Source organism: Euprymna scolopes, chromosome 33, assembly GCF_053919585.1.
Source record: "Euprymna scolopes isolate OS-2025 chromosome 33, ASM5391958v1, whole genome shotgun sequence".
NCBI lineage: Eukaryota > Metazoa > Mollusca > Cephalopoda > Sepiida > Sepiolidae > Euprymna > Euprymna scolopes.
The window spans coordinates 91,197,063-91,269,151 of record NC_136514.1 but is presented as its reverse complement, the minus strand read 5'-3'; the positions used below and the strand labels follow the sequence as shown (position 1 = coordinate 91,269,151).

At 37.0% G+C, this 72,089-nt stretch overlaps 1 protein-coding gene and 1 long non-coding RNA gene across 3 annotated transcripts; one reads left to right on the top strand and one right to left on the bottom strand.

The window, feature by feature from the left end:
- The first annotated feature begins 29,540 nt into the window (after positions 1 to 29,540).
- LOC145258359 (uncharacterized) lies at positions 29,541 to 45,451 on the top strand. Its single transcript, XR_013864097.1, has 2 exons — positions 29,541 to 29,817; positions 39,609 to 45,451. It is a non-coding gene; the product is annotated as an uncharacterized LOC145258359 (long non-coding RNA).
- Positions 45,452 to 46,075: 624 nt separating this feature from the next.
- Positions 46,076 to 69,552, bottom strand: LOC145258358 (uncharacterized). Of its 2 annotated transcripts, XM_080116595.1 has the most exons (3): positions 69,241 to 69,552; positions 53,596 to 53,704; positions 46,076 to 51,806 (listed from the first exon to the last, which is right to left on the bottom strand). In XM_080116595.1, the coding sequence occupies exon 3, from the start codon at positions 48,834 to 48,836 to the stop codon at positions 48,087 to 48,089; it is 750 nt and encodes a 249-aa protein (XP_079972721.1). In that variant the 5' UTR covers positions 48,837 to 51,806; positions 53,596 to 53,704; positions 69,241 to 69,552; the 3' UTR covers positions 46,076 to 48,086. The 2 variants fall into 2 exon arrangements, with proteins under 2 accessions (XP_079972721.1, XP_079972720.1); XM_080116594.1 differs by lacking the exon at positions 53,596 to 53,704.
- Between the last annotated feature and the right edge of the window lie 2,537 nt (positions 69,553 to 72,089).

Here is a 72,089-nt window from a genome sequence, read left to right as displayed (position 1 = left end):
AATGATGTATATGATGCAGTTGTTTCAGATATTCTTCTTTACAGAATACCAAAACCGCACCTTTCTTTTCCTGTAACCAGGCCTGCTTAACTCTGGTTGGTCTGTCCATTTTATTTTTCTGTGATGAAACGAACTGGGCTGTTAATGAAGATGTAGAATGCAAATGAACCAGTTCATAACTCCATCTTTGTCACAGAGTATTTGACCAAGATGGGAATCAAGAAAGTTTCTCACATTTCCTATTGTCCCGATCTTGCTCTCTGTGATTTTTGGTTATAGCCCAAATTCAAGAAAACCTGAGAGATTGTCATTATGAGACAATAGAGGAGATGAAAGAGACGATAACAAGGGTCATTGACATGCTCACATAAGAGAATATCCATGTAGCTTTCCAGAATTTGTTAGAATGATACAAGTGCATTACAGGCAGTGGAGATTATTTGAAGGAGGCTAGAGGTTCGTGTGTGCACTATCAATAAAAGTGCTCATATGAGAAAGTCTGGAAACTTATTGAAGGCATCTCGTACATCAAGTAGATACAATTTATATGAAATCATCAGAGAACATTAAAATACTTCAAAAATAGGAATAGTAATGCAGCATTGTGGTGTTGCTGCAGTGGTTGGACCTTTGAGGTTAGTGCGGGATTTAGTAGATTTAAGAGTTTTTTTAAACCCTTTATAAGACAAAAGTAGTTGTGGTAGCTACACCAGCCCAAATGTCCGCATGTGCTAATGTGTGCTTTGTAGAGGTATGGACTATGTAGAGGTATAGGCTATGCTTATGTCAAAGTAATTTTCTTCTTTGAAGCAGTCTTTATAATGTCCTCAAAGTATTAGTGAATTTAATAATTTGAAAATTAAATCATTAGATATTTAAAGGTAAAATATTTACTTGCTAGTAAGTTAAACGCATGTAGTTTCAAATAATTTGGAAGTACAGATGAATTAAGGCAAACGGAGATTTCTATTCTAACAAAACTTAGATTGGTATAAAAGGATTGACAAATGGAAAATATATAAGATGAAAAACAAAAAATAATAACTGATAAAAATATGAAATAAATAGACTTTTATGGGAGCTTTTTCAACTGTATCAGTGAACTTTTGGGAAATAAATAAGCCGGGAAAATTTTGTCGATGTTTTTGATAATTTTGCAAAGTCACATATAAATATATATATATATATATATATATATATATATATATATATATATATATATATATATATATATATGCTTTATTAAAGCAGAAACAATTGTATGCAATAAAACTCTTTTGAACCTTATTAAACAAACAGAATGCTCGTATATGAATGACCATATTAAAAATATTGATTTTCATTTATTTACAGATGTTCCTGCTTAAACCATTTTGTTTTAGATCATTATTCTTTAAACATGATGCTATGGACAATTCTTGTGTTGTATGGAAGTCAACGGCAACATTATTTTGACACTTTATTTCAACATCTGTAGAAAGATTAATTTTCCAGAATAATTTGACATATACTGATTAAAACGTCACACATGCCGAAGAAAATCTATTTTAAAATATGTGTTTAGTGTTCCTAATAATCATACGATAATAAGAGACTGAATTACAAATTGCAGAAAAGTATGTTGCTTTGGGGAAGTCAATATTTTTTCACAGTATGGAAAACTTTTGCACATATATTTAAGTTTCTCTTAGCATAAAAAGAAATAAGTTTCACAATCTGTCAGTAAAGACTAAGAAAGAAAAATGCCATATTATTAATAAATGCGTTTATAATATTGTTTCAGGAACAATTTTAGTGAAGCATGCAGGTACATGGTGAAGAAAAGTCATATTCTTGTGAAATCTGTGGATATTCTTGCTCTAGAAAATCAACGTTAGTGAGACATATGAAGACTCATACTGGAGAAAAGCCACATTCTTGTGAAGTGTGTGGATATTCTGGGTCTGACAAATCTTCGTTAGTAAGACATATGAGAACTCACACTGGAGAAAGACCACATTCTTGTGAAATATGTGAATATTCTTCTTCTGATAAATCAACATTATCAAGACATATGAGAATTCACACTGGGCATAAGCCACATTCTTGTGAAGTGTGTGGATATTCCTGTTCTCAAAAATCAACACTGGTGACTCATATGAGAATTCACACTGGTGAAAAGCCACATTCTTGTGAAGTGTGTGGATATTCATGTTCTAATAAATCAAGGTTAGTGACACATATGAGAATACACACTGGTGTAAAGCCACATTTTTGTGAAGTTTGTGAATATTCCTGTTTTGTTAAATCAAAGTTAATGAGGCATATGAGAACTCACACTGGAGAAAAGCCATATTCTTGTAAAGTCTGTGAATATTCCTGTTCTGATAAATCAAGTTTAGTGAGACATATTAGAATGCATACTGGAGAAAAGCCACATTCTTGTGAAGTCTGTGGATATTCTTTTATTCAAAAATCACACTTACTGACACATATGAGAACTCACACTGAGGAAAACGAGAGAACTTGAATGCCTACTAGACGCTACCCATGAGTGTCTAGGATCTCTCTGTACAGGGGTTTGTCAGAACATCCTGGCATGAGGATACTTTTCCTTTTAAGTAAACCCTGACTAAATATTCAAAATCAAATAGGATTCGCAGCCCAAATAAGATCTCCTTTCTACAGCTAACCCACATTATCTTTTACAAGCAATAGTCCACCTTCAAGTAATGTTGCCTCAAGTAATAGCACGAGGCTGGATACTCCATCAGACTAAATAAATTCTTATCCTGGAATCCAGTAAGACCAAGAAACTAAAACAAAATATATACTACAACATATAAAAATGGTTCATTGGGGAGAGGAAATTTATTTTCTCAATTTCTTTACGAACTCAGTGTTTGCAAGATAAAGATAATGGAACATTCGAATATCTATGTATCTCATATAGAGTAGTGTTAATCCCAGGCTGTGGGCCCCTAGATATCTGAGAACTTCGACTGAAGTAAAAAAGAAAAAAAAAAAAGAAGGGAAACAAGAGGAGAGATCTTGTATGCCTACTGAAATAAACATGAACGCCTAATGGAGGGTACTATTCAAAATAATATATTTGCAGCTCAAATAAGATCTTGGTATGGCTAACCTTTCTCTAACAGATGCTACCTGAAGTAGCAACATGAAGCTGGATACTCCTTCAGACTAGATGACATCTTATCCTGGAATCCAGAGACCAAAAAAAATTACATACTACGAGGGGCTTACAATAAGTAATGCCCCTGGCCCACTTCCAGTTGTCTGATCTAGCTGAAATTTTGCATGTGCAATGAGTTATATCTCTACGGTTTATGTGGCAAATTACAGCTCTGAATTAATTATGGTTTCTGTTTTACAGGTGTTTGAACTGAGTCAGGTGTGAAATGGAGCCTGTTGAATGTCAAGCGGTGATCCGTTTTTGTGTTTGAAAAGATGAAGCCCACAGGAGACTTTTGATGAAATGAAAGAAACTCATGGTGATAATGCCCCATCATATGACCTTGTAAAACGCTGGCATCATGAATTCAAACATGGCCGGAAGTCTGTGGAAACAGCTCCCAGACCTGGTTGCCCCCCCCCTTCTGCCATTGATGAGGGCATCTGTCCATCAAGTTGAGGCTGCATTACTATTCGTCAAATAGCCCAAAATGTCAATATTAGTACAGGGTCTGTGGAAACTATCATTCATGACCATTTGCATATGCATAAGGTGTCTGCCAGATGGATTTCCAGGTTGCTCACACCATTCCAGAAGGGAGAACGCGTCAAGTGCTCGAGGATGAATTTGGAGATATGCCAAGAAGATGAGTCAAAGTTTTTCAAAAGACTGATTACACAGGATGAAACCTGGCCTCATCACTATGATCCAGAGACTAAAGCCCAGTCAATGCAGTGGAAGAACTTAGACTCACCACCTCCAAAGAAGGCAAGGGTGCAGCCCTCCGCTGGCAAGGTCATGCTCACAGTCTTCTGGATTGGACGTAAACCCTAATTCATTTAATGCCGAGCGAGAGTTTAAGCACTGGCTTGCTGCATTCAAATATTTTTTAGCAGACCCCAGGAAAATCTCAACAGGTTGTCAGTCCTGATAAATTTTATTTCACCGGATATTTTCAAATATATCAGCGATTGCAGAAATTATGAAGAAGCCTGTTTCAAACTGGAGGAACTCTATCAAACCAAAAAAAACAAAAAAAAATGAGATATACGCATGGCATCTACTCGCCACGAGGCGTCAGCAACCGGGAGAAAGTCCGGACGAGTATCTTCGGGCATTACGAGTCCTTAGACTGCAATTTTAGGGACGTCAGTGTGGCGATATACGCTAATGAATCGATTCGGGATGCCTTTATTGCCGGAATTCAGTCCCATACCATTTGCCAGCGTTTGTTGGAAAATAAAACGCCCGACCTGGACACTATGTTTGACCAGGCCCGAGCGCTGGACAATGCAACGAGGAATACGGAATCGTATTCACCAGCACAATACCGGGAACCAACCGCTGCAGCCCTCGAGAAGGAAGAGACATCGGACTTGGATTTTATTCAAATAAACCTAAATGCTGCTAAATCAGAAATTAAATATTGGAAGTGTGGAAATTATAAACACCCAAAATCACGATGTCCAGCGAAATCGAGTGTTTGTCATCAATGTAAACGAATCGGTGTAAACGAAAAGGCATCAGGGCACAATCCAGTTTTTAAATCATTTACTTTTTTACCCTTTTGTGCTAATAAAATTGTTGTCAGTAAAACAAATACTGTATACCCTTTAAATAAGGGTTTTATTAGTACAAAGGAACGATACGTCGGTTCCGACGTCAACACTATAAAATAACATGGTGCACACTACTGAAGTAGTATACAGAGCTAGCGTTTCGTCAGGGAGAGTGCTATTGGGAAGTTTCGTATCCATACGAAACACAATACAACAATCTCCCCTTGCTGTGTACTTTCTAGTATTTTCTATTATTATTCATCAAAACCTTTATTCTAGGTGAACGTGTCTTTTGTTCTCACTTTACAACATTTTGTTTAAAAAAGTTGCCTATCAAACTCCTCTATCAGTTTTGGTCTACAGACATGAAAATTCTTTTTTTAGTTGTTATCTATAAGAAGGAAAGCGTATTTTAAGATCGATTTTTTTCGATTTTTGATACTTATCGAATGGATTTTTGTACAAAACATATCTAAGAATACTGCAGACAGACAAATTACATTTGTGTGAAATTTGCAAAAGATACGCTAAGCCATTGCGGAAACTATAAGGAAGGAACTCACACCCTCCCACACACACACTTTTACATAATAATAGAGATAGTGTTAGAATTAGAGATATTCCATCATTTGACTGGAATCTGGTAGAAGCATTTCATTCATTTTAATAAATATTAGAATTTTATTTTATGATTAAGAAAATTAAAAAAGAATGACAAGCAAATTATATTTTATTACAAGTCGGTTAGGAAGGACTAAAAATTTCAACACGCAGTCGCTATCTGCGGAAGAAAAATATTCTTTTCAAATGATTTTTATTACGTTTATAGAACATCCAAAACCTACAACGAATTTTAGAGTAAATCGTCTAAAATTAATTAATGTCGCATTAATAGAAATCTAACGAGTCATTAGACGACTTTGTCCACAGATGTAGGCAGCTTAATCCCGAAAAAACCTTTACCATTTATAAAATTTATGAAACGTCTCACACTAACTTAGACCAACTTGGGATTATTCTGAACGATACTGAGGGTCGAAATGCCAATATACAAGCAATAAAAACACTAACACGATCTAAAAAATCAAGCAATCACCTCAATTGGGGTAAACGCTATGCTTTCCTCCATGAAACTTGTCCAGCATTTATATCAAAATATGACATGTGGAAAGGTGAGCAACTGGGTGTCGTGATAATACATACTTTGGAAGCATTGATAAACAGACTCGAAGGTGGTGTAAAATGCGTTCTTTATTGTCTAGTAGTAAACGTTGCACTGAGAAACAATGGCGGACGAGATTCATACGTCACGGGCCAAGGGGCATTACTCTAGGCGACTAATAGTCTATTAGCCTATATTATGACATCCCTTCCCTTCCATATATATGTATATAGTCCCAGGGCGATATTTAGCCTTTATCTGATTAAGGGATAACATAGTCTCTAATATATTATTTAGCTTGTCTCCATTGTTCTAGGGTAATGGTATTGTCTCTTTTTTTAGGATAGTGTAACCTATAAGTTCAGTTTCTGAGGAGCATTCACTCGTCTCTGAGATTTTCTTAATTCGGGGGTGAGTTTCTCAGTTCGGGTGTGAGGCGTGCCGCTGGAGTGTTGTTCGGTGGTCGGCTGTTTGATTTGTTTAGGGGGGGGGACCTTCCTTCTGGGTGGGATCCGGTGGAGAGTCGCTGGGGCGAGGTTGGTCGGATCTATTTGCGGTTGTTGATCTCCTCCCAGCTGGTCTGAGGAACTGCCTGTTCCTTCTATAGGTGTTACCGTTCTCAGATTCAACTATGTAGGATCTGGGTGTCACGCTGGAGCGCTGAATTTTTCCAGGCTCCCATATCTTTGCTTTTTCCTGCTGGACATAGACATTCTGTCCTGCATGTAGGTGGGAGTGGTGTCTGTTATGTTTCCTGTCATAGCAGACCTTAGAATGATCTTTCTGTTTCTGTATGGCTGTCCTAGTCTGCTCATCGCCAAGTTGTTGCTTGGATACTAGGGGTGTCCGTATTTTTCGTCCGTTGAGTAACTCTGCCGGAGACTTAATGTCTGATGACAGTGGCGTGGCTCTGTAAGCCATCATTGCTAGGTAGCTGTCTTGACCAGTTTCCCCTGCCTTCGTCAAAATTTTCTTGCATGTTCCCACCATTCTTTCGGCGAATCCGTTAGACTTGGGGTAATGTGGGGACGATGTCCTGTGTTGGAAGCTGTACGTCCTGGCGAAATCCTTGAAATCTTTACTTGTAAATTGTGGACCATTGTCCGAGTACAAGATTTCCGGCACTCCTTGTTCCTCAAATATCGTCTTAATACTTCTAATAACGGATATTGATGAGGCGGACGGAAGGCGTCGTACGAAGGGGTTTCGGCTGTACTGATCTGCCACAAGCAGATATTCTTTCCCTGCCAATGTGAACAAGTCTGTGCTGACGTACTGCCAGGGGTACGTAGGGGTTTCGTGCTGGAGTATTGATTCGGGCGGGATACTGGCTTGGTATTTCTGGCATGTGTGGCACTCTCGGACTATATCTTCTATGTCCTTATTTAACCCTATCCAGTACACCGCTGAACGCGCTCGTAACCTCGTTCTCTCTACTCCTTGGTGTGAAGCATGCAGCTCTTCCAGTATGCCTCTTTGCAACGAGGCTGGGATAATGATTCTCTGGCTCTTGAGTAGAATTCCATCCTGGACCCCAATCTCATCTCTGAAATTCCAGAATGGCAGGAGAATTCCTGGGCAGTCAGCCCGGTTGGAAGGCCAGCCGGTCAATACCATGCTTACAAGTTGCTTTAGGAGTGGATCCTGGGATGTTTCCACTCTTATATCTTCAACTCTCGTCGGCGCAAAGTTGAGGTATGAGATCATGCTATGGACGTTGAGATCGATCCCTTCAATGTGCCCACTGGGTCTGGGTGCTACTCGTGACAAGCAGTCTGCAATTGGAACTGTTTTTCCTGGGGTATATTTTACAGTAAAATCATATCCCTCGACCTTCAATAACATTCTAGCCAGTCTTGGGGGTGCTTGTGCTAGATTTTTCAATGCTATCGACTCCAATGGCTTGTGATCCGTATGAATTGTCGTTTTGTGGCCCCAAACGTAACTGTGAAATTTCTCCAGGCCAAAGACGATAGCCAACATCTCCCTCTCTATGTTTGAGTAGCGTGTTTCTGGTCCGGAAAGTGCCTTGCTCGCGAATGCTACTGGTCTGTCGTTTTGTAACAGAGCCGCGCCTATACCCATTGAAGACGCATCTACCTGTAGCACTATTGGTTCTTTAGGGTCGAAGTATCGGAGTGTCGTATGATTTCCGATCTCTTTTTTGATTTCTTCGAATGCCTGTTGCTCCTGTGAAGACCATGTGAAGTCATTCTTCTTCGATGTTAACTCACGTAGGGGTTTTGTCAGTGTCGCGAGTCGTGGAGAGAATTTGTTCAAGTAGTTCACCAGGCCTAGGAAGCTGGTGAGCTGCTTTGCATCCTCGGGGGGTTGCATCTGTGTGATCGCCTCTATTTTCCGGGGATCTGGCTTGACACCGTCTCTTGAGATTATGTGGCCGTAGAAAGGGATTTCGGAGGTTTTCACCACAAATTTCTCTGAATTAAACCTGCAGTTTCTTTCCCTTGCTCTAAACATTAGCTGCCTCAGTGCCTTGTCATGGTCACTGCTGTCTTCCTCGAATCCGTACACTACTATGTCGTCGCATATGGATAGGACATTTTCGAGGTCTCCGAAGTTTTCCTGCATGGCTCTTTGGAACTCATCTTGGGCAGATTTGACTCCCATGGGGTACCTGTTGTACATGTATCTGCCATGTGGGGTAATGAATGTTGTGAGACGTCTCGACTTTTCGTCCAGTTTCAAATGCCAGTAGCCGGACTTGATATCGACTTTTGTGAACCATCTAGCGTTGTCTAGTTCCGCAGTGATGTCTTCGAATGTCGGAGTCGCATAGTGTGGTCTGTGCACTGCTTTATTTAAGTCTCGGGGGTCGAGGCATAGCCTGACCGATCCGTTCCTTTTAGTGGTACAGACGAATGAGTTTACCCAGGGCGTTGGGTCCTTTACAGGGGAAATTATTCCCTGGGCCTCTAAGGAGTCCAACTCCAATTTCAACTTTCCTTTTAGGGATATTGGGACTCGACGTGGTGAGTGGACAACTGGTGGTACTTCGGGGTTTAAATGGATGGTGTGTTCACCTGGCAGACAACCAATGGAGTCGAATACGTCTGGAAATTCCTCAATGATTTTCCTCCTTTCTCCAAGGTTTCCCATCGTACATGGTTCCTGCACGGGGACCGGTTTCATGTCGTGCGGGGGAGTAGGCCGGGATGCTTTGTCCGTCACATGAGTTGTGTCCGTTTTTATAGCCAAGTTAAGGGTGACTAGCCCTAATTCTCTTGATGTTTGGAGTCCTATTAGTATAGGGTCTCTTGATTTCACCACGTGAAAGGTCGCTTTAACGAACTTGTCGCGGGATCTGACCCCTAAACGACAGGTCCCTTCTTGGTCTATCGTTGAGCCTCCAAACGCAATTAGCCTTATAGCTGATTTTTCCAGTGGTACTCCTTTCAGTTCCTTGAATACCTGTTTAGGTAACAGGTTGCTCATTGCACCTGTGTCGATTTTCGCGTCAACCTCTATTTGGGCTTTGCTGTTGCCTATCTTCAGTTTTGTGAAAGCTTCTGTGGTCGCTAACGGTAATTCCTTTACTGTGTGAAAGTACAGCTCCTCTGTGGAACTGTCGTCGTTGCTACCCATATGTGCTGCTGCCATGTGGATTTTATTCTTATTATATTTCCTCTGTGGCTGGAATGACTGTCTGCGTGTGTGCCCCTCGTCTCCCATTTTAGAGTGGCAAACTTTAGCAAAGTGTCCCTTTTTATTGCATTTTAGGCAGTATTTGCCTTTAGCTGGGCATTTATATTGATGGTGTTTTGTGCCACAATTACCACATGTGGTAGGTCCACTGGGCTGTCTGGCTCTAACTGCGAGTGTAGAGCTGTCTTCTACTGCTGTTGTACGTAATGCTTCCATTTGTTTACACGTGGCTTCTTCTGTCTCGACGATTCCGAGTGCTTTCTCGATCGTGAGATCGCTTCCTTCTCTTATTAGGGACTTTTGTGCAGACTGTAAATAAATACCGAATATGAACAGGTCCAACACAATGGTCTCTTCCACCGTCCGACCGTATTCACACTGTTTGGCTGTCTGACGCAGCCGACTTAGAAATGCGTGTGCCGATTCATCCGCGTTTTGTTTACATTTTAGTAGGTTGTGTCTAGCTACACGAAAGTTCGATCGCGGATTCGCATATTCCTTAAAAAATTGGATATATTTATCCAATGTCCTTTCTTCTCCCTGTCGAAAGGGAAAAGTGTCACTTATTTCCTGGCCCTCGATACCAGACCATATTAGCAAGTAATTTAACTTTGTGTCTGAATCTACGTCTTTCATTGGGCCGTCGAAATATAAATGAACTTGCCTGATAAATCGGTCCATTGATTTGGCCAGATTTGAAGTGTTCCAATCGATTGTTGGAGGTGGTAGTTGCGAATATGTATTCATCGTCGATTGCGAGAAAAATACCGACACCACGTGCGTTTTTGTATTAATTTTTTTTTAGATCCCGAAAATGTTCGTTGTTTTTTTTTTTTTTTTTTTTTTTTTTTTAGAGTAATATTGTTACTATTCCTTTGATTCTTTAGAGGATCCCACTTCAGACACCATGTCGTGATAATACATACTTTGGAAGCATTGATAAACAGACTCGAAGGTGGTGTAAAATGCGTTCTTTATTGTCTAGTAGTAAACGTTGCACTGAGAAACAATGGCGGACGAGATTCATACGTCACGGGCCAAGGGGCATAACTCTAGGCGACTAATAGTCTATTAGCCTATATTATGACACTGGGCAACAATTCGTTTATCAAACAACAAATCAAAATAATTGTCTAGGTCATGAAGCAGAAAGACCAAAAGCCTATGTTACAACATCAACCATAATACAGGAAAAACAAACATAAGAAAAGGCAACCCATCTGAACTGACAAAGTATTTAATATTCGAGGATCAAGTCGAAAGTGGAGTTCGTATGCTGAAAGTAAAAATTGATACATGAGCTCTAGAAACACACTGTCAATCTCTACATTTCGTATAGTATTCCCACTAAAATTACACACTGACTGTTTTCGAAACCTTAAAAACAAACAAGTAGTAACAATCTGGTAGCATATAACGACACACCAAATAAATGTCATGGTAGCATCAAAATGCCATCACTTTATTTTTTGGAATGCTTCCTGTTATATATGTATATATACAAAAGACATTTACTGCGGGTTGACAGTTGAGGACACTTCCGGTAGCTGGGGCTTTCAGTAAGATGACTGTGATAATCCTTATGGTAAGTAACCGATACTTGCTAGATATCGGTTATTACCATAGTGAGGTTGTAGGATGGACGGAGATTGACGAGAGAGAGAAAACGAACGAGGAATATCGTGCTCGGTGGATATCAGACTGACTACTACCCCGGATGTCGCCAGGGGCCGTAACTCCTGTGACACCTGCGGTGGTCTCCCTTTATTTGGTAAAGACATTACAATGCTCTCTTTTTTTTTTTTTTTTTTTTTAAAGTTTATGTTATTATTATTATTTTTTTTATATTCATCAAGGAGTTTGTTCATGCGTGGTGTGACTGGAGTGTTTGCGTTGCTGGGTTGGAGGGAAGCATCTGTCAACCTAAGGGAAAGAAAATGATAATTATGCATTATTATGTACAGGGGTATTTGTAGCATTTAGCAATCAAATCTTTTGGGTGACCGTCTTGTGCGGCCTGAGCGTCTGAGGTTTGAAGAGTGTTGTCCCTAGTTTTCTTTAGATTTTGGTGATGCTGTCACATGCATGTGTCCCTCATCTTCAGATGAAGAGTATTCAGGTGGGTCATGTGTGAGGTTTCTTAGTGGCTTAGGGATTTTTTTGAAGAAGCTGGCATTTCTTGTAATTTGGTTGTCCTTGTGTGTGGCAGTCATCATGGATCCCTTTTTTTTTGTTATGGTTAATGGGTTAGGTTGATAGGGGGTGTGTGCCTTTGAAGTGTGGTCGCTTTTTACAACGACGGTGTCACCCACACTCAAATTATTGGGCTTTACGTATACTTTTCTGTCAGCATATTTCTTTATTGTTTTCTTGGCTTGAGTGTCACGTACCCTAATGCTATGGTCTCCAGCTATAGGTGCAACTAGGTGTGGCAGGCGGTTTTTTATGGTCCGGCCAAATAGAATTGAGGCTGGGGAAACACCGGTGGTGCAGTGCGGTGTCGTTCGGTAATCTAACAGGAATTTGAATAGCTCCTGCTTCCAGCTTTGGCCTTTGATTAAGGCGGCTTTGATGGATATTTTTACAGTGCGCATGAAGCGTTCTATTTCAGCATTGGCCTGGGGCCATAGAGGTGTTATCTTCCTGTGTCTGAAACCGGTGACGGAGGCGTAGGTTTTAAAATCATGGCTGTTGAATGGTGGGCCATTGTCTGTTTTGAGGGATACTGGTACCCCGAATTCGGCAAATATCTTGTCTAAACGGGGTATGACCGAGTTTGTTGAGATAGAGTCCAGGATATCGACAACAACGTAGCGTGAGTACTCGTCTGTGACAACAAGATATTTCCCATTCTGGAGATGTCCAAAGTCAGCACTAACCTCTGTCCATGGGGCTGCTGGTAGTGGGGACATTTTCTGCGGCTCCCTTGCCATTTTGTGAGTGCTGATCTGACAGGTGTGACAGTTCCTGATGTTTTCTTCTACTAAAGGCTGCATGTTTTTAAACCAGACTTTTTCCCGGAGGAGAGCCGTGGATTTCACGACGCCTTGATGGCCGGCATGGGCTATTTTGGCAGCTCTGTTTTGTAGAGTCGCACTATCTGGCGCCCTTTCAGAATGATACTGTCCTCATGTGCTAGTGATAGTTCATCACGGTTGGCATGTAGGGTGAGAAACGTGGCTTTGTTTATGCCATCATTGGCACCTTGCCATTTGTTGGTGAGGATGGCTTGAATGACTGCAGTGAGCGTCTTGTCTTTCGCAGTTTCCATTGCAACTTCATCAATTGTCATTGCTTTGGGGGTCGACGTTGAGAGAATATAGTTTATATACTCCTCCGCTATTTTCTGCTCCCTGTTGCTTGGTGGTAGATGTATTGGATGGCGGCTGAGATAGTCGGCTGGGTTGTCATGACCTGGTCGGTATGTGACAGTCATATTGTATGGCTGTGTTCTCAAAACCCAACGTTCAATGCGCGCAGATAGTTGGGAGCGGGTGTTATTAAAGATCGATGTTAAGGGCTTATGATCTGTGTGAACCGTGAATGGGGCCCCAAAGATATATATGTGAAAGTGTTCACATGCCCACATGATGGCGAGGGCCTCCCGCTCTGTTTGAGAGTATCTTTGTTCAACTGTGGATAGTGCTCGGCTTGCAAATTGTACTACCCGCCCGTCTTGTGATAGTACAGCAGATATACCTACAACACTGGCATCGGTATATATCTCAGTATGTTTGTTAGGGTCGAAGTAGGCAAGTGAGCATGCTTTACTCAAAGCCTCCTTGAGGTTTTTTAAAAATTCAGTGTGGTGCTCAGTCCAGGACCACTGAGTGTTTTTTTTTGTTAGCTGACGCAGTTCATGAGTCAGGGTTGCGTAGTCTGGAATGAATTGTGCACCGCAAAAGTTGGTCATCCCCAACAAACTTCTGACTTCTGATGCGTTTTGGGGGTCTGGTAATTCGAGGATTGTTTTTATTTTACGGTTACTTGGGCTGATGCCTTCATTACCGAATGTGTGTCCGAGGAATTCCAATGACCTCTTGTTGTATTCACATTTGCTGCTATTCAATGTTAGGCCTTTTTCGCGTAGTCGTTGAAATACTTTCTGGAGATTTCCGTCGTGGTCTTGCTGGTCCAATCCAAAGCAAAGAATGTCATCACTGATGTTGATGGCTCTCTCAATCCCTGCGAGTGCCTGGCTAATCTCTTCCTGAAATATTTCGCTGGCGGAGTTGACACCGAAAAATAGTCTTTTGTATCTATATAGGCCCAGGTGTGTTGCGAACGTGGTAATGTATCGGGATTCTTCAGCTAGTTCCAACTGGTTGTAGCCCTGATTGAGGTCTAACTTGTTAAAGACACTGGCTCCCGATAGAATGGCCTTCAGCTCATCAAGTGTGGGGGTAGGGTGACGTTCCCTTTTGATAGCTTTGTTTGCCGCTCTCATATCAATGCAAACTCTGATTTTACTTTGGTCTTTCTTAGGTACCACCACAATAGGGGATACCCACGGGGTTGGTCCTTCCGCTTTTTCAATCACCCCCAGTTTCTCGTCTTTCTGTATTAGCTCTTCTATGTCCTTCCTTACATGAAAGGGGACTCTGCGGTATCTCTGAGCGATGGGTGGTATATTTTCATCGATGTGCAGATGGACTTTTTTCTCTTTAAGTTTACCTAAGCCATTGAATAGGTCTGCATAGTCCTCCAAAAGCTTAAGAGTTGTCTGCGGGATTTGTGTGTCAGAGTTGCTGATGTGGTTAACTGGGAGCTTTTTTACTGATAAAAGTTTAAGCTTTTCACATGTTTCCCAGCCAATGATAGGTTTTTCTGGGCTTTTTATTACATGTATGTTAGCTTGGCAGGAGATGCCCCCAAACTCTAGGAGGGTCCTAAATTGGTCTAGAACTGGAGTAGTTTGCTTGACCCCAAATCCAGATATCACAGTTTTTGTCGGTCGGAGACATGGTGTCGGTTTTAAACACTTGAAATCTGCTTCAGACAAAATGTGGATAGTGGCTCCTGAGTCGGCTAACACATTGAACGTTTGGTGGCTATTGCCAAAAGATATATCAAAACAGGGAAGGTTTTTCATCTTACCTGTATGAAACACATATTCTGTGTCACTGCCGCTGATTGAGTCCTGCTGGTTGTCCTCGATGCAGTTCACCGGTCGGCGGCTGGTTTGGACTTGTGGACGTGGAGGACGATTTGTTCTACGTTGTCTGTCCTCGTCGTTCATTTTTCTAAAACAGACAGAGGCGAAGTGTCCCCATCTCCGGCAATAAGTGCATTGGCTCTGGAATGCTGGGCAAGACGTTGGTCCTCGTTCATGTGGATATTTTCCGTTGCAATTCCTGCACTGAATTTGCCGGGGACAGTCACGTGTCTGTCGCTGTCCGTACGTGACTTTGTTTACTACTGCAGTAGTAGTTTGTATTGTCGTGTCCTCTAAGCGCATTTGTTGTAGATGCGCTGTTATTGTTTCCGTCATCCTGGCATAATTTATCAAGTCGTGTAGTGACATGTTAGAATTTATTAAACCCTTTTGCCGGACTTTTTCTGATGAACAGCCTGTTATCAGTTGAGACTTTATCTCAGCGTTTGCGTCTGCAAAGTGACATGTAGCTGCTGCTTCTTTCAATTTCCGGTAGAAGTCCTCTACATTCGGCGTGGTTTGTTTGATGTTACGGAATACAAATCGGTTGTATTCCGTGTTATTTTGGGGGTTGAAATGAGCCTGTACAGCCGAGACGAGTTTGTCGAAGTGGGTTTCGTTTTCTCCTGGTGTGGTCTGTTCGGCTGATAATTCGTCAATGAGGTCGTTCATCGCCTCACCAACAAACGTTAGCAAAATTGCTTTTTGTCTTTTATCGCTCTCTATGTCGTGGGCGATAAAATAGTTCCTCAATCTGCTAATGTATTTCGTCCATCTTGCTGCTTTGGCTTCTGACTCGCAGTCGAATTCTGGGTAGTGAGGTAGGGCAGCCATGTTTGCTTTGCAACACGTGTGACTGTTTGTTGTTGTTTTTTTTTTTTCGTGTTTTCTTATGTCTATTTTTGTAAATTACTCTATCCTCGTCGCCAATGTGATAATCCTTATGGTAAGTAACCGATACTTGCTAGATATCGGTTATTACCATAGTGAGGTTGTAGGATGGACGGAGATTGACGAGAGAGAGAAAACGAACGAGGAATATCGTGCTCGGTGGATATCAGACTGACTACTACCCCGGATGTCGCCAGGGGCCGTAACTCCTGTGACACCTGCGGTGGTCTCCCTTTAATTGGTTAAGACATTACAATGACGTTCTGGAAATGAAAGGTGTTTTGAACTACTCGGAGTCAATCTCTTTCTTCAGGCTGCAGGGGAAAGATTACCTCATGGTAGTGGATTACCACTCAAAATTTTTTGTATTCAGCCATCTCACTGATACAACTGCATCAACAGTAATAACCTGTACAAAACATATCTTCTCGAGCCATGGTATACACAAACAGGTAATATCCAATAATGGCCCCGAATTTAAGTCTCAACAATACAAGGAATTTGCTACAAAATGGGATTTTTTCCATGTAATTATCAGTCCAGAATAGCCACAATCTAATGGTCTAGTCGAGAGAACAATCCAAACAATGAAAAAAACACTGCACAAATGTTTCCAGACTGGAGACGATCCATATTTTGCTCTACTAATCTTACGTACAACACCTGGCAAAAATAACTCTCCTTCACCAGCAGCTAAACTGATGAACCGGCAACTGAGAACACTTCTTCCAAGCATAAGAAATAATGGTTATGCTCTTAGCAGATCATCCCCAACTAACATGCAGAAGGTAAAACAGCATATCAGCAATAAGCATGTGCTGCCTTCACTAAAGATAGGGATCACATCAGAGTACGTGATGGAAAAACTTGGTCCAGGATAGGCAAAGTGATTGAACATTGCTCTCAACCAAGATCATACTTGGTACTGATGGATAATGGCAGAACTATACGTCGAAACCACCGAGATCTACTGCTAGTACTTCATTCAAAGGTATCAACAGCACAACCTTAATCTGACACAATATTTGGTTTACCCAAGCAAGTTCATCAACAAAGATCAGGAGCACCAAACCCAGCAACTACAGAGTTAGGAGTTCGATCAAGGTCCGGACTACCAATACATCAACCCAGATTGATGCAAGACTATATATGTTAAGTGAACTTGCATTTCAATAGCAAAGGACCTTGGGGTGGGGATGTTATATATGCATATATATATATACATATATATACGAAAGACATTTACTGCGGGTCAACAGCTGAGGACACTTCCGGTAGCTTGGGCTTCGGTAAGATGGCGTTCTGGAAATAAAAGGTGTTTTAAACTACTCGGAGTCAATCTCCTTCCTCATATCTCTTCCACAGGACATCCTGATCTCTACTCACTCAAAATTATATTAAATAAGTATCTGCACGGTAAGACAAACTTATTTTATTGTCACACTCACAAATAGATAAACGTTGCTTATATAAATCACATACATAATGATGTATGTATACAATACTTCCTCGCATTCCTTTGTCTAGTGCCATTTTTTATTCTTCTTAAATAATTCATTCAACGGCACTCTTAATTCATACATATTTGGGATATAAGAATTATAGTAGTTCTCTAGACACAAGAATGATCCTCGTAGCTATGAGATCGTGTTTCCCATAAGACCGATTTACCGTAATGGCAGTGTTTCTTACTTCGGATTAATTACTGGCCTGCATGCCAGACACAAACGAACACTCTTATGTCGAAAGCTAAGGGTAGTCTCACTTTTATTTCCACAGTATATATCATCTATAATATAAATCTCACCTGTTTGTTTAAATGTATGTATGTATGTATGCATGCCTAAAACTTTCAACCGAGGTGACGGATTTTCACGAGATTGGTATCATTTTGAAGCTTGAGCGTTCCAACGACAAATATCGAAAATTTGGCTAAGAACATTAAGTCCTTCACCCTCAACTGGGCATTTTTCTACAGCAAGGGGTCACTTTTTTCGCCCATATTTTCAAAAATCATCCCCTCTTTTCAATTGACTAGACTAAATTTAAACATTCGTCACTTCCGGTTTTGCAACGGGTGCAACAGCAAAGGCATCATTTTTTTACGTTCTTTTTTTCCTTTATGGTACGGGTTCGAGCCTGCCTACCTACTACCACTTTTTTTTTCTTGCTCACCATACACCTCCAAACACCCGGGCAACGCCGAGTACCAAGGCTAGTCTATTATATAATTAGTAAATTGGGCGCAAGCGTTTGTGCATGTCCATGAAAGGTTTTTAAGTGGTGGTTCTCATGTTGGTTAAATTCTGGGAGAAGTTTTTACATACTTCCAAGATCATAATAACTCAGATTTGCAAATGGATATCGTTTCTGTCTTTTTTTTCTTTTTTTTTTTTTTGATCGAGTTAAACAAAATTCACACCGTGGCGTCTTCTCCAGTGTTTGTATGGATTTTTTGTACAAAGTGAAACTATTCGAATGCAAATGCCAACGCCTGACCTTCGCCCAGGTAGTATCTGTTCTGTAATTATTCTTTGATCAATGTACAGGAACCCTTTATACTGAGACAATTGTTATTTATTTGGATACTGCCAGATTATCTTTCCTTGTTGGTTATAATTCTTGCTGTAGGAATTACGTCCCTTATGAAAATAAAAATGTCTTCCTTGAGCTAACACCTCACGTTTCATCTTCTTAATATTCGTACTAATAATATTACAAAAAGGAGACGAAGGGTAGAGGCGTCCACAAATGTCTCATATCCACAGAGAGTTGAGTTGTGCTGTAGGACTACGGGTGTCGATGTTTAGTCTCGCAAATTCAAAATAATAAAATAAAATTAATAATATGGATAAAATTGGGAGTTGAACAATCAAGCAAAGATGACTGAGGCGGCAGAATAAATTTAATACAAAATTTATTTTCTCAGAATAGATATTAAGTGAAAAGAAAAGACAAGAAAGTTTGTTTTTAATTTAGAGTCTCTTCCTGCAACTGAGGTAATTAAATGAAATGAAGTAGAAAAATGAAAGTTTTTGGTAAGAAATAACCAGTTCTTTTAAGGAAGAATTAAACAATATAAAAGTCTGTCGCTTACTTTAGCAAAGAGACAGAAAGGTAAAAAGTCCATCTGGGTAAAAAGTCCATTTCTTCATGGAGAATTAATTATCGAGTGCGTGCGTTTAACGTCCCATAGACAGAGTTGATGATGATGTTTACAGCATGCTGGTTGGGGGTGTACTGATTCATTTGAGCGCAAAATGCCCTTTTTATACATTTTAACCGGCTCCACAGAGACCGTCAGAAAAAAAAAAACAACATATTTTAAATTTGTTTTCTTCGTAATCCTATAGGATGAAAAAAAAAAACATCTTCATGGCGTAAGGCACTTTCACAGACGTCCGTGTGAAAAGACAGAGTTTAGTTTATAAGTCCACATAATCTGTGTGGGCGTTGAAAGACGATGTGCACGCAGATGAAGTAATCTTTATACAGTCGCGTGCGCACGCAACTAGGTTTTACAGTTGGGAATGCGCTAGGTGTATCAGAATTTTTGTAGGAATTTTTGACACCCCTAACACGAAACTGCAAATAAAATATAAAAAAACTCGTAATTTCTCTTTTAAAAGTGGGTTGTTTATTTTCTTTATGGATTATACTGTTTCGTGTGTGAAGATGCCGACGGATAAAATATAACATAAAACCAGGCTGTCAAGCTGTCTCGTTTGACACACTTTTTGAGGTTTTTGGCCAATTCTGGTCTGAGTAACTTCTCTCTAGTTGGGAGAAGCGTTTTTGTTCTCCTTGACATCAGCTTCTTAGCTGGGGATAAGGGACCCTTAAACGGTGTATTTCTATGATCCAACATTGCTAGGTATGGATCAGCCTTATCCTCCATCGCTTTACGGAAAAGGTTCTTTGCCATTTTTACTTCAGATTCCACTTTCCCATTCGCCTTGCTATTGTATGGACTGACAGGTGTATGTATAAAACACCACTTTTTAGCAAAGGTGGAAAATTCCTAGCTGCTAAACTGAGGCCCATTATCAGTTACCACCTGATCTGGTATTCCATGTCGTGCAAAATGATGTTTCAGTTTGGTTACTACTGTCTTAGCTTTTGTATTTTGAAGATGATCAATTTCCCAGAAGTTGCTCATGTAATCCACAGTACAAAGATAGTCTCTATCTGTAAACTTAAACAGGTCCACTCCCACTTTCGCCCAGGGTCTGTCAGAAACTTCATGAGCCATTAATGGTTCGGCTTGATTGGCTACTTCGTATTTTCTGCATGTGGGGCATTTTGAAACATCTTGTACAGTCATTTCATTTCGTATACCAAAAAACGATCTCACCTCTGGGTCAAGATGTATTTTTCGTCTGGCCATCCCTCCACAATTACTTGCTGCAACTGCTGCATGCTTCGGTCTTCTTTTGTGGCTGAGCGCAGTTCAAGCAGCCTCCTCTCTGTTACAGGAATGTATTCAGCTTCTTTTACACCCTCTTCATTGTCCATATCTTCGCTGTTCACTCCGTGGATATATGCTCTTGATAGCGTGTCTGCAAGGAACATCTTCCTACCTGGATGGTACAGAATGGTAGCATCATAAGCCTGTAATAGCATCAGCATGTTTTGCAGTCGTTTGGGGCATTTTCCCAACTGCAATGTGCTGCAGCTACATTTGGTGTTACTGTAACGTGCATCCAGGAGATAAGCGCCCGCGTGTTTGCGTGTTGTGTGGGTATGTGGGAGAGACGGATGAGGGGAAAAAGACTTACCTCGAGACCAGCTCAGCGTTACCGACCAAAAATAGAAAAGAAGGACCAAGATGGCGACCGCCGTCTTTTGTAAAGTATGATGTCTCGCAAAGTCACACGAATTCTCGGAATATGCAAATTTAGCCGGCCTAGAACGACGATAAAAGCGGGTGAGGGGAAAGACGTGGGGAGTGACGATTGAGTTGGCTGGGGAATCGTGTGGCTGTTGCTTCTTGTGCCGTGTTGAGGATATCTTACCGTGTTAAAGAGAGAGTCGGGCGCCATCTTGAATTTTTCCTTACATTTTTTTTACTTACAAGCTATTCCGGCCATTTGGCCTCTAGGACTATGACCGAGTCGAAATTTGACTTAAAGCTCATACCCGAGTTTGACGGGTCCACGTCCATCGTCAACTGGGTTGAAAGGGTCGAGCTGACGTGCGACCTTTGTGAGGTGAAAAGGGTACACACTGTAATTCCCCTGAGATTGGCTGGGGGTGCCTTGAGTGTATATCAGCAACTCAGTGCTGCCGAAAAGGGAGATGTCACCGCAATTAAAGCTGCGCTGTACAAGGCATTTGCCATGGATCCTTGTACGGCCTATGAAAAATTTGCTTCCCGAAAACTTCTACCGGAGGAAAGCGTGGACGTTTTCTTTGCTGAGTTAAAGAAACTCGCAGTTCTGTTCGGTGGAGGGGTGTCGGAGCGGACGCTCGCGTACGCGTTTGTGGCGGGCCTTCCCACTCGGGTGAAGCAGCTACTGAGAGCCTCAACCAGCGTTTCAACAACGACCATGGACACTTGATGGAACGTGCTCGAGCCATCATCAAAGATGAGGAGGACCTGGGGGAACCAGTTGTGATGGCGACACAGACAGGCCAGATTGGCACTCGGGAGATTCCGAATCAGAACCCTGCAAGCAATGGGAAATGTTTTCGCTGCGGCCGACGCGGACATTTTGCAAGGAATTGCACCAACAGGGGGCGTGTGCGCTGTTTTAAGTGTGGCGGTTTGGGGCATCTAGCCCAAAACTGTGCGGGAAACGTATCAGGGGAGAGGACGTCAGCGCCGCCCTGCTCCCCGAGCAAAATTTGAACAAGGCGCAACCAGTAATAACCGTCTACGTAAACAGGATACCCTGCTCAGCACTTCTCGACTAAGGCTGTTCGCATACTATAGTGAGCACCAGGCTGTGTCCAAGTTGGACTAAGAGGAAGATCAAAGTCACCACGATAGGAGACGAGACCCAGACATGCTGTGGAGCTGGAACTGTCAAGATCTACACGGACACCGGTGCAGCCACTAAGATTAATGTGCTCGTGACCCAAGGAAATCTCCTGAGGTTTGACCTGTTGCTCGGATACGATGCCATCAAGGCGCTGGGGGAAGTCGCAATTCATCGGGATGGAAAGGTGCGATTCTTAGAGGCCCCAGTGTGTGCAGCGCTCCATATCGATCGGCCGGATTTTACAGTGAACTACGACTCGCGCAAGAGGGCCTGGATTGCATCTTGGAAGTGGACCGAGGGAATGGCACCAACTAAACTCAAGAATGGGGTTGCAGAGTACCCTATACCCAGTGAGGCCCGAGCAGAATACGAAAGGGAACTAAAGGCGTGGATCCAAGATGGCTGGTTAATCCCCTACCCTGAGGACAAGCTTGGGCCTCCGAAGGGTCTAATACCCTTGATGGCAGTAGTCCAGCATAACAAGTCGAAAGTACGGCCCGTGCTGGACTATAGGGAGCTTAACAAGCATATTGAAGCCTACACTGCTGATGCTGACGTATGCGCCAGTAAGTTGAGGGAATGGCGTCAGAAAGGCACTAATGTCTCAATATTGGATTTACGAAAAGCCTATTTACAGGTGCGAGTTGATGAGACGTTGTGGCCGTTCCAGACAGTTTGGTTCCAGGGGCAGAGGTACTGCCTTACACGCCTTGGCTTCGGCCTAAATGTGGCACCACAGATCATGAAGACTATTGTCAACACAGTATTGTCCCAAGAAAAGCCCATGAGGGACTCAACGTCAGCTTACATTGATGACGTATACGTCAATGAAGATGTACAGTCTGCGTCGTGTCAAAGAAAAGTTGGCTCAGTTTGGTCTGGAATGCAAGAATCCCGAACGTTTAAGGGAAGGAGCACGTGTATTGGGATTGGATGTTTATGAAGAGGATGGCACCCTACAATGGAGGCGTGGCAGTGAAATTCCAAGCATCCCCAACCTCGTTACAAGGCAGACCGTTTTTTCTTGGTGTGGAAAACTTGTTGGTCACTTACCGGTCTGTGGCTGGCTCCACGCAGCTGTTGGTGTGATTAAACGCAGAGCAAATTTAACAACCACGGGTTGGGATGACATATCCGATGATGTCCTACTAACTCTGATGATTAAAGAGATACTGGAGAGAGTGAACAAGAAGGACCCTGCCTGTGGGCGGTGGTGTGTTAACGGAGACAACGTAGGTGTGTGGGTTGATGCCAGTTCTTTGGCGTTGGGAGTATCGTTGGAGCAAGGAGGAAACGTGTTCGAGGATGCGTGTTGGCTGCGGCCCGTAACAGATTCTCAGCATATCAACCTGGCAGAGCTGGACGCTGTTGTAAAGGGGGTAAATCTGGCCCTGCAGTGGCAGTCTAAGAAGTTGACCTTGTACACAGATTCTCTCTGTGTCTACCACTGGGTGTCTGACACACTTTCAGGACGGACACGAATCCGTACCAAGGCAGCAAGCGAAATGTTAATACGGAGAAGGCTAGACACGCTAAAAAACCTGGTATCTGAGTATGGGCTATCACTGAGCGTCACTCTGGTGCCATCACATTGTAATCGTGCTGACCAACTGACCCGTGTACCTCACAAATGGTATGAAGCTGCGAAGATGGGAATGGAGATTACTGCTCGATCTTGTGCAGTTGCAATCGATCCATGTCAAATACAAAAAATTCATGCACAGAGCGGACATCCGGATATCAAGAGGACCCTTTATTTTGTGAGGCATGCATACCCAGCAGTGACCAAGATGGATGTCAGACAGATCGTCAGAAATTGTGAGGCTTGCCAGTCTATTGATCCTGCACCAGAGCGATGGCAGAAGGGTCGCTTGGAAGTTGAGAGTGTGTGGCAGCGGCTGGCCATGGATATTACCCATTACAGTGGCAAGCCCTTTCTAACTCTCATTGATTGCAGGCCTACGAGATTTGCGGTGTGGCGGCAGATGACCAGACAGGATTCAGCAAATGTTGTTCGCCACCTATCATCCATTTTTTTTGAGCGAGGTGCGCCGGAAGAGCTCCTGACTGACAATGATGCAGCGTTTTGTAGCCAGCAAGTCCGGCAGTTGTTAGATGAGTGGGGCGTCCGTCTACGGTTGCGATGTGCGCATGTGCCATCAGGAAATGGCATTGCTGAAAGAAGCCATCGCAGCATCAAGAGAATTGCTGCCAGGAAGCGATGTACTATTGCGGAAGCAACATATTGGTACAACATTACGCCAAAGGACGGGACGTCCCCTTCAACCGCACCTGCGAATGCTATTTACACGTACCGAGTCGGAGTGAAGGGAATCAACACTACGCAGCCAACCGACAAGGGAACATATAACAGATATGAAGTGGGAGATCCAGTGTGGGTGCGGCCTCCAGGAAATCGGTGCACCGACAAGTTTAAGCGAGGACACATATCTGGAGTGATTAGCCAGCAGTCTGTTTTGGTCGATGGAACCCCACGACATGTGCGAGATCTTCGCCCAGCTACCGAGGTGCGTCATACAACTACAGAAGAAAGCAGTGAAGCGTCTAGCGATGAGCTGCCGATGCACGGATTCAGTGAGCCCCTTCCAGAGACTGATAGCGATACTTCATCTGATGAGGCGGAACCAGATCCAGAGCCCGAATCTGAAACAGTGAATGTACCTCTTCGCAGAAGCACACGCACTAAAAGGCCACCCCCCCAGTGCTCTCTATGTGATCATCAGATCAGGGGGGAGTGTAACGTGCATCCAGGAGATAAGCGCCCGCGTGTTTGCGTGTTGTGTGGGTATGTGGGAGAGACGGATGAGGGGAAAAAGACTTACCTCGAGACCAGCTCAGCGTTACCGACCAAAAATAGAAAAGAAGGACCAAGATGGCGACCGCCGTCTTTTGTAAAGTATGATGTCTCGCAAAGTCACACGAATTCTCGGAATATGCAAATTTAGCCGGCCTAGAACGACGATAAAAGCGGGTGAGGGGAAAGACGTGGGGAGTGACGATTGAGTTGGCTGGGGAATCGTGTGGCTGTTGCTTCTTGTGCCGTGTTGAGGATATCTTACCGTGTTAAAGGGAGAGTCGGGCGCCATCTTGAATTTTTCCTTACATTTTTTTTACTTACAGTTACTGCTGTATCCACCTCCAAATGTACCGCTCCAGGTAACTGACCCAATTCCTCCTTAAATACATCTCTGAACTCGTTTATAATGCTGTCAGAGCTCTGGCTGCTGGATTCATCCACTTGGGAAATTTTGGCTATCATTTTGAACTGGTCCTGGTTGATTGTGATGAGTGGCATCTTCTGAATTGCATTTGCTCCCAGTAAAGGATGGAAATGCTTTTTTACAATGACAAACTTAACTGCATATTTTTGTCCAGTTGTGGGGTTTATCATTTTGACTCGACACTCTCCCAATGGCTTCACTTCTTTTCCATTCCACATGACCAGTGTCTTATTTGAAGGCTCCAGTGTTTTCCCCATTACATGCTTCTCATTCAGTATGTTTACTGATGCTCCACTGTCAAGCTGAAAAATAATTGGCTTTCCTTTCACCATCATTTCCGCTTTTATCACCTCATGATTCACAGCGTTAACTTTTTCTTTTATTGTTACACTGTCTACCTGCCCATAGTCTGAAATACTACTACTGGCATCTTGATCCTCGTATTGTTGCGTTTTGACAGTCTACACCTTCTTTTTCCTTGCTTGTCTGCCTTTCGCAGAAAAATGATTTTTTCCATTACAGTTGTAGCATGTCTTGCCAAAACGCAGGACATACTTCCTTGTTCGGTCCATGTTGCAGTGTACACGCTCTGCATTCTCTCACAGTTTTTTCCTCTGGCTTTTTCTTGTGTCTGAACTCCACTCGGTTCACTCTCTCAGGCCTTAGGATACTGGCTTGTAACGTAGCATTTTCAGACAGCATGCAAATGTCTATACATCTTTGTAAATCCAGCTGTCTTATTTTAAGTAACTCAGCTTGTGTCTGAGGGTTACGTATTCCCAGCACTACTTGATCTCTGAGTACTGAAGAAACGCAATTGTCACAAAAATTGCACGTTTTTACTAACGTCCGAAGTGCCGTAATAAAAGATTCCACGGTCTCCGTTTCTCCTTGTTTTCTCGTGTGAAAAACATAATGCGCGTAAGTTTCATTTGTTTCCCCTATAGCATATTTATCAAACGCCTGAATAATTTCCGTAGGCGTTCTTTCATCTTCGGGTGTTGAAACGTGAAACCCGTAGTACACTTTCAAAGCATTATCCCCCAACGTATGAAGCAAAAGTGCAGTTTGATATTGTATCGACTGGGTTGTCAGATACGTAATAATAGCATAATTATGCCATTTCAGCTTAAATAGCTTCCAATTCTCTGTCAAATTCTGCTCCATACAAAGAGGTGGTGGTGGTCTTATGCCAGCTACCAGTCTGTTTATTGCACTCATGTCTCCTTCCGACATTTTTTTTCTTCTCCTCACCACCTCGTGGCGTCGTAATTTTCACACCCAAAAATTAAACGTTACTTATCTGTTTTTTTTTTCTTTTCCTGATACCTTTCCACCATTTTGTTTTTTCTTCTCTTTATTGTACATCCCACCGCCATCACCATGTTTCATGTGTGAGGATGCCCACGGATAAAATATAACATAAAACCAGTCGTTATGTTTACTCGGCAACCATCTTTATTTAATACTCTTCTTACACCGGTCACCTCCAAGGGGCGTTACTCCAAACGGTGTAACAGTAACACCTGTTGCTGTTCATGCAACATATACTTCCAAAATAAACTATTAAAGTTGTATAAAAAGTAATAGAAATATTATTTTTTTATTTAAAAAAAAAAAAACAGTAATGAAATTAATTGAATTTTACGAGTTGAGTATTTTTCAATTTTTAAAATTTAAAAATCTATCAAAATTTTTCTATTGATTCTATATTTACGATATTTTCAGGGTCAATGTGAAATTTTATGCTCTTTCCAATAAACTGAATATAATATTTTAGACAAACGATTTTTTTTAATCCCCCCCCCCCATTTGGAAATGTCTATTAAAAACTAAATAATTTATTTACTCACCAAAGTTTTATATATCACAAATTGAAGATAAAAGATCAATAAATAATATATTCAAATTTAAAACAAAAAAAGTAGTGTTTTTTAGAAATTTACCTGTGAAGTCCGAAGTTTAAAACCTTTTTTTTTTAATCACGTTGGGTTTTTTTTTTTTTAATGAAACCTTGGTCCTTGCTCCTTTAATTGAAAAAAAAAATAGGGTTTGAATTACATTTTTCGAGTAGTTATAAGCTTGGAAAGACAGGGTGTCGAATTATTCAATATTTTTCACAAAGTTTCTGACACATGCACCATTATTCGAGTAAACTCAACGTGATGGCGGCGAGGCTACGATAGTTGCATGTTCCTTCTATTTCGGCTGCATGTCTCAAACCGTCTGAAAAAGTAAAGGCAATCCAAAAAAGCTTGCCAAGCTCATCGCTGGTGGTTAAAAACATCAACCAATTTGATTGGTCTTAAAAAACAAAGACAGTGTGTTGCCAAATCAGCCGATCAGGGTGTGGCTTATAATTGTAGAATTTCTCACACAATTAAGTGAAAAAAAAAAAAAAAATAATAATAATAATTTATGCTTGTTTAAGCGGTGTCAGTAACATTTTTCCCTTTCCATCGTGCAAGGGTTAGAGACTATTTTGCAACCTAAAACACACATCTGTCGAACCGTGTTCCTTTTATGCGATATAGGAACCGACAGTATTTTGCCACCCAATCTCCAATTTTGCCACAGTCACTGCTGTCGGAGAAGCGGAACAATTTTACATTAGTAGGTGCTTTTCAAATGACACCTGTTTTGGTCGTCCATTGTTCCATTATGCTCCTCTTATTTGAGTTGATTGTGTGAAATAGTTTCGCCATTTTTTTTTTATTTGGACTACTGTTATCGTCTTGGATGTTAACAGTGGTCCGACTAATCCAAATAATAATGAAATGTTCAGTCTTAGAAAATAAACCTAATTTGTGTATGTGTGTGTGTGTGTGTGTGTATATATATATATATATATATATATATATATATATATATATATATATATAGGGTGTGTGTATATATATATATATATATATATATATATATATGTATATATATATATATATATATATATATAGGGTGACCCAAACAAAACGGGCCCTGTGTACACTTTATGTGATATCTCCATTATTTATTCACCGATTGCCCTTATTTTACATGACATGGCAGAATCAATGACAGTGGGAGCTGGGACAAAGAATACACTGTGTTTAACTTTACTACAAGACAGACTCGTTTAAGAAAACCCAGGACAGTTTCATGCATCAGTTCGGATGGGAAAAGGCGCCATCCAAAAGCAGAATTCAGAACTGGGTGGAGCACTTCAAGAAGTATGGGACCGTGGAGAACCTCAACGCTGCCAGAGAGAACCGTCCAAGCCACTCGGGACGTCCCAAGAAGCGAACAGTCGAGCTGGTCAAAAGAGTGAGAGAGTCTCTTCAGCAGAGTCCGAAACGCTCTGTGCGTAAGCGAAGTCAGTCCCTCGGTATGTTCCGTGAGACTTGCAGGAGATTGCTGGTGAACGATATCAGGGCTTACCCATACAGAATACAGATGCTGCATACCTTTACAGCCTCAGACAAGAAGCAGAGGAGGTCTATGGCAGTCAAGATGCTCGGGAAGATCGAGGAGACACCAAGTTTCCTTAACCTCCTTTGGACCTCAGATAAAGCCCACTTCCATCTTGATGGAAAGGCGAACTCCAAGACAAATGTCTTCTGGGAGTCCTCCAGACCCAATGAAGTAGCCACCAAGCCCCTGCACTCTTCTAAGTGCATGGTGTGGGCTGCAATCTCGACCAGAGGCATCATCGGACCAATCTTCATCAGAGAATCTGGCGCAGCAGTGACAGTCACCAAGGAGGTCTTCAAGACCTTTAAGAGTGAGCTCCAGACCATCTACCTGTCGCTCATGAGCAAGTTCTGGTTCCAGCAGGACGGAGCAAGTTTTCACACCTCAAACCTGTCCCGAGATTATCTGAAAGAGAACTTCGGAGGCCGAGTGATCAGTCTCAAGACTGATTTTGAGTGGGCACCCCATAGCCTGGACCTAAGCCCCCCCCCCCAGATTTTTTTCTTTGGGGCTATCTTAGGGACAGAGTCTACGCAGGGAAACCCAGAATGAGATGAGAACCATTACCAATTCGGTCTGTAAGAAACAAACCTGTCCCAAGATTATCTGAAAGAGAACTTCGGAGGCCGAGTGATCAGTCTCAAGACTGATTTTGAGTGGGCACCCCATAGCCTGGGCCTAAGCCCCCTCCCTCCAGATTTTTTCCTTTGGGACTATCTTAGGGACAGAGTCTACGCAGGGAAACCCAGAACCATCACGGAACTCAAGGAAGCCATCAGGGAGGAGATGAGAGCCATTACCAATTCGGTCTGTAAGAACGTCATGGACAACTTCGGGCTGTGCTGCGTGCGCCTCAAGAAATGCACAGAGATAAATGGAGGCCATCTAGAAAATATGCTGTAGAACGGAGAAAAAATGCCAAATACCCTAGTGTTTTGATGTGATGTTTTGAATATAATAAACTAGTTATGACCAAAGTTTCATTTCATTCAGACAAAACACTAAGAAACGGGGTCTAATTAGAGTTGGGGCCCCGTTTTTTTTTGGGGGGGGGGTCACCCTATATATATATATATATATATATATATATATATATATATATATATATATATATATTAATGAATTGTATATACAAAACTGTATTTTACAAAAGAAATCCCAAGTCTTAAGTATTGAAAATATAACCTAAACTTGACAGAAAAACAATGCGGCACATTTAACTAATGAAGGAACATTTCTACACGAGGAACAAAATAATGATTACACCGTCTTACGGAGACCTTAATTCATTCTTCTTTAGCAGTTGATTTTTTTTTTTTTTTTAAATAATTTTAAGTTTAAATCGTGTTTTTCATCTTTTAATTCTGATTCCTTTTTTATTTTCATATGTTTTGTTTATTAATGAATTGGACACACAAAACAAGAGTTGTATAAATTTATAAATCCTAACAAACAAAACAAATTTTCCTGATTTAAACGCAAAAGAAAACAAAATGAATTTATCCATTCCCCCCCCCCTTATTGAATTCCATGCGATGAAAGGTAAGATTTTTCGTTTTTTCTTTGTTTTTTTTTTTCATTTAAAAAAATTCCATTCAATAAATGGTATTTATGCACTTATTGAACCGTGCTAAAATAATAACGTTATTATTTCGAAAGCCGTTTTTAACATGGGAGAGGGGGATGTTTTGTGACTATTCTGTACTTTCACCTAACAATTTAATAAAAAAAAAAATAGATATCTAACAACTTTAATTTAACGTGAAAATACGACTTTAAATATAGGACGTGCATTATTGCATACCCAATAAATTTCAATATAATCTGAAACATAAATGAGTTAATTGTTATTGCAATAAAAAAAAAAATGTAATGATTCCGCTATGCTTTATAACAGACGTGAATAAAAAGGTATGAATCTCCGATTAAAAAAAAAATCCTAAAAACATTATTCAATCTGACATTTAGATTTTTGTCATATTTACCATAAACGCAATAATTTAATTCGAATTGTTAGAAAACTGAGCACAAAAATTGCTGCTTTTTCGGTTTTGTAGTAAAAAAAAAAAAAAAAAAAAAATGAATGTATTTATTTTTTGCGTTTTCATGAAAATAATGCATCGTGAATTGTAACAATAAAAAAGAATAATTAATTTTTTCAGAAATATTACGAAAAAAAAAAGGGTATTTTTTTTTTAGATTAGGTCCACCTCCACAATTTTCTTTTAAATGACGACTTTTAAAATTTTTCCACTATGCTGAATACGGAAATCGCATTGAAATTTTGCAGAAATAAGTAGTTATTGAGATATAAAAATTGTATTATGCATTGTATTCTTTGGCGGTCATCTTTGTTACGTACGTATATTTGTTTATGGCGCGTGCACGTGCATAAAGCAGATAGCCGCCAAAGAATACAATGCATAATACAACTTTTTATATCTCGATAACTACTTATTTCTGCAAAATTTCAATGCGATTTCCGTATTCAGCATCGTAGAAATCCTAGAAAAGTCGTCAGTTAAAAGAAAATTGTGGAGGTGGACCTAATCTAAAAATTTACCAAAAAAAGAAAACTCCTTAAGCTTCATATTAATGAAATCGATATAACTCGAAGAAAAATGAATCTCTCCAACTACCGATTTTATCATTGAATTAAGCATTGTTTATTTAATATTTTCACACAAAACATTATGATTGCAAAAAATATTTTTTTTTTTTAGATTACATTTTTCGTGCAATTTTTATATGTAAGATTCTAATATTTTTCTTGCTTTAATAAACGTGTAACTTTCAGCATAACATAATTTTTATATAATCTTAAAAAATTTTTTTTTTTATTTAAAAGTAGGGGCACAGAAAAATAATTAAATTAAAAAATCGTAAAAATTATACAAACGTTTACAATAGAAATGTACAAATGAACGGCTGGGAAAAAAGAAAACCAGCACTCCTTACCTCCCTCTGACTATCTGACATAATTTTCAGACTTTCTAACACTTTGGACTTTCCTAAGAACCACGCTTAGACGACTTCGTTTGTTTTTGCTTGAGCAAAGCCAGAATCTCTCACTTTTGGGGGCTAATTAAGCTATTTTTTGTACAAACAAGGTGTTTTTATTTATTTAATTCAATATCTTAAGACGTATTTTTGCTTCTGAAACAGACTCAGAAAACTAATATTTATCTTTCAAAGGATTTTTACAGTGAATTTCTTTAGCTTCAAAGTTAGCTTAATTTGTGAGTTTCTGAATGTCGCTGTGAAAACATTTTTCATTATAACTAGGTTTTTTTTTCACGTCTTCCAATATTTTTTCCTTTCAGAACGATGTTAAATTTGAACTCAACCTCAGATCAAAAGTCTCAAACTCAAATCCAACTGTTCTCTTCTCTCTGCACTTTCCACACTGACCCCCAAAATAAAGAAGACGGCTCTTTTATAGAGAGACCCAACCACATCTCATTTGCATACCCCCTCCCCCCTCTCGTCACATCACGTGATTTTCAGTCCATAAATACCAGGGGGCGGCCATTTTTATTTTCTCTTTTTGTTTTCTTTCCTAACACGAGCCACACGATGCATGAGGTAAGGTTCTTTACTTTTAACCACACACCCACTTGATCTCTAAGATCAATAATTAGTATCATAGTCTGCCATCCACGCTGGGCATCTTCATTCACGGTGTGATCATCGAAGAGGCTCTTCTTCAGACACTTCAATATCAGCATCAACCTCCTCTTCCTCTGATGGCAAGGAGACTCTCCGTATATCTAAAATGTGATGAGGCATTCCGTCAATCGCTACCTTGTTTTTGGAGAGTACTTCAGTAACTGTAACATTTCCCCAGCGAGTTGTGCAACGAGAATTAGGTGGTTTCACCCACACCCCCTCTCGTCACATCATGTGATTTTCAGTCCATAAATACCAGGGGGTGGCCATTTTTATTTTCTCTTTTTGTTTTCTTTCCTAACACAGGCCGCACGATGCATGAGGTAAGGTTCTTTACTTTTAACCACACAGAAATTTATTTTAGTCTTAAATCTTTCAAATACAATCAAAACGTAGTCGGAATCCTACAAAAAATTATGATAAACCGGCTTTCAAGAATATGTCCTGCTATCTTTTTTCCACTATTATTGCCTGTACTTAGTTTTTGTTTTATCTAAATTACAGAATCCTCCTTTTTTTAAAATTAAATTGTTAGATAAAATTCAAATTAGTAAACAATGACCCTCTTTCCCATTTTAAGAATGGCTTTCAAATAATGATGTTATTATTAAAGTTTTTTTATTTGAAAAAGAACAAAAACCATGGAGGAGTAAAGTATGTTCTCTTCCCAAATCTAAAATTGAAATAAAAAGAATTGAACCTTTATTTTATTTAAAACAACAACAAAAAATAAATAGGATGGCACGTTTTTTAAATAACAAAAATTAGTAAAGCTGACAATAATAGTTTGACACGATATTTTCTTTATTAAATTGTTAGGTGAAAGTACAGAATGGTTAATAGCACGTGGGTTCATTTGAAGGAAAAGTCACTGATGACAGATCGATACTTCAGACCATAAAATGTCTCTTAGAGATATACATAATCATTTAGGTTAAGTTCGGCTAAAATCCCTCTAAAAATATTTATGCTAAAATCCTTTTCAAAAACGTAAGAAAGTCCAAACAAATATTTCCACGACCTTCTCTTTCCCACCTGCTACAAACTATTACATGTTTCATCGACTGTTAGCTAGTGGATATTTCTAAGGTAGTTGAAATGTAATAGCAAAAAATGTTTTGAATTTTGGGTAAATATTTTTGTTTAATTATGCTTTTTGTATGACGGTAACATTTTTTTGTGTGCGTGAGTGGGGTCATTTTTAATGAACAATTAAAAATTATTTTATCTATTTTCATAACGATATCATTTTTGGTTCTTATGCACTTATGTTACCGGGTTATTTTTTATAATAATATTTTCAGGGTTTATGATATCTTTTGTATTAAGTTGTTAGGTAAAACTTTAGGCTTAAATCATAATAATTTAAAAGCACCCTCGTTTCCCCATTTTAAGAATAAATTTTTAAATAATTACGTTATTGTTTCAGCATTGTAATATAAGTGCATAAGGATCTCATATTTTTAGAGGGTTGTGTTATATTACAAAACTGAGCATATGGAAAGCAAGAAAGAGACAAACGAAAGCTTAAGTTTAAACATTTTATTTAAGTTTAAACGATCGTGAAACGAACTGTTTGGTGTGTCAGGATAAATTTGAAGGAAGAGGCGGTAGTGGCACATTGGTATGAATACTGGTCGGGTGTTCAGATGAACTCGGCAGCAATCTAAGTTACTGTCAGGCTTGGTGAGGGGCAGCGATGGCAGGAATGTGGCTTAGCATGTGGTGATCCTTAATAGCTGGTTTCACTAGCAAGGGGTTGGTGAGTGGTGGTGATCTGGCAGCGGTGGAAGGGGAGTAATCTTCAGGGCTTGTATCAGAATCACGAGTGAGATGGCGGCAGTGTGGCGGTGCTGCCTGTGCAGTAATTTGAGCATCTGGTGTCGCTGGCAAGGGGTTAACTGCTACTGGCTGCTAACAGAACAAAGTTCACAGCTTGCCACACATGAGCTGATGCTTTTATAGTCACGAAGTGGGCATAGTTGTGAGCAAAGAGAGTTTTAATCGCTGATTTGCGTTTTGCTTTTTAATTGTGTTTGTTTTTTGTGCTTTAATGCGTTGTAGGGAATCGACTGTTTGGTGTATGTATACATTTGTTATATCGATTTAAAGCTAAGAAAGTTGTGAATACAATCTAGTCGGTGTTGTACTGTTGTAGTGTTTTGTGAAATAATTATTTGTGTTTATATGCTGCAGAGTGGCGTTTGCTGTAATGTTTGTGTTTTGTATTTTGGTTTTTCTTTTAGTGTACGGCTTTATCTAGCAATTTACTTTGTTGAAGTGATGTGTGAGTTATTCTATTGATGTGTGTGCATGAAAAAATGGGATTTGATATTGTTGTGTGTATTTAATGTGTTCATTTGTGTTGTATCGATGAACAAGCTTTGTCTTAGCATCGCCATTATTATCGCTGTCGATACTCCTGCTGGTTTCTGGTTTATTCATGTAAACATGGAGGGATATGCGATATAACAATGCCCTCCCATGTCTCGATCATATTTACATGATAAAGTCTCTGAAACGCACGGGGAGTTGTCCCCTTGTTTTTTGCTGGGATTTTTTATAGGAAGGTAAAGTAGGCGTGGATCTGTAAGTCGGGTATGATGTGTCTACGTTGTGGTGTCTGTTGCTGCAGATACAGTGGTTGCTGTTGTGTTGGTAACGGTTGTAACTGTTGCTGTGGTTACTTCGGTCGTATGATGCTGGCTGTGTGCGTTGAAACTCCTTGGGCGGGTGTTGGAGTCTGCATCTGTATTTGAAGCATGGAAGGTCTTTGAGGTATCTCTGACATATGGGGAAATGCCGTTTATGAGCGTTGTATATGTGATGACTGCTATTGGGTTGGGTTGGACGAGGCATCACATCTCGACCTGACCGAAGGGAAAATGCTGGTCCTCCTCTTCTGATACACTGTCGTTTGTTGTTGTGACAAGGGCTTGTGCTTCCATGCAGGGCAGGTGTTGATATCTGCAATTGCATCTAAAGCAGGGGAGACCTTTGAGGTATCTCTGGCATACGGGGAAACATTGGTGCTGTTGACGAGCTTCTTGATGCTGCTGTTGGTGTGGATTGATCTGCTCGCTAGTGCTCATACAGTTCGGGTGAGGGTGTCTGTTGGGTCGGGTGTGTTGGTTCCTTGGTTTTCTCTGATTCAAGTGGTATTTTTGAGAGAGAAATGCGGTGTCTTGGAGAGTGGTGAAGTCGGATTTTACACCGCATTCCAAGTATCTTTGAACCTCAGACGCTATGCCAGTTGCGGTATAGTGGCTGTCCATCGTCTTGACGAGGTGGGGGTAAATGTTAGAATTCCACGCTTTGACTTTTTCGCTCATAAGCATTGTGCCTATGATCGAAATTGTCAAGAGATAACTCGGAATTCTTGTCCTTCTTAAATTTGTTCTTGATTTGCACGGCTGCTTCTCTAAGTGTATTTTCAAGTTGGCCTGCAAAATCCATCAGTCTTCTGTCTTCTCGCCGTTCTAGGTCCCAGGCTTGGCTTAAGTGCTGAAAAATGGTCATCTAGCTGCCGTGGGTTGCTAGGAGATATTCCTTTAGGAGGGTGAAGGTGGCTGTATCTTGCTCAGAGTTGAGCATCTGTTGGAATATGCCTTGATCCAATACGTCTTTTGCAGACTTAACAAATTCGACTTCAAGGCTGGAGTAAGATTCTAGCTCTGATGCGATGTGAATCATATATATTTTGTTTAGTGTAGTAATAAACTGACTCACGTTATTTCCTGGGAGGTTTTTTGCTGTCTCATGGCATCTCGAATTGTTTGTTGATGCATGAGTAATTTATAATCGTTGTCAGCCAGTGTGGTGGTTGCTGTTATTGCGGCTGATTTTAAGGCAGTTATGATGGTGTCTATGCTTAATTTTAAACGTTTTATTTAAGGTTTAAACGATTGTGAAATGAACTGTTTGGTGTGTCAGGATAAATTTGAAGGCAGCGGCAGTACTGGCGCATTGGTATGACTGCTGGTTGGGTGTTGAGATGAACTCAGCGGCGATCTAAGTTACTGTCAGGCTGGGTGAAAGGGGGGCGATGGTAGAAATGTGGCTTAGCTTGTGCAGTGATCCTTAATAGCTGGTGTTGCTAGTGAGGGGTTGGTGAGCGGTGACGATATGGTGGCGGAGGAAGAGGGGTAATCTTCAGGGCTTGAACCAGAATCATGAATGAGATGGCGGCAGCGCAGTAATTTCAGCATCTGGTGTCGCTGACAGGGGGTAACTGCTACTAGCTGCTGACGGAGCTAGTTCACAGTTTTCCATGCATGAGCTGATCTACTGGTTGTGAAAAAAGCTGACGCTTTTATAGTCACGAAGTGGGCATAGTTGTGAGCAAAGAGAGTTTTAATCGCCGATTTGTGTTTTGCTTTTTAATTGTGTTTGTTTTTTGTGCTTTAATGCGTTGTAGGGAATCGATTGTTTGGTGTATGTATACATTTGTTATATCGATTTAAAGCTAAGAATGTTGTGAATGCAATCTAGTCAGTGTTGTACTGTTGCAGTGTTTCGTGAAATAATTATTTGTGTTTATATGCTATCGGAGTGGTGTTTGTTGTAATATTTGTGTTTTGTATCTTGGTTTTTCTTTTGATGCACGGCTTTATCTGGCGATTTACTTTGTTGAAGTGAGGTGCGAGTTATTCTATTGATGTGTGTGCATGAAAAAATGGGATTTGATATTGTTGTGTGTATTTAATGTGTTCATTTACGTTGTATCAATGCACAGGCTTTGTCTTAGCATCACTATTATTGTTGCTACTCCTGCTGATTTCTGGTTTAGTCATGTAAATATGGAGGGATATGCGATATAACAGAGGTATCAACCATTTTTTTTATTTCTAAAATCTTTAACTCTTTGTAGAACAGCACACATATAATTAGTCTTAGTACAATTGCATAAGAATCGAAAATTGCAACTTCCGGCTCAGAATGTGTTCAGCAGTCAACAGTGAATAGCGAATATCAGTTCCCTATGTAGTTAACTCATGAGAATCAAGGTCGCCACATATTTTAAAGTGATTTTTTTTTCACTGAAAATTTGTATTTTATTTTCATTAAAAATATATACTATTTGTTATAACTGAAATATTTTCTTTTTTTACAAATCACCCAAGAAATATTTTTAACAAAATTTATACTTTCACCTAACAATTAAACAAATTATTTTTTTTATCTCAAAGTAAGAATAATTAACACAATCCTTGATTGAACGTAATATAGTGGGCACTGTTTCATTATTCATTGTTGATGCTGAATGCATTCATTATTTGATTTGATCTCAGTTTTTATTCGTAGCCGGTAATATCTACTTATATTATCAATAATAATAATAATAATAATAATAATAATAATATAGTTTTTGCATTGCATATGTATTTAAAGAAACTCTCCTCACTATGAAATTGGCATAAAACAAAAATGTTTTTATGGCGACATATGTGTTAACTGTTACACACAAAAATGGTTACATTAGTAATCGTAAATAATGTAGGTAACATTGTTATGTTATATTTACAGATAAACGTTATCTGCAACCGCTACATTGTTAATATGTGATAAAAGATTAATAAAAGTAATGCTATTATAGTCATCTGATCTGTAATTGTAAACAAAAAAATGAAAAATTGTTTGTAGAACATGCTAAAAGAGTAATTAAAAAATATACAAGAATTTTCTAATGCATAAGATGAAAAAAAAAACGAAGCCTTTTTCTTCGCCTTAAATCATAGTCCCCCATATTTGTTCTTCCATACTTTTGCAATGAAGCCTCATGAAAATGAATGCAGTGGGCATTATAGCACGTTTGCAGCACATTACAATTGTTTATACATAGATTCTAAAGATCGAATCCTCGATAATTCCTAGCCATTATTTCTTTCTCATTTGCATAAATTTTAAAATATTTTGTTCTATTAATTATGTGCCTTGCTTGGAATGACTGCGAATTTATTATAAAATCCTTGTTAAATAGTGAAAAAAGAGCCTCAAAACAACCTTAAATGCGTTTTGATTTAGTATAAATGCACCATAGGAATCAAGTGCATAAAAATATTTGGAAAAGTTCTTTTTATGAAATGAATGAAAAGGTTACTTTCAAATTTTTGTACAATGTTTCGACCATTAAGAAAACAGATAGAGATAATTAAAGATTGAAGAGAATTGTATATGCATGTGTGTGTGATAGCCACCCTACACTTTCTGACCATGATAAATTCAAGTTAATTTAAAAGCATTTTTATAACAGAATAATCCCGATTAACCTTATACCTCTTTTCACATAGATATACCAAAAAGTTGTTAATTGGATATATATCTGCTAATGAACCCTGTACGCACTAATACGTTTAAGATTTAGGGGAGCTATCACACACGCATATATATACCTTTCCCTTCGGTTTTTATTTTCTCTCTGTTTTCTTAACCCCCAATCCCAATATTTTAGGTAGAGGTTCTAAAGATTAAATCCTCGAAAATTCCTAATCATCTTTTCTTTTTCATGTGCATTATTTTTTATTTTCTTCTATTAATTATGTACCTAGTTTGGGATGAATGAGAATTTATTATAAATAGCGAAGAAAGCGCCCCAAAACAATCTTAGGTGCTTTTTTATTGAGTAAAAATTCACCATAGCAATCAAGATGCTGTTTAGCGCATAAAAATCCTATTTTGAAAAGTTATCCTTATAAAATCAATGAAAAGGTTACTTTCAAATGTTTATACAATGTTTCAGCTATCTCCATAAGGGAAACAGGCAATATACAATATTTGATATATAAATACTGAATTATTTAGATGCCAGTTTATTAGAAATACCTTAACATTAATTATGCAATTAAGTCAACGGTTGTTACACTAAAGGTTACAGAATTTTAAAAACTTTTAAATGAAATTATTTAAATCAAACTTTTTAATGGCAGAAAAATATAAAATAACTGGCTTATTCTGATTTTTCCGAATGTTTTGTGGGGTTTTGCGACCAAGATTGACTTTTGTGTACATTGATATTTCGGCATTAAATGAGATACATCTTGATGGTTATTCACAACCTGAAGAAGTAAAAAAATGTTTTTTAATTCCATAACAAATGGAAAACAGAAAAAATACTCGACAGGAAGAAATGTAGGTAAATTTATCACATGGTTTTCCTTAAAAGGAGAATGGATTCCATATTGTTCATTAAATAATGTTTTCTCAACGTTTGATGAGAGGCCGTTCTTATGAATATTTTCAAACTATATAAGGTTTGTAATTGTCCGAACGGTCATGAAACAATTGTATCATATAATGAAAATACGTAACTTGTTGCTATCAATCCGATCTTTGTTGTCTTGATTTTGTGAAAATAATATATATATATGTGTGTGTGCTCATTTTGTCACCTCGATGCTAATCAGAAAAAAATGCTTGTTGTAATTGTCTGTAGACTATATTCTAAGAAACGCTTGTACTGACTGGTTCTGTTTCAAGTTAAAAAATATCTTTTCTCTGTCCCATATGCATTTTTCGATTAAATCAATTCAGAATTTGTGAGTTTTATTCAATGATAATAATAATAATAATAATAATAATAATAATAATAGTAACAAAACAATTCTAATATATAAACTACGATACTAAAGATCTTGATTTTAATGTGTTTTTTTATTTATTTACAGATGTTCCTGCTTGAACTACATTCCAAGGGATCATCATTTTCTTAAAAAATTGATCAATAGAAAATTATTGGCTTGTATTTGGAAGACAATGGAGACATTTGTACGAAAATGTACTTGTCTGGATGCTACTATTTAAAAAAATCTCTGAAATAGTGGTGAAAATAACACATGTCAAAGATAATATAATGCTGTCCAAATTAATAAAATAAAAAACTTTATTGAACAACAAATCACAGAAAAGTTTATATAGTGTGAAAAACCTAAGAACTAACAATTGTCCCTTACAGACATAACACTTGATAAGTGTTGTATCATTGAGGAGTAAGTTAAGTTTCTCAAGTTTACTTAAACACATGTAAATTTAGATAAAAATTATAAGATGAAAATGTCATATTATTCATAGCTACATTGATAATCTTGTCCTAAGAACAATCGTAGTGAATAATGTCAGCGTACAATGAGGAAATACAACAGTTTTGTGACATATGAGGATACTAGTGTTCTTAAAAATGGTCGGATATATGGGAAAACGCACATTCTAATGAAGTATTCTTTGTTCTAAAAATCGATGTTAGTGAGGCATAAAACCTCAAACTATGGAAAAGCAACATTCTTCTGAATTGTGTGACTATGTGTGTTCTGAGAAATCAAGTTTATTGAAACATATGAGAAATCGCACTGTGAAAAAGCTACTTTCCTGTGAAGTATGTGGATATACTTGTTCTTTTAAATCAAATTTAGTGAGACATATTAGAATTCACACTGGGGAAAAACCACATTCTTGTGAAGTGTGTGGACATTCTTGTTCTGAAAAATCAAGTTTATTGAAACATATGAGAATTCACACTGGAGAAAAGCCACATTCTTGTGAAGTGTGTGGATATTCTTTTCCTGAAAAATCCAAGTTAGTAAGACATATGAAAACTCATACTGGAGAAAAACCATATTCTTGTGAAGTTTGTAGATATTCTTGTTCTGAAAAATCCAAGTTAGTGGCACATGTGAGAACTCACACTGGGGAAAAGCCATATACTTGTGAAGTATGTGGATATTCTTGTTCTATAAAATCAATGTTGGTGACACACATTAGAAAACATACTGGTGAAAATCCACATTCCTGCGAAGTATGTGGATATTTTTGTTCCCAAAAATCAGATTTAGTTAAACATATGAGAACTCACACTGGTGAAAAACCCCATTCTTGTGAAGTTTGTGGATATTCTTGTTCGGTGAAATCAGCCTTAGTAATATATATGAGAACTCACACAGGGGAAAAGCCATATTCCTGTACAGTATGTGAATCTTCTTTTTCTCATAAACCAAGTTTGGTGATACATATGAAAAAACACAATTAATGAAAGCCATATTCTTGCAAAATATGTTCATGGTCTTTTAAGAATTCATGTTATGAGAATTTCAATATAGACAAATTGAAAAAAAATAAGACAGAAAAAATCAGAAAACTATTTCAAATCACTATTGCTATAAGAGGCAGTATAACCTGAAACAAAACTGAAAGAACTCATGATTGACGAAACTATTCCCAAGGACTATTGTCATAATAGAGCACAAGACAATATGAGGAATTTGAGAATTGTTTACAAACGACAAAATCTTTGGAAAAAATACAAATCCCGTTGTTTGTGGAAGCAAATGGCTGCGTAAAAGTCTTAGTAAATAACTAGGCACAAATCTATGTAAGACCAAGGTGTTTATTAACAACAGATATCAGCTATGAAATGGGCGATGTTTATCTGTTAAATGGGCCTTCTCATATATATAAAAAATCGTAATTAAATCAAATATCAGATTCAAGAAATGACTTAGTTATCTTCTAACTGATGTAACTGATAAGAGTAAAAAAAACAATGTTTGAGTAAAATAAATAGCAAACAATTCACAAAAGGCATATTGTTACACGCTGTCAATATTCCCATTTTCTCATAAATAAAGTGTTCTGAAAGTGCTTTTTTAAAGTCTTACAAAATAACGAGACAGAAATCTATGGAAGATCAAGCTTTTCTGAAACAACATATCTGCTATGAAATAGACGAGGTCTATCCGTAAATAAGCCTTCTCATATATATAGAAATCGTAGTGAAAGAGTGTCTCAAAGAATTATTCTTAAAGGGATGGATGTTTGAGGTAGCGGGTGAATATCTGCCATTTTATAGTATTCCCCATCCACAAATAGAAACAAAATAAGAAAATTAAATAGGAAAATAAAAAAAGACCCAGTAGATATTAGATATAGCTAAATGGAATGAAAACAAGGATGATTTGACACAGCTAGGAATAACGCCTGGAATATTAAAGATAGAGTTAGATTATTCCAGTATCATTAAATAACTGCATAGCTTATAAAAGGTGATACAACCATCATATCCTCTAAAATGGTGAGACACTATGCCTTTAAATCCAGAGAAATCCTAAGTAACAGAACGAAAAAGAAATTTTTAATAAGTGTCAAGGTGAAGGAAAAAAGGTTTCGACATGAAAGGATATCTGGCAAAGAGTTTGAAGCTTTGTAACTTTGTGGACAGACACAGGATGATGGGAATTTTGCATGCGATGAGTTGCAGTCGTAGACTATTTCTGCAGAGTCTATGAAGTGTGCAAAAGAGTCAGCACTGGGTTGTAGTTCGTGTCAGTTGCAAATGTGTGTGTATGTTTGCAATGCAAGGAATGTTTTTGTCCGTAGAAAGCACTTCAGCACATAGTATGATGCCAAAAGGACAATGCCATATCGTCATCCCATAAGATAAAGTCGTCCACACAGCGAGCCACACGAGGAAACCTTCTGTAATGGTGTCGAATCTCTGTGTAACCATCATTGGATGCTTGAAAACCTTGGGGGCTCGCAAATACCTGTATCTGCCCCATCCTGTTATGAAAATGGTGGCATCCTATGCTTTCACAGACAGAAGAACACTGTGATATTCGTCCCAGGCATCCAGAATAATTTTCTTTTTTCCTGGGGGTATCGTGTTCACAAGATTGAATGGAGAGGGTGTGTGCTGTGTTTCTCATCGTGTCGCTTTAAATTTTGAAGGCCGACCGTTCTACATAAGCTGCCGTCATTTTTGGGCACTGTGATCATTTTTGAACACCATGTCGTTGGTGTCCCTGCTCCCTGCTGACACTGGTTCAATGATGTTCAGTGCTACATCTGCATCAAGCTGGGATTTGACAGCCTCTTTCCAGTGGTGGGGGACAGGGATTGGTTTGTGAACAGCCTTAGGTCGTTGGTTGTCAAGGAATGTGATAGTAAATGGTTCTTGCGTCATGGTCTGCAATTATTGGTGCATACATGTATTAAATGCACTGCTGGCAAAGTGGCATTTGATCTATTTCTCCTCAATAATCAGGTGTGGGGGGAAATGTCAGCTTGTCTGGTAGTGGTGGGCATGGTGATCTGTATGGGCATCTGCAAGGGGCTAACATTTGGTCAGTTGGTTTGGGGTCCATCTTCGTTGTGGCTACCAGACTACTAAGTTGTGCTAGAAAGTCGTTGATAATTTTTAGTTTTTCAGGGCCGTTTGTGATATATACATGCCCTTAACCCTTGGGCTGGTGTATATCACCTCCGAACATGCTGCCTTACTGTGACATCATGGCATTTAAATCCCCATGATGGGCAGGTTGTCATCATTAACGGCACGTAACCGGTGCCTAGTGCGCAGCAGATATTCAGAAGTGCACCCAAGATTGTTTAATAAGTCCACACCAGCTGAACATGTCTGAGCTCCTGTGTCTGCCATGGCGGGCAATTGGACGGGTTGGTGTTTCATATTTGTATGTCTGAATTGTCTGGAGTGTTGGTGGGCCTTTGTATCTAATGTGATGGTAATATTGAAAAATGGAGGTGGCTCTAGTCGGCCTGGTGTGAACTTGTTGTTGGTCCATGCACCATGTGGGATCCCCTCTTCTTCCTCTAGTCATTCAGGTTGCACAGTCATTGTCAGTATGAATGAAGAATCTTTATCCTGGCTGTCATTTGTGTAGTCTCCCGTTATGGCATTTGACAATGCTGTGTCGTGGAATGTAGTTGAGAAGTAGTTCTCTTTGCCACATTTTAGGCATGATTTGTCCCAAGCGGGGCATTGTCTTCGTCCTTTTTGGTGTGTCTTGTGTCCACAACCTTTGTATTTGCCATCATTATGTTTTGTCTTATTTGGTGGTGGAAACTTTTTTGATGACGCAGATTTAAATTGGGACACTTGTGTGATCTCTGCTGGTCGGAACTGATTTGATGCTCTGGCAGTAGATTCTAGAGTCAAGAAACGCCTAGTTAAGTCATTTAGAGTTGGCAGGGAAAATATCTGCTAAAGGTTTGCTCTGGTGGGAAGTGTCCTGTAATCCGGCAATGATTTGAGATTTGATCATGTCCTCAGAAAATGACATTGCACTTGGCTGATTGCCACAATTGAAAGCGCGTCGCTTGTGATTTCACCCGGAAAATAAAATAGTCTCCCCATCACTTTGCTTCATTACAAAAAATTGCTGACGGTATACCTCAGGATGGGCGGTTTTCACTGCAACGGATTTAATATATTCTAGCAGTTGTTCCTCTGTGGTATTATTCAGGGCATCCGGGCCAATGAAGTTGAACAACATTTCACTAACAGATTAACTGCATGCAGACCGTAGATCGTTTCGGACTTCTGTGGGGTTGGTAGTTGCGTCATCTCTTTATAATGAAACCATATATCCTTAAAAATGACCCATTTGTTGTCTGACGAGTCAGGTTCTATCACTGGTCGCTCGGGTTTCATCTGTGAATGGCGCGACAATGTCGTGGGGGCGTGTTGCTCGGTAGGCAGAAGGCGTGCCATGAGGTTCGTCATCTGTTCTTGCATAGCGAGATGTTGCATTTGTAACATGAAAGAAGTTGGGTCGATTTCTGTGTATTTTGGTAAAGCTTTGTTTGGGTTAGACATTTTTGTGTTTAACTAGAGTGTCAAAGTGTATAGAATATGTATAGTGACTGGATATTAAATAAGTGGATATTAAAAAAACAAACAAAGAAACAAATAAAGTTTACCACGTGGTGAGGGTGTGTCCTTCGTCATTCTTACATATTTTCATGTTTCTTATTTAGGATGGGTCGTTGTATTTTTCCTTTGTTTTGTTATTTTTTTGTTTTTATCCGACTCCTGACACCATGTATAGTTAAGAAAGAAGAGCCTCACTCATAAGGGAAAGACAAAAAGACACGGTAGTTAATCTTGATAAGCCATACATGTGTACCTTTATTGGGTCTGCCATGAGTCCTTTTTCTCTCTCCTTCCTGGATAGTTCGGGTCAAGGGTACATAACTCGGTATTATGTTTACAACGGGGACAGTTCTTATGTTTCCCCAAAAGTTGTATCAATTTGTTAAAGAAATCTTAACAAACAAAACACATTTTCTGTTTTGAACATGAAAAAACAAATTCATCCTGCTAATTTTTCGTATTAAATTTTTAGAATAAAAGCTAAGAATTAAGATATTTTTTTGGCATTGTAAAAAAATTCGCTTACTATTACCTTATGCTACAACAGAACACCGACTATTCTAATTTGTTTTTAGGGGTATTCGAGGTCGCTGACAACGAATCTGATAATCAAACACGTCACAGATTTACCGTTTGCATGATATTAAACTCTGGACACTGAAACCATTTTGCTCCATCTAACCACCTTCGTTAACACTACAGCCAAGCGTGTTTGTGCACACGTGCATGATAAGGTGATTTGTCACACCGCAGAGGAATCTTTAGCAGACATTTGAAGCAATAAGAAAGTTTTTCAAAACAAATGTCAGTCCGACAATCTCAATAAATGAAAACAAATGTGGTTCATTTTTTTTACGTAGTTTTCAATTGATCTAAAGAATTAAGTTTCCACGAGTGGTTTCCAAAAACATATTTTTATGTTTTTCGTTCTTTTTTATAGGAGGGGGGGGTCAATTATAAGATTTAACAGGTGCTTCTGCAGTTTAGTTAACCGCTTGGGGGTATTCAATTATATAACTTAACAGGTGCTTATGCAGTTTAATTAAGCGTTTACGGGAGGTTGAAAGGGCGGGATGAGGCTACCAAAACACCCCCTCCCCGCCCCCTGAAACGGTTAATTAAACTGCATAAGCACCTGTTAAGTTATGTAACTGAATAATCGCCACCCTCTACCGATCCCTAAACGATAATTTAAACTACATAAGCACCTGTTAAGTGTTATAATTGAATTCCTCCCTCAATAAAAAAGAACGAAAAATATAAAAATATGTTTTTGTAAATTACTCATGAAAACTTATGTAATGGTTGGAGGGTGTGTATAAGTGTCGCCAGTGTGATAACAAGGAATGACCGATCCTCATCGATGACAGCATCACATCAGCGACATGAACACGGATAAAAATCACCCACACCTTAACATTAACAAAAAATAAATAAAAGTGTCAGAATCAGCATAATGTTTAAACGAACTTTTACGTTTATAATAAGGTTTTATTTAACAATAAAAATACATTTTTTCTTGTTGTATTTTCATGTGCTTGCTGTATCGAAATGCAAGAGAAAAATAAGTCATTAAATGTTTTACGAGATGTTCGTAGTTCTTGGAAATAAGTTTTAGATTTTTAGAATCATGTATAGTCTTGAGAACTTTATATATATTTCTTACAGTCAGATAGAACTTGAGTAAAAACTGTAACAAAAGAGGAAAAGAGAAATCTTCTTCCGATTAAGGCAATCATGTTTTTTTAAGAAAAAAATGCTTCTTTTTTTTTTAACCAAAAGAATTAAAAATATGTTATATTAGTTAGTTCCAGTAGTGTGGTAATTTTGCTCCTTAAATGTGTCCGAGTTGAGAAAAGGTTATTTTTTAGGAATTAATCCAGTAAGATTGGAACATTAATATTAGCGGCAATGCATTTCTGTTTTTCATGAGGCGTTGCATATGTTCGCGGCATGACCACTAGCTGAAAAAGAGAATTGAGGTGGATGACATATGAAGTCATGTTGGTTAGCCTAAGGCCAAAGCCCTCAGGTGGTGTTGCCAGCCAACTGGGAGAAAAGAGGCAAAGACACAGTTGATCTTAATGCGATGTATTTTATAAGCTTTTGGGTGATTCCAGCAAAGCTGTCAGAAAAAAATTTGAGAAATGTGTTTTTCTTTGAGCGTTGATTAGATGGAAAGTTTCCCTTTGCCACGTGGTATGCTCTGTGTTATGTCCGCATGAAAAGACAAGTTTTTTTAATTCCACAGAATTTGCATGGGTGGATACGGTACATGTGCGCATAACTGAAATGTTATATATTTATTTATTTTAATGTCTCTGGTGTAAAGTTATACTTAATTTTTTAGATCAATTAAAAAGCATTAAAACCTATGTAAAACTTTCTTGTTATTTCAAATGTCTGCAACACGTGCAAATGCATCAGGTAACAAAACACTACTGCATGCTCGTCTGTAGCATTAACAAAGGCGGTATGGTACCAAAATAGTTCCAAAATCCAAGGGTTTATACGATGCAAACGGTAAATTTGTGACAGGTTTATCAGATTTGTTGTCAGTGACTTCGAATATCTCTAAAATAACAAATTAGTGGTTGGTGTTCTGTTGTAGCGTAAGGTAATATTTACCAAAAATTTAATTCATTAAAATAATCTTAAAACATTAAAAATGTTATTTATAGCAATTCAATAAATAATATTTTTTGAAAACTGCTGAGTCCTGCAGCCTCTCTTTGAGCCGAAAACTTTTTTTAGGAAAGGACTTTCCTCTCTTCTCACTGTTTTCTCTGCTTGAGCAAAAGCACAGTTGCCTATCCGTCTGAGTTCGGTCTTTTATTCCTCTCAAATCTCAGGAATTCTCACGGTTAGTCTTGCCCTCTTTCCCATAAAATCAACCACGCCTATCACTTCTTCTTCCTCTCCCAGCCCCTGTGTATTTACAGCAAACGGAACAGACTTTCTGTCTTTTGGAGGTAAGTGCATTAGAAGAATTACCACTACACTCCCCTCCTGATCTTATTATCACATATGGTACAGTCGTGCCTCTTTGTGGCAGCACAACCGTTGTGCATTAATCAGGAATAGTTCCAACAATTATTGTGCCTTCATCTGGAATGTCATCGACTAACTCATTATCTTCACCCACACTGGGTGTCCGCTCACCCAGCGTCTCGTTGATGGTCACAAATCTGACACTCTTCACATTCTTTGATGATGGTTCTCACAGTGGCTTTGGAAACCCCAGGGTTAATTCACTTCACAAAGTAAAGTGTCTGCTTCACACTTTGTTGGTGAACAATTTTGATCTGGTATAACTCGACCGAGTTCACAGATGCAGTTCAAACAGGTTGCACAGGTTTGGTGTTCCTCTTAATCGCATCAAGCCACCGCTGAGGCACTCTCATCAATTGATCCATCTTGTTTTGACTAGATTGGACTAAGACTACATCCACCAACAGTGCATATTCCTTCACCAGTTTCACTATTGTGTCAATACGCGCCAGATGAGCATTTTACTCGTAACTTTAGTCCATATCCTGGCTCTACTGGTAAGGGTATTCAAGACCCATTTATGAACACATGCAGAATAGGTGAATAAGTGCAAGGTGGTCATCTTCCAGAGGATTGCCAAGTTAATTCCTTTAATGATGGCATTGAGTTCTGCTAGGTTTATATGTTGGGAGTCCTTTTCTGGACGTAACCAGCATGCATCCTCTATCACTGCCCCATTATATATCAATGACACACCGTAGCGAGAGCTTGCATTTACCCAGACGTCAAGAGCTTTGCCTTCAATGTACCATTTGCCTTGCACCGGATCTTCTTTGTCGAGTCTGGTGAGAACCTTCTTGATCATGGTTTTCAGAGGGGCATTATTTACTTTGTCGTTCCACCCTGTAGGTACATCAGATGCTTTCCTTTCAATAAATGGCACAGTAACACGAAGGTGTCCAATCAACTTGTCACAAAGTGAAAATATATTTTGTTGTGTGACAACATGACATATGTCTTGGATCTTGTCCTCTCTTCTCCAACACAAAGCATTATCTTCTCCCCAGACCTGTCTTGCACCATTCTGCAATTTTTCTGGTTCTTTGCTGAGAAGTTTCTCAGATGCTCCTTCACGTGTTGCAGGCACATTTTCGTCTGCATGTACATCGTCATTATAAGCAGAAATTGCCTGCTGTATATGCTTATCCTTCATTAGGATAGCATCAACAATGGTTTGCATGATGGATGGTGCTGCATAGAGTCCAAGTCAGGCAATACCTCTGTCCTTTGATTATTATTGTTTGGTATGGCCAGTGATTTGTGCATGCTTACTTGAAAGTATACCTTGACCGCCATTAGTGGGATCAGGCCCTTTGGGGGCCCCAATTCCTTTTCTGGGTACGGAACTAACCATCCATTATTAATCCAGACCTGTAGCTCAGTATCATAATCTCTGTGGGATTTTGCAGGGATGTTATACTCTGCCACTCTATTGTATAATTTTTGTGGTGGCTGATCACCGGACTACTTCCACGACATAGCCCAGGTTTTGGTGCATTGGTCGAATTCTGTGGGAAAGTTCTTTTGGTGTTTTTTGTTATTGGGAAACAAGATTGCTGCTAGTAAAAACAATAGTGATTACGTTGGATGCTGAATGTCTTCAAATATGGATAACTGCTTGTTTGCGCAAAAAATGAATGCGATATTCATTCTCAGTATACCTGAAAATTTATAGAATTCAACAAATTACAGGTGAATGTCCACTAAAACTAAAAATTTACCAAAACATTGAATGTTAAATTTATTTTAATGGAAGAAATTTTTTAAAAGTGCGAAAAAAAGAAAAAAAAATTGGCTTTCATTCAAAATATTTAATACAAAAATATTAGTGACATGACTTCATTGTTTTTGTATTCAAAACACTTTTTTTTCTATTGGGAGTTTGGTAAATGTGTAGCTTAGCGGCATAAATTATTTGAAAAATAAAAATTCATAAAAATTATTTTATATAAAACATTATTAGACCCAAAGGCTGAAATAAAATCAGAGAAAATTTCATTTTTGTTTTTTCATCATTTTTCATTTGACTAAATGTACAACAATCAAAGCCACTGTATTACTTTTAAAATTTGGCCTTGCTAATGTTTGACAAATTGGCATTTTTAAGGCCAAATTTGTCCTTTTTTACGTTTTTTCATTAACTGATTTTGGTTGCCATATTTTTTTGTAATGAAAGAACGTAAAAATGGCCAAATTTCATAGCAGATATGTTGTTACAAAGCAGCTTGGACTTCCAAAGATTTGTCTAGCTATTTCTTAAGACTAACAAAATAATTTGCTTCTATGAAAAACAGAATTATTATGTTTTCCAAAGATTTTGCCGTTTGTAAACAATTTCTGAGTTCCTCATATTGTGTTAGATTCTTGACTTTCGCTCTATTATGAAAATGGTCTTTGGGAATAGTTTCATCAATCATGAATTCTTTCAGTTTTGTTTCAGGTTATACTGCCTCTTCTGCCAACAGTCATTGGATATAGTTTCATGTTTTTATGTCTTATGTTTTTTTCTCGTGAAATTCTTATAATGTGAATACGTAGAAGACAACAAACAGATTTGCAAGAATATGACTTTCATTGATTGTGTTTCCTTTTAATATGCTTCATTAAACATGATTTATAAGAACAAATATATTCACATATAGTACAAGAATATGGCTTTTCGCCAGTATGAATCCTCATATGTCTCATTAACCTTGTTTTTTCAGAACAAGAATATGCACATACCTCACAAGAATATGGCTTTTCTCCAGTATGAGTTCTTATATGTCTCACTAATGCTGCTTTTTCAGAACAAGAATATCCACACACTTCACAAGAATGTGGCTTTTCTCCAGTATGAGTTCTCATATGTCTCACTAACTTGGATTTTTCAGAACAAGAATATTCACATACTTCACAAGAATGTGGCTTTTCCCCACTGTGAGTTCTCATATGTGTCACTAACTTTGATTTGTCAGAAAAAGAGTATCCACAAACACCACAGAAATGTGTTTTTTCTCTCTTTTCTCTTTTTTCTCCCGTGTGAGTTCTCATATGTCTCAGTAAATGTGATTTTCTTGCACAACAATATCCACATACTTCACAAGAATGTGGCTTTTCCCCAGTGTGACTTCTCACATGTATCAATAAAGTTGATTTTTCAATACAAGAATATCCACACACTTCACAAGAATGTGGTTTTTCCCCAGTATGAGTTTTCATATGTCTCACTAAAATTGATTTACGAGAAAAAGAATACCCACACACCTCACAAGAATGTGGTTTTTCCCCAGTGTGAGTTTTCATATGTGTCACTAAATCTGATTTTTGAGAACAAGAAAGTCCACACACTTCACAAGAATGTGGCTTTTTCCCAGTGTGATTTTTCATATGTTTCATTAAATATAATTTTCTAGAAAAGGAATATCCACAGACTTTACAAGAATGTGGATTTTTCCCAGTATGAGTTATCATGTGTTTTACTAAATTTGAATTTTCAGAACAAGAATAGCCACACACTTTACAAAAATGTGTTTTTTCTATTTCTGTTTCATTCAGTGTAAGTTCGCTGATTGAATTCGAGTTTTCAGAAGATAAATATTCTCTAGCTTCAGAAGAATGTGGCTTTTCCATAGTTTTAGTTTTCATATATATCACTAGCGTTGCTTATGTAAACACACTTTGCAAGAATGTTACTTTTCTCTAATGTGTGTTTTTATATATCTCACTATCTTTTTAGAACACTAGTATCATCAGACATCACAAAATTGATTCTGGACCAAGATTATTAATGTAGCAATAATATGGAATTTTACTCTCGTAATTTTTGTTTAAATTTACATGTGTTTAAGCAAATTTCAGAAACTTCAGTTTCTGCTCGATAATATAACACTTGTCTAGCATCACGTCTGTAAGAGACTCTTATTAGTTCTTATGTTTATCACACTGTATAAAATATTTCTGTGAATTGTGGTTCGACAACGTCTTTTTATTTGAACAATATTTTACATTACTATTTCAGAGAACTTATTAAATAGTAGTATCAAGAAAAATACATTTTCACACATATGTCCCTGTTGTCTTTCAAACACAAGACAATAATTTCTATAGACCAATGTTTAAAAAAAATGATGATCCATTAGAATTTTGCAAGACGTCCAAGCAGGAACATCTGTAATTAAAGAAAAAAATAAATGAAAATCAATATTTTTCATATTCTTCCTTACATATTGACATTCTATTTTTTTATTGGAAATATTATTGGATAGACTTCACATTCTAGATTAATTTCATCAACAAAGGCATATGAGACACAGAAGAAAGTTAATTGAAAATTTTGAACTTAGGATACAGTCTACACAAATATAACTAGAATTTTTATATGATTTACATCGAGCTGACAAAACAAACATTTAAAAGTGTGTATATGTAATGGATTCTCCTGTCATGTTCCACATTATGTGGTTCTGAGAATAAAATTCCTGGCCATTTCATTGATGCTTGAATCATTGCTGGCATTTCAATCCCGCCTTGGATATGCAATGTAACCAACAGCATTTGGAGGTATAAGTATTGGAAGCATTTGATAAGTAGTAGCAGACTTTTAATTTTCTCAATTACATTTTGCAGGCAAGCAAATCTTGTCAGATGGTTATTGTTAGCTCCAATTTGCCACTTGAAACGATATACAGCCTGTTGTATGGCCATCTACTAAAAGTCTTCACTCTATATCTACGGGCAGAAGGTTAAAAACGCGTCATAATATTCTTTCCATCATGAAACATCAGCATTTATGGAATTTTATTATCGTTTCTTCTCAATACATGGTCTGCCCAGTGAAGCTATGACTGCATGAGAAAGCTCTACATTCCTGTAATATCAAATCAATGTTTTTAGTACCTTAACACAGAAAGAAATACCACGTATTGTTCACAGACAATTCTTGTGGAAGACATAATGTTTGTTAATGTGTCATCGGTGTCCATGTTTCTTATCCATATGCTAAACTAGTTAACACAGTAGATTTGTACAAGTTTCAAGTCGAATCCCATGCTCGCTGCACAGTTGATGCTTAAGCTTTCAAAATGCTGCACTGGCCTTTGCAGTTCGATTATCAATCTCATCATCCAGTGTGCAGGATCCATTGTTTTTGCTTCCCAGAAAGATAACGATTTCACATATTTTCGTTTTTGATATTAACATGGATATGGATTTCAAGTAAGCAATGTACAGGTGCATTGCGTTTCACTCTACAAAACTTGAGATGCTTTTTAACTCTGTCTAAAGTGTGGTAATTGTATTAGCCCAGATCTGGCAGCCATACTCTATGTATGTGCAAATGTTTTGTTTGTAGATGTATAGAATATCTAGCAGGATTGGGAAAGACCACCATCTTTAAAGCGGCCTCGGCTATGTCCTAAAAATATTTAGTTTACTTGATAATGAGTAAATTATAAATTTATTTACCAATATTTACAGATATCATAATTCAACACACTGATTAAATGTCTGCATTTACAAATAATTTTATATGCAGATCGATAAAGTGACCTTTTGGGCACTAAAAAAGCTCCTTTCAAAAAATATTTTTTATAATTTGGGATATTGGTATATAAATATGTGTATGTGTTTGTGGAAAGCAGTAGCACTTATATGCAATAATAATCTTTTTGATGAACCTATGAAAATATATGACACTGGTTAAAATTACATTATATATATATATATATATATATATATATATATATATATATATATATATATATATATACAGCCTCACTGATGAGCTGTGAAACAGCGAAACAGTACTGTATGTGGATGACTATAATGCTCCCTATCTTGGATTGAGCATATTGGGAACTGATATACAAACGGCCATTAGCATATTAAGGGACGCTCTTTGTGTAAACAAATCGAGCGGAGGCATTTGGACAATGTCAAAACATTGTTAATTCACTCACCAAACAGCAGCCACCGTATATCGTAATGGTTAGAAGCTTTCACTGTCATTTAGGCAGTCGAGTTCTGATCCTGGCTTGAGGTAGTTGCCTGTCTAGCCACACTGATGAGCTGTGAAACAGCAAAACAGTACTGTATATGGATAATTATATATATATATATATATATATATATATATATATATATATATATATATATATATATATATATATATAAGTTTTAAAAACCAAGACAAATAGAAAAAAATTAGCATCATGTTGAGCATTCTTCAAGAATGTTATAATTGTTTCAACACCATTCAGACAATTTTAAACTTTGTGATTCAAAAATATTCTTAATTAGCATTTAATCAGACAGTTTAAAAAAAAGACAAATTCGTTGATACATATCTGAAGAGATTTTCATCCTGTTATTAACGGTACTAAGTAGTACAATCTACCTTCTCCTCGACATGTTTTTTGCTTAAATCATTTTCCAATGGCTATAGAATTTTTGGAATATCCTATTTTCGTATTTGTATTTTGGGAATTTAAATTTCAGTTCATTGTTTATGTTTATACCGCCTTAGTACCCAATGTCTTTCTAACCTAATTAAATTTTTCCCTAAATTATTTATTTAATTTACTTGTTTTTAAAGTACCAGACGATCAATTCAAATCCTCAATTAAATTTACATATATTCTAATCCACCTCAAAAAAAATGTGTATCTTTTGAATTTATCCCTAATGTTTACAAATCGATTTTACTAATTTTATTTTGTGAGAAATTGATTGTTATTAATAGTTCATTCTAAACAAAATATTTTTAATTAAAAATAAATCTGCATTCTATAATTGTTACGTTTTTGAATTTAAAATTATTTTTGTAATTCTACCATTGCTTAATCATTCAGGTTTAATTTGCTTTTGTTTATCTCCTAATTCAAAACATATCGTGTTCAATGGGAGATAACTCTGGATATCTAATTTTATTGATTCACCAAAATCTTAAGTTTTAAGTTTTCATAATTCCATATTTTGGCTTTATTATTTATTAATCATTGTTATTTAATTTTGCAGGATAATCTCACCTTCACAATGCCCATTCTGTTTATCTTTTTCATTTATTTTCAACCTCATATACTACAAAAATTAATTTTACTTTTTCTCAATTAGTCTGTGCCAATGTCTGCCATTTGATTATTCTTGTTTTTTCTCTCTCTTTTTTGTGCTGTTGAATTTACCAGCATTTAATCTTATTTTCCATAACTATTTTTACGATTAAAACTATTTCCATTTCTTCTTATTGGGTTATAATTATTTAATTTTCAGGATGTGAAGTTGAAGACCTACTAAATTATTTAATTATTTCATCATTTTTAACTTTTAATGTTAAATTTATGGGTTCAACTTATACTTTACTATTAGTATATTCTGTGGGTTTTCTTTTAAAATTGATTCCAGCCAAGTTTTAGGCATGAGAGCAGGAATTTATTCCTATGACAACTTTGTATAGGATCCACTTTTTTTAAAAGTTTCTTCTTTGGGATTCACTATGCAATAAGCTCCAAGTAGGCACATATAACATCTTTCAGATTTACTAGGTTTATATTTTCTCCCCCTTATCCACTATGGACCATTTTAGTTTGAATTTTTTATTTTTACATAGTTTTTTTTATTGGTATATGTACATTGACATTTGTTGATATATTGTAATATATTAAACATTTGGATAAAAATATTTAATAATATATATAGTAAGTTATGAAAACATATATGGCAATTAAGCTACACCAAATATTCTGAATTTCATCCACATGAGAATTCGTCAGGCATAACTTACTACCTAGCTCTACTTATGTATTGAGCACTGTTGAGTAAATACTGAAAACTTACACATAAAATATATTCATTTATATGAGTAAATGAAATAGTAATGTGTTTATATATATATATATATATATATATATATATATATATATATATATATATATGAATTAAATGATATATATTCAAAATTACAAACTTATCAAATAGGTTAAGGTGGGAAATTCATAAATTCAAAATGATATAAGCAAAAATAAATTATAAAATGAAAAACAAAATTATAATGAAAAGAAAAAGTGTTTACCTTCTAAATGCCATGGTCTAATGATTATTCCACTTTTTTCTTGGAAATGACAATATTGTAAGAAGTGTGTGAAGTTGCTTAATCTGAAGAGCATTTTTTGTGAAAATTTTGCAATGGGAAACCATAGCTTGAACGTTAAATGAGACCCTGCCAGGAAAACAATGATACAGCAGACACGGGCTTGCAGCATCTCTTCTGTGGGAAAGACATTGTAGGGAATAGAGACAGGCATCACCTACCAGGGTTCCAAACTGGGTTTGACCTCTGTGAAGGTATGAGAGCATGCTGCAAGCAGCTCCTGCTCAAATGTAGCAACAGTACTCTATTTTAGGACCTATCTTAATAAATGGTAGTCTGAGGAGAGAGAGTAACAGATCTTGGTTGTTGTTGGCCTTTGAAGTCTTTCCATTTATGGTAATGTCGTCTGCATATATGTTGACAGATGAACTTAGAATATCATTTGGGGGATTATTGATGAGGACAGGGAAGAGAGTTAAGCCCAAGACAGATTCTGGATGAACATGCGTAGTACTGAGATGCCAAATACTGATCCCCAGTATGGTATATGTAATTCTTTGAAATATAATAAATATTTATAAAGAAAGAGAATGATAGACAACATTGTGAAAGATGGGTCACTTGATGAGTTAATTGCAAAAAATAAATGAATAAAAACAATTTGAATGGAGTTTTTTTTGTAACTCAATCCCCATACTGTAATATTTAGTTTGATTTTATATTTTCATATTTTCTTAGATTAAATATAACTACTAGTGTAATAACCGTTCACTTAATCACATAATGATGAGTTATTTCTAATAAATTGGCATCCAAATAATTCAGTATTTACATATTAAATCCCGTATATCATCGGGGAATCCTGTTTCAGTCACGGAAATGGCTGAAACAGTGTACAAAAATTAGAAAATTACTTTTTATTTGATTTTATGACAATTTTTTAAAAATGTTTCTTATGGACTAAACATCATCTTCATTCCTATTGTGAATTTTTACTCATGTAAAAGGTGTAGGCTGTTGAAACGTAATAACCAAAAAAATAGCTTTTTAAATTTTATCGGGTAAATTGTGTTTGGTTTGATTGTAAAGATTTACAAAGGTTTTTCTTTTTCTACATTAAGTTTCTGCTAACTGCCCGATAAATTGATGCTCGTTTTATGTAAACTTTATAAAAAGTAAGCCCCATTCTAAAATCTTATATAGTTGATAATACATCAAACATCAAATGGAATTCTCTATCGATACAATAGATATGTGTAGAGAGAAATTTTTTTTTTAATGTTAAAACAATTAAATACCACAAAAACAGATTTTTGCGCTTAGTTGATAAGAATTGGACCAATTAAATCGAAATTAATGTGTTTGTCAGTTTTGTACTTACGCCCGGCTATCTTCGATAACTCTAAAAGGGGCATCTTCCCCCATTTCAGTGTCATATTTGCTTTTTAATTAGTTTTCCCCTATTACAAGTTATTACACAATCTTTCGCAAATACTGAATTATTATTCTTTATTCATTTTTATTTTCTTCAATTTCTTCATTATAAAAACAGATGTTGTTGATCAGGTATTAATAATTACAGAAATTAAAGAAAACAGATGGACCTTTTCCAATTTCATTAAATTCATTGAAAATGACTTACAAGCTGCAGCTTCTTTAGGGATCGTAAGGAACACCAATATCTGCCAAAGTTGCAATAAGCCTAGGGGATTAAACAAAAGATCCAAACATTTAAACAGATTTGTATGGAATTGTCCCTCACCATCTTGTATGTTCACAGCTAGTGTAATGAAAGGGTCATTCTTTGAAAGAAGCCACCTGCAGTTGTTATCCTGGTGAAGCAGGGAAATTCTCCAGTGCAGAACAAGAACAGAAATTGAGGTATCAGAACATACTATTATAAACTGGATGTCTTTTGTCTATAAAGTCTGTGCGAGAGATAGAATGGATAACCCAATGATGCTTGGTGGAATAGATGAACAAACCAATCTATTGAAAGAAGTTGAGATCGCTGAGTCTGTTCTTCAGATGAAGTTATAATAGAGGATAAAGTGAACAATGGAGTATGGGGCGATTGAAAGAGGAACAAACTGGTACAACCTAAAAGAAGTAGAAAAGATCGATCGGGAAATATTATTCCCAATTATAAGATCCTGGATTCTGCCAGGGACCAGGGTCATAAGTGACATGGCATTAGAAAGGTCTGCAGGATTTTCTTCACAGTATATACAATCATTATAAGATGGTCCACAAACAAAATTTTATGGAACCAGTGGACCCATCAATCCACACACAAACTGTGAAGAGATTTTAGTTACGTAAAAAGAAAGATGAGGATACTAGGCACAAATGACCATTTGTTCCATTCTCATATCATGGAAGAGTCGTGGAGACAACATAAGAAGGGACAGGTATTTCTACATTATTAAATGCATCAGAGAACAATATACTTTCAATGCTATGTAAAAATTAGTTCATTTTAAAATTTGGTTGATTATTTAACATTTTTTGGTTTATTTTGTTGGTTTTTCTGTAAAATAAATACTTACAATGAGAAGTCCTCCTCTTTTTATAGGAGAGTTATGTAGAAAGGGGAGATGACTAGGGAGAGCAGTAGTGGAGGTTTGGTTATGCATAGCATCCATCTCCCCTCTGTCAGGGAGGGTGTTTGTTCATTTTGTTTTCTTCTTAGATGGAAGGGATAGAAAAAAGGGTTTTGAATGGTAACATGGGGAAGGGTGGATTGTTCATTTGTTGTAGCATGCAGGTTTTTGAATAATGCATCCTGAATGTGTATTCAGCTGTTGGCTATCATTCCTTCCATAAATTTCATTTCTTCTGCAAATTTGTTTTCCTATGCAACCCTTTCTCTTTTTAGTATGGGTTTGTCAGGATGTATTTGGGACTGAGGGTGAGCATCAGCTGTGCATGTAGTCTGATGGTATTCTGGGAAGGAATGTTTTGACTAGGGCCTTTTATGTAGCAATCACCTGTTTCAGCAGTATAGTTGTCTGTCTCTTGCTTCTATTTCATTCGTTTTCAAACTGTTGCTTCCCTCCATTCTCTTTTTTACAGATTGGATGGTTGAACTTGAACATTGTCACCAACGTTAAGGCCTTTAAGCTGTTTTCATGTCTCATGATGTCTAAGCTTTCTTTCCTGTTTTCCCTATGCTTCATTAGTTGAGTGTGGGAAGTGAGGCTTAAGTCTTAATTCGGCAGCTGGCACTGTTGACCTTGTCCGTCTACCAGAGTCTTTGTACTGAGCTGGTACTTAGTCCTTTGTTTGGCACATTACATAGGTTCAACAGCCGTAAGAATGGATCTTTTCTTGATGCTTTGCATTTGTGGAAAAGGTGTTTGGTGATTTTTAATTCCGATTCACAGCAACATCTGCTTGGCTGTTGCCTGGCAATATTGTTTTGAGTTTCAACAGCTATTTCCTTACAAATTTTCTGAAGGTGTATTACAGAAAATTGAGGACCATTGTCAGATGCCAGTATGTCTGGAATTTCATGGCATGTGAAATGCGCATTCATGCATTCAATCCTAGCTTTTGATGTGGGTATATCCAGTTTGTCAATTTAAAAGAAATTGCTATGTCTGTACACTGTGATCAGATAGCTGTTCCCTCCCCATGATACCAAGGTCTTTCCAGCACTAGTGCTAAGATTTGTGCTTGTGCTGGCTGAAAGTCTGCATAGGTTGTGCAGGTGCCACAGCCTTCAATGTATTGTCCAACCTCTTTAGACATTCCTGACCAAAATATGAGGTCCCTTGCTAATTGCAGACATGTATTTATGCCTCAGTGTACTTTTTGTTTAATCCCGACCCCCAGTATGCAGTATTTTTTTTTTTTACACGGTGGTCACCACTTATCAAGGCCCGGAAGTCACTCAGGGATAAGGGTTATTGCAAGTACAGTACGTTAGTGTGGAGATTTGATGAAGTGTTTACTTAAGGGGGCGGTTCATTAGGAATTTGTTAACGTTGGACTTGAAGACATCCAAGTTGTAGTCAGGTGGGAAGCAGGCAGATGGAACAGTATTAGTCCATCTTGTATTGTGAGTTCATCAAATTGAAGAACAGTTGATTGAGTTTGGCAGGCTTTTCTTATAATCTGGCCACCCTTTAGCAATTACTTCTGCCCGTGCTCTTATGTTGGAGTCTTCAACTGTCTTTTGGTGAATCTCTGCAAGCCTGTGGTCTAGTATTGGTTGCATTGTCAGATTTTTAACTGATATTATTTCTTTAAACTCTGGCTTGCTTGTTGATAATCATGACAGCATATCTGCCAATGGGATATCTTTCCCTGGCTTATATTGGAGTGTATAGTTGTATTGCTGGGCCAATAGCAGGAGGTTCTGTAACCGTTTTGATGCTTTTGAAATGGGATTTTTGCTGATTGAAACAAAGGGCTTGTGGTCAATCCAAACTACCACTTCTCTTTTGTGGGTATAATGGTAAAATTTTTCTAGGCTATATACCACTGCCAGCATCTCCTTCTCAATAAGTGCATATCTTTGTTGGCCATTTGATAGGGATCTACTTACAAATCCAACTGATTTGTCAACTTGTGTTAGAGCTGATCCTAACCCATACCCGCATGCACTATTCTTGTGAGGATTGTAGTACATAAAGATCGATGAGTTTGTGATGGCTTTTTTTACAGTGCTGAAAGCTACTTATTTGGCATCTGACCATGTCTACGGAACATATTTTTTGGTTAGGTTCCATAAAAGTGCTGTCACCGTGTTACATTTATGAGTTAGTATATAAATAAATATGACCCAGTACCAAGTGTAATCACAGCTTTATTGATTGGCAATTTTACACTAAGTCATCCTCTTTTTATAAGAGAGTTATGTAGAAAAGGGAGAAGTCTAGGGAGGGCAGTAGCGGGGGTTTTGTTATAGATAACAAAAGGATAAATTGACGTTTATTGTTCCGTCTGTGTTTGTTTACAATATAACGTCAGCTAGATTAAATTCAAGATTAGTCCAGCAATGTTTACAAAAGTTTTGCCAAGACCTGTAATCTGTAAAATGGAATGATTTTTCCCCATTTTTTTTTCAAATTGTCCTTTTTTTAATCATTAAACAAATAGAAAAATTGATAGCCTAATATATTTTTTATTCTAACAATAATTAAAATGAAAAACAAAACTGTTTCATTTTGCAGGTGACAGCTCCAGGCAAAACCTTTGTAACATCGAGGAACTTAACCGTCAGCTTATATAAACACCCTAGAAAAGTCGCTTCTTATTAATGCTTACCCATTTTAAATATGCAAACGAAACTCGCTATTTTTATTGGGGGGGGGGGAACTGCTGCGATTTTTGAAGTGCACTGAAATAAATAACATTATTATTGTAAACCAAACATAACAGGAGCAGGGAAGGGTGTTTTGTAACTATTCTGTACTTTCACCTAACAATTTCATATAAAAAAGAGTACTCTTGCATAATTTGACCTGGATTCTTGGGAATTCTCATCAGAAATGTCTCAGGCAATCATTGGTTTCAGCGAGCATTGTTCAAATGTGAAACGCTAAATCGGATTTTTATTTATTATTTGCATCATCGACAAAGAGGGGATTTTTTTTTGGGGGGGGGGGTACCATATCAAATCGCAATGCCGAAACCTTCATTCCACTAATAAACAAATATATTCTGCTGGGGACTACAGTCATACATCCAACTGTTGGAAGGGTTTGTAACAAAGTAGGAGGGGAAGGATCCCCCCCCCCAACCACCTAGCAGTGAATCATGAGGATGCATTTTGCAGACCCCGTGACGAAGGTAACAATGAACCACGTTGAAAGGATGTGGAAAGGAAGCAAAAAAAATATAAAGTTGTCTTGATAAAAACTGAACTTTTTCCTGGAGTTCATCTAACAATTTATGCTTTTCGTAAACATATTTTTACGTATTTTCAACACTTGTGCATAATTTGAACTAGATGTAACTCAACATCTGATCGGTGTTGCTTGGAACACATTAACCGCTGAGCTTCCCTGATTATGAAAGTGTTACAAACGCTGCTCAAAAAAAAAAAAAAAATATGAAGGAAACATGTAAACATAATAATTTTAACAGAAGAAATAAACAAAACAAAAAATAAACCAAGCAACAATTACCTAGCATAACAAGTCTTTTGTTTTATTTTGTGTAATATAAGTTTTTTAATGTAATTTTTTTGGGGGGGGGGAGTCCAATGAAAACAGATAAGCAAAGGTTTTTTTTAAAGTTTTTGTGTAACAATTAAAGAAACGTTTTTTTTTGAAAAAAAAAATTGATAAATTATGGGGATTTTTTTTCAGTAATGGTGGTTCTTAACATGGGAAAGTTGAGGAGGGGTGCCTATTCAGAAAGTTGTTCCTAACATGGGGGATGTTGGGGAGGGGGTGTCTATTCTGAAAGCTGTTCTTAACATGGAGAGGTTGGGAGAGGTATTTATTCTGAAAACTGTTCTTAACATGGGGAAGTTGGGGGGGTATTTTGAAAGCCGTTCTTAACATGGGGAGGTTGGGAGTGCATTTTGTGCGCTGCATCTCCACCCTCATTCATCCTTCTCAGATCTTCTTTTGGCGATGATAGTTGGGACTAGGGTAGCCTGGTGTTGGTGGCTGGTCAGGTATCTTTTTCAGCCAGATGGACCTTTTCTTCCAAGATTTTCCATATGTAGATGATAATACATCATTCTCTTTGGCATTGTAGTGAATACAGTTGCAGCTCCTTCAGCCTCTCCCAGTAATTCATTTGGTCTACTCCATATATTTTGCTGGTGAATCTTCTCTGGGGTGCTTCTATTTTGCAGATGTGTTACTTTTTGTGGAGACCACAGCTTACAGCAGTATTCCAACTTTGGGAGAATAAGGGATTTCCACAGTGTGAGTATGCACTTCCTGTTCCTGCTCCTGAAGGTTCTCAGTATCTATCCTGTTAGTTGTCTTGCGACCACTGTAGTGTGGTCAATATGTTGTGTGAAGGTGACATCTTTACTCACATAAATCGCAAGATCCTTCATTACTTTCTGTGACGTTATTTCTTGCTGGCCACACCAATATTCAAATTTTTCCTTGAAAAGGTCTTTATTACCATATTGTAGTAGTTCAAATCTGTCTCTATTTAGAGCCGTTGTAGTAGGAGGGATAGCTTGAGGTACATATCCTTCTTGTAGTGATTTATTCCAGAGCAGTTGTAGTAGGAGGCTAGCGTTTTTTTTTTTCAGAAGTTGCAGATGAAAGCCATCGGGTCCCACTGCTGAGTTAGGTGAGATTTTGTCAATGGACGAGATTATATCAGTCTTTGTAACCTCTACACTTGAGAGTTGATCTGTTGTTTCTAATGCAGCATTGAAGAATTGTATGAGGTTATTGATTTTCATTTTTTCCATAGGTGAGATTATGTAAAATTTCTGTGGACCCCCGCCTCCCCGCAAAAAAAAAAAACTTGACTGAACAAAAAGTCTTGGAAAAAAAACAAAAAAACTTGTACTTACACCTAACAATTTACAGTTTTAAAAAAAAGTAAAACTTTCACCTTTTCTTGAAGAAAAAAGATAAAAAACTTTTCATTGATAAAATAAAATAAATAAAAAATTTTCCAGTCCTTCAAAGGTATATTTTTGCTATTTTTTATTATTTGCATTTGTTGTTTTTCTTCTGTTTTGTTTTTTCCAGTTTGTTTGTTTTTAAATTAGTCTGCGTCTGTTAGAACGCTCGGCTTAAACTGATGATTGCCAGTCTCGCCCAATCCATGCTTGATGGGAATTCCCCAGAATCTGGGTCAAATTATGCAAGAGTACCGGAAAACTTGAATTTAACTTGAAAATACTATTATAAAAATAGTGTGGTTCAAAAAGTGCATAAGAAACTTTTTTGGGGGGGGTACTTGTATAGTTTAATAAAGATATTAAAAAATGAAAAGATGGGGAGAGAGTGTCAACGCTTTAAAATGAGTTCTCTCTCTGTGGCATGTTAAAAAATTTCAAAGATGGCTACCTTCAACACGCTATCATAAAAACGTGCTTTTCCACTGTAAAAAAAAATCTACTCGATCAAATTAAGAATTTTTTTTCAGAGCTCTTCAGTCCAAAACGGATATTTACAATATAACCTTTTTTTGATATTTTCACTTTTTAATGTCTTGATTAAACTATACAAGTACCAAAATAATAAAATAAAATAGAAATAAGCTGCTTATGCCCTTTTTGGACCGCGCTATTTTTTATAATAGTATTTTCAAGTTAAATTCAGGTTTTCTGATACTCTTGCATAATTTGACCCACATTCTCGAGAATTCCCATCAAGCATGGATCAGGCGAAACTGGCAATCATTGGTTTACCTTTTTCCAATATTTTCATTTTTTAATGTCTTGATTAAACTGTACAAGTACCTTTTTATTTTACAGTACAACAAAATATTTTATAACATTAATCAGACATGACTTTTCAGAGCATTCATCTTCATGACATTGTAAACAAACAGAAACAGAACTTGCTGAACGCCAGTAAATTGATAGACATGAACTGAAATTATAAATTTCCAAGAATTTATAGCCTTGAATCCCCCTTGTTTTTCTAATTTATTTTGTTCATTTAATTTTAATATAATTTTCTGTAAGATCAAATTTGTATCTGAAAACAATATACTTTCATTTTGTTAATGCTGTAAAGCCTAAATCACAGATGAATAATTATCAAACCGAAATAACACATATGATATGATGGTGTAAAGGGAGGAGATAACTCTTTTAGGGTTATCGAATGTAGCCGTAGGTATATCAAAATTTTTGACAGCCCTAATAGAAAACCGCGAATAAAATATAAAAAACTCGTAATTTCTCTTTTTAAAGTGGTCGTTTATTTTCCGTATGGAATATACTTCCAAAATAAACTATTAAAGCTGTTTAAGAAATTATAGAAATATTATTTTTTATTTTTTAAAAAAGTGTTTACAGAGTGCCGGTGCGCATTCAATGAGCCATTTTTTTTTTTACATATGAAATCAATTGAATTTTACCAGTGAAATTTTTTTCAATTTTTAAACTTCAAAATCTATCAAAACTTTTCTCTTGGTTCAATTTTTACGATATTTTTAGGGTCAATGTGAAATTTTATGCTCTTTCCAATAAACTGAATATAATATTTTAGACAAACGTTTTTTTTTTAATTCACCCCCCCCCATTTTGACATGTCTATTAAAATGTAAATAATTAATTTACGTACCAAAGTTTTATATATCACAAATTGAAGATAAAAGATCAATAAATAAAATATTCTAATTTAAAACAAAAAAAAGAAGTATTTTTGGGAAATTTACCTGTAAAGTACAAAGTGTAAAACTTCTTTTTTTTAAACCATGTTGATTTTTTTTTAATGAAAGCTCATGTTATGCTTATATCGTCAAGTAAATACTGGACCCTGACGAGAATTTTTTCTATTTCATTCAATGTTTTCTTTTTTCAGATATTTCAGAAAAAAATCACTCGATAAAGTAGAAATAAGATATAATAATAAAAAATTTGTGTATTTCGTTAAGAGAATTAAAAAAAAAAATCGGTCGACTGGATTTTTTGTTTAACGGAAAAAACTAATTTTGGTTAACAGCGCGCAATAAAAAGACATTAATTCTGGTGTTTATAACTCACCGTAAGATAATTGCAAAAAAATAATTCAGAGATTTCTCTCCTTTTATTTGAACAATCAATAAATCTGAGTTCGTGTTTTTTTTAATCCTTGTTTTAAAAAAGTATTTTATTTAAAAAGGATATGGAATATAAGTATAAATATGGACAAATTCTTAACAATGAACAATGGAAGTACACATTAAATAGAATTTTTTTATAGGTAAGTGATTTTTTTAAATTTATATATATTTTTTATAATTAAACTAAATAAAATTTCGTTGATTTTCTTTAAATCTTTTTTAAAGAAAACCGATTTAAAAAACAAATATTGCATAATTTGCTATTAAACTTGTTTTTTGTTTTTTTTTTAATTTGGTCTTTACTCCTTTAATTGAAAAAAATAGGGTTTAAATTACATTTTTCAAGTAGTTATAAGCGCTTTGGAATATAGTAAGTTGATTTATTCAACTTCATATACGCCATTTTTAATGGCCGATTCTGATACACCTAGCAAGGCATAGGTACAAAACTGCCTTGTTCTTTTGGTAAACATTAATATTTTCCCATAAATCGCATAAGTTTTAGGTGCCAAGGAACTTATTGATCTGCGCTATTTTTTAAATAGTATTTTCAAGTTTAATTAAAGTTTTACAATATCTGTTTTTATTAAATTGTAAGGTTAAACTACAGAACAGGTAAAAACACCGTCCCCTACCCATGTTAAAAATGGCTTTCTAAATAATAACGTTATTTCAGCATGGATCAATAAGCGCAGTAGAACTAAGTTTTACTTAAATAAGCATATTTTTGAAAAATTCTAAATATAAGATTGAATATCATATTTTTTACGAGATTTTTTTAATCGGAGATTCATACTTTTTTTTATTCACGTCCGTTATAAAGTATGACGGTATCAATATATATATATATATATATTAAGTAATGTGATTTATAATTTAAAATTTAAAAATCAAATTTTAATTAAATTAAAAATCCGTTTCATAAGAAGGAACAACAACAAAATCAATTATCAAACTTGAAGGAGGGCTATATAGAGATGATGCACTTTTCATAACTAATTCTACTAATAAAAATTATGAAAAGCAATTAAAGCTCTACATAAATTATTTAAAAATTATGGACTTAGTATAAAAATCGACCCTAATAGAAAAATTGTTAATTTCTTAGACATAACCTTAAATCTTGAGAATTCTACCTTTGAACCCTATCATAAACCTAACCAATCACTACTATATGTCCACAATCAATCAAACCACCCTAAATCAATATTAAAATCAATAGTTCCCAATATCGCTTTAAGAATTTCTAGACTGTCTTCTACTAAATCAATATTTACCAAAAATGAAAAATACTATAATGAGGCCCTTAAAAAATCTGGATATAATTCACAAATTAAATTCATAAATGAAAATGATAGAAACATAAACTGCATTGAAAATAAACCTATTAAGAGCGTAATAACATATAATATGGCAATGTCTTCCCGTATACGAGTTAAGAAAAATAACCAGGAGACAAAAAAAGATAAAACCAAACCATAAATATTAGATAATAATACAAATAAACAGCAAACCAAAACCCGTAAACGTAAGAATAGACACAAGGAGATCCTATGGTTCAACCCCCATATTCCAAAAACCTAGAAACAAACATAGCCAGAGAATTTTTTAAAATATTAGATAATAACTTTAAAGCCCCCCATAGATATAATAAAATTTTCAATAAGAACACAATTAAAGTCTCTTACTCTACTATGCCTAACCTTCATCAGAAAATAATTAGCTCTAATAATAAGAAAATTAATAAACTACAAAATACAACTATACAAAATACATCGGACTGTAACTGTAGAAGAAAAAATAAATGTCCCCTACAAGGCTCATGTAAAATTAAAAATGTTATCTATAGCTGCACAGTATCAAAAACTCCAAACCTACATGAACCTATTAACAGCCATAACTCAACTACCAGATTAAATAATAACACCAACTTAAACCAATCTACCGATCAATTACTAATCAACCCACCATATAATAACCCAACAATAGACCTAACGGAAAATAATCACAACAAGCAAGAGGTAATATATTTTGGTTCCACATCTGGCCTAATAAAACATAGAATTTCAACGCACAAACATTCTTTTAAAAATAACTCTCTGTCAAACCAAACTACTCTATCCAACTATATTTAGCAACTAAAAAACAGCAATATTTCTTTCAACTTAAAATGGCAAATAATTGAGACTTGCAAATCATATAAACCAGGAGATAAATTTTGTGCACTATGTACAAAAGAGACCCTAAAAATATGAAGATATAAAAAATACAACCAAACTATTAAATTCAAGACAGGAGCTTATGACATGTAGTCATAAACGTTGGTTTAAATTTCATAAATATAAACCGCCTTAAATCATTAAAAATTACTTATTAGTAAAAATAGATTACAATTATTATTATTTTTTTTTTTTTAATAAATTAAGTTAGACTAATTACCTCCCTTACACCCGTCAAATAAATAATAAATAAAGTCAAGAAAACATGACAATTATCTCCCCTTAAAAAATGTAATAACAATATTCTCTATATATAAACCGTAGCGTCTTTAAATCAAAAATATGCTAACGGAAACAATTTATTGCACGAGCGTCCCCCTTTTTAAAATTCATCATTCAATAAGATAAAAAGCTATAGCAAACATCTAAATGACTACTTTAACCACAGTTCCTGATTTCAAAAAAAGAAAAATTAAAAGGTAAATATCTCTATATATTTTTAAAGCAAATTTATAATGTAAATTCAAAAATATATATTTTTCTCTACTTATTTCTATCTATAACCCATATTAATTTTCTTATAAATTTTAAATCCAGACCTTTCATTTCAATTTTTCAGATTCATCTGCCTTACTTTTAATGCTAGGTTTATTTATGGTGTCTTTTAAATTCAATAAAAACCCTCCAAAATTTGCTGATGAGGAGACCTTGCTTACCAAAAAACTATATATAATTATTCTACATAACTTGATGTATACCACAATAAAAAGCATTGTTTTCCGAAACGATCGTACAGATAATTGATTTTGTTGTTGTTCCTTCTTATGAAACGGATTTTTAATTTAATTAAAATTTGATTTTTAAATTTTAAATTATAAATCACATTACATTACTTAATATTGAATTAGCTCTAGGACATTTAACTATCGAGCTTATTATATATCTAAATTACAACGAGCACTTTCTATTTCCTGTATTTTAATTAAACTAGTAATTTCACTGTTACATTAAAATACACTCAGCTCTTTAGACTATTGTTCTAATCTCCTTTAAATTTATATATATATATATATATATATATATATATATATATATATATATATATATATATATTTACTTTTTTTTTACTTAAAAAAAATGTAAATAAAGGGCAAATAACTCCTTTCTTATAATAAAGCATTCAGGGAGCGAAAAAAAAAAGAAAGAAATTAATCGCTAATAAAATAATAAATAAAAATTCACCATATATATATATATATATATATATATATATATATATATATATATATAATTGGATTGCAATAAAAAAAACTTATTTTAATGTTTAGATTATTTTAAAAGTTTTTTAATGTAATTTTGATGCTTATGCACTTATATTACCGAGCAATTTTTTTTAAATAGTATTTTCAAGTACAATCAAAATTTTACCATGTTTTTCATTAAATTGTTAGATGAACGTACAGAATAATTACAAAACACCCTCCCCCTCCTCATGTTACGAATGGCTTTCTAACTAATAACATTATTATTTCAGCACAACATAAGTGCATACAAGAATTTTATAAAGTATAAAAATAAAAAAATGTTACCTTTTATTCCAGGAATTCAATACGAAAAATCAGGATGAATTCGTTTTTCTTTTGTGTTCAAAATAGAAAATTTGTTTCGTTTGTTAGGATTTCTTTAGTAAATTGATACAACTTTTGTTTGGTGTGTCCAATTTTTTAAGAAATAAAATTTATGAAAATATAAAAGAATCAAAATTAAACGATGAAAAACATGATTTAAATGTGAAAACTATTTCATAAGAAAATCAATTGCTAAAGAACAATAAATTCAAGTCATCGTAACCCAGTGTAATCATTATTTCCTTCCTCGTGTAAAAAGTCCATTACTTACTGGAGTAGTATACAGAGCCAGCGCTTCGTCAGGGAGAGTGCTATTGGGAAGTTTCGTATTCATACGAAACACAATACAACACGTGTACAATTTTTTTTTTTCTTTTAGGAAATTAACTTTACTCTCTAATCTTTCAAATACAACCAAAAAGTAGTCGGAAACCTACAAAATATTATGGTAAATCGGCTTTCAAAACGGTCCCCCTATCTTTATTTGTCCATTTTGCCCGTACCTCCCACACCCCGGATAAATTTGGTATTGTGGCGACCGAAATAATCCTTCACTAAGAATATGATAGACAGATAGAGTAGACAAATAGGAACTTATGTACAAACTGTATCAATAAAAATGGCATGGGACAAATAGCACTAGTAAAAATAGTAAAATTGGTTAAATATGAAAAAAAAATAGCAGGAGTGAAAGATATAGGTAAAAATCTCATGAGTTTATGAAAATCTTGGATGCAATGCATAAAGGGAAAACGTTAAGAACTTTGGCAAATTAAAAATAAATCATATCTATATTTAAAAGTAGATGTAGAGTCTCAGCTAATAACCAATTACCTTTCAATCATGCCGCCATCTTAGAAATCTGTCGATTATATTAGCATAAGTGTTTTCTTCAGATTTCATGTGTAATACTAAATAGATGCTAACTCCAAAGGATTAATTATGTCATAATCTTAAACAAAAAAAATTATATCGCCTATAAACATTTCTTTTATCGTAATTTATCCCAGTCGTGAATCACTGCTTACGTTAAAGTGTAGTATTTCTGATACTATATTTTATCTAGTCTGTACGTGGTGGTCAGTGGATGAAAAATTCTGCTAAACTGGAGCATATTTTTGCCATGGGAGATAAATTCTGTGCTTTTTACTTTTTAAGGTGATTTCATCTGGTTTTACGATTTTGCCAGCCAGACTTAGAGATAGAAAAAAGTTAACTACCCTAAAATGTTATTGCTTTTTAATTTAATTTTTATGCAAAACTAATTAATTATAAAATATTTCTTTTCTGGATGTTCACACGTAATCTGTGTTCGTTACAACTCTACTTTCAACCGAGTCGTTGTTTGTTTCATTCATCACACTCTTTTCTTCTACCGCTTCTTTTACACACGTGCGTGCGCTTTAGTAACTAAAAATCGTCTATCCTCCCGCTTTCTTTTCCTCATTATTTATGGAACCAGGGTACCAGATTCTCCGAGATTCCCCGAGATTCCCCGAGATTCCCCGAGATTCCACAAGACTTTTTTCCACATAAAAGCATGTGGGCGCCATCTTGATTCTCAATTTGTGGTCTGCAGGCACAAACGCGCAGCCGCTTTAACGGTAAGCCACTTCTTTCTCCACACTCCCCCCTGATCTCATGATCACAGAGACGGCAGGGGGGGGGCGATCGCCGCCGTCCGGTGCTTCTGCGAAGGGGGACAGTGCTACTCTCGTCTTCGCGTGCGCTCTCATCTACCACCTGATAGTCGGGGAAGGCTTCATCTCCGTGGAGGCTACTGATATCAGAGTCACTGCTTGATAGGGATGGTGCAAACCAAAGCGATGGCCCACTCGTCTCAGAGTCAGAGTCAATCTCATCGTCCACTGGAGGTGGTACATGTGTTGCCGGCCGTAGGTCCCTAATGTGACGGGGTACGCCATCAACCTGGACACACCGCTGACTCACCACATCGGTCACTGTGCACCGATTATACTTGTCAGTACATCGGTTTCCTGGCGGCTTCACCCAGACAGTATCCCCTTTGGCATATCGATTCCGTTCTTTCTCAGTGGCCACAGTTGTATCAGGGTGGATTCCTTTTTCTCGGACATGGTACTGATAGATTGCGTTTGCAGGCGCCGTTCCTGGAGAGACGCCATCCTTCGGCATGAGATTATACCAGTACACAGCTTCTGCGATGGTGCACTGCTGCGATGGTGCACGTCTTTTTATGGCCGCCACGGCCACCCTGAGCCAACCGCACACAGGGAAATGGCTTACCATCTTTCCACAAAGCGAAAATACTGTTCGTCAAGTGATGTTTGATGGGACCTTGGGGACGTGACTTCCTCTTCTCCAGCAAAGTCCCTCGTTGCTATTGCGCACGTGCAGGCCGAGAACTTTTGCTCCATTGCACAGACGCTCTGGTTCCTTACATGTCAGTCCAAAGCTCTCAAAGTGCATTCTAACCGATTGCGCTGACATGAGGCTCTCATTGACGAATATATCATCAATGTATGAGGATGTTGCCTGTTGCACTGCCTCATCTTGCTGCCAGATAGCATGCATGATCACTGTCATAATGCCTGGTGCCACATTTAGACCGAACTCTAGCCTGGTTAGACAATATCGGGTTCCTCCAATTTTCACAGTCTGAAATAGCCACAATTTCCTCTCAATGCATATTTGCAGATAGGCCTTGCGTAGGTCCAGAGTTGCCACGTTCGATCCCTGCTCTCACCACTCCCTTAATTTGAGTGCACACACATCAGCCCTTGCCGTATATGGGTCGACATGCTCATTGAGCTTACGGTAGTCTAGGACGG

Coding starts and splice junctions, on each gene's coding strand:
- LOC145258358 (XM_080116595.1), bottom strand. CDS start 48,836: ATGCAAACCATTGTTGATGCTATCCTAATGAAGGATAAGCATATACAG.